At 41.1% G+C, this 69669-nt stretch overlaps 7 protein-coding genes across 8 annotated transcripts in view; 1 reads left to right on the plus strand and 6 right to left on the minus strand.

Annotated features, from left to right (window-relative positions):
• Positions 1–16495: 16495 nt before the first annotated feature.
• Positions 16496–20850, plus strand: LOC115829920 (zinc finger protein 436). Its single transcript, XM_030794094.1, has 2 exons — positions 16496–16624; positions 19191–20850. Exon 2 carries the CDS (start codon positions 19354–19356, stop codon positions 20848–20850), a length of 1497 nt encoding a protein of 498 aa, XP_030649954.1. The 5' UTR covers positions 16496–16624; positions 19191–19353.
• An 8200-nt stretch (positions 20851–29050) lies between these two features.
• LOC115829883 (keratin, type I cytoskeletal 13-like) lies at positions 29051–32423 on the minus strand. The gene is made up of 7 exons (XM_030794054.1): positions 31962–32423; positions 31643–31725; positions 31033–31189; positions 30391–30552; positions 30070–30195; positions 29570–29644; positions 29051–29200 (listed from the first exon to the last, which is right to left on the minus strand). The coding sequence occupies exons 1-7, from the start codon at positions 32421–32423 to the stop codon at positions 29051–29053; spliced, it is 1215 nt and encodes a 404-aa protein (XP_030649914.1).
• A 5777-nt stretch (positions 32424–38200) lies between these two features.
• On the minus strand, positions 38201–41002 carry LOC115829884 (keratin, type I cytoskeletal 13-like). Its single transcript, XM_030794055.1, has 9 exons — positions 40876–41002; positions 40571–40776; positions 40300–40382; positions 39977–40133; positions 39301–39462; positions 39019–39144; positions 38778–38852; positions 38471–38619; positions 38201–38318 (listed from the first exon to the last, which is right to left on the minus strand). Exons 1-9 carry the CDS (start codon positions 40964–40966, stop codon positions 38201–38203), a joined length of 1167 nt encoding a protein of 388 aa, XP_030649915.1. The 5' UTR covers positions 40967–41002.
• A 6180-nt stretch (positions 41003–47182) lies between these two features.
• Positions 47183–49564, minus strand: LOC115829924 (keratin, type I cytoskeletal 13-like). Its single transcript, XM_030794097.1, has 7 exons — positions 49205–49564; positions 48980–49062; positions 48655–48811; positions 48158–48319; positions 47931–48056; positions 47587–47807; positions 47183–47276 (listed from the first exon to the last, which is right to left on the minus strand). Exons 1-7 carry the CDS (start codon positions 49562–49564, stop codon positions 47183–47185), a joined length of 1203 nt encoding a protein of 400 aa, XP_030649957.1.
• Positions 49565–54334: 4770 nt separating this feature from the next.
• Positions 54335–56229, minus strand: LOC115829118 (keratin, type I cytoskeletal 13-like). The gene is made up of 6 exons (XM_030793166.1): positions 55924–56229; positions 55699–55781; positions 55374–55530; positions 54877–55038; positions 54650–54775; positions 54335–54559 (listed from the first exon to the last, which is right to left on the minus strand). Exons 1-6 carry the CDS (start codon positions 56227–56229, stop codon positions 54335–54337), a joined length of 1059 nt encoding a protein of 352 aa, XP_030649026.1.
• A 4796-nt stretch (positions 56230–61025) lies between these two features.
• LOC115829115 (keratin, type I cytoskeletal 13-like) lies at positions 61026–63695 on the minus strand. Its single transcript, XM_030793156.1, has 6 exons — positions 63390–63695; positions 62390–62472; positions 62065–62221; positions 61568–61729; positions 61341–61466; positions 61026–61250 (listed from the first exon to the last, which is right to left on the minus strand). Exons 1-6 carry the CDS (start codon positions 63693–63695, stop codon positions 61026–61028), a joined length of 1059 nt encoding a protein of 352 aa, XP_030649016.1.
• A 4235-nt stretch (positions 63696–67930) lies between these two features.
• Positions 67931–69669, minus strand: part of LOC115829122 (keratin, type I cytoskeletal 13-like) — a 3262-nt gene continuing 1523 nt past the window's right edge. Inside the window, exons 4-7 of one of the 2 annotated variants that reach the window (XM_030793170.1) lie at positions 68903–69064; positions 68676–68801; positions 68365–68585; positions 67931–68021 (exon numbers count right to left, since the gene is read on the minus strand). In XM_030793170.1, coding sequence (XP_030649030.1) covers positions 67931–68021; positions 68365–68585; positions 68676–68801; positions 68903–69064 — 600 coding nt within the window. Of the gene's footprint in view, positions 68025–68364; positions 68586–68675; positions 68802–68902; positions 69065–69669 lie in introns of both variants that reach the window. The other variant, XM_030793169.1, reaches the window with a different exon arrangement.

Consider the following 69669-nt stretch of genomic DNA (forward strand, 5'->3'; position numbering starts at 1 on the left):
GATAACAATAAGTTAGCACGGTAAGGAATGACCCAATTCGTGTATACGTCTGACCAGAAGGCTTCCTTTTTACCGGAGAGCAACGTCAAGGTCAAAACTCACGAGGCGCAAGCTCCTACTCAAGATTATCAGTCACTGGGTCAAGATGGCGTATGCCACCTCAAGTGATGAACTGCAAAAAATCCTAAAATTGAATGTGAGGTTAACACAAATATGATTGCGTCCACACAAGGAAGAGTACGGTAGCATCCAAGGGGTGTACACATGATGCGTTGAAAAAGGAGGTAGCTAGTTCTTCTTTTCAATCAGTTGTGTAGGAGTTCTGTCTAATTTTCAGTATTTTAAAGGGAGAAGGAAGAATGAAAGAGACCTTCCAACAAGGTGGAAGAAATCATGAACGGTGCACTATATATATCGTTTTTCCAAGGTCAGCTCGAGTCTGCACTGGAGCAGGTAGTGCAACTCGCGGTCCAGGAAATAACCAAGACTGTTGGGGCAAGCCTGAATTCTATGTTACTGGAGACGGCCACCAAGGACCAAGAAAATCAACGTTTAAGGTTAAAGCTTCAGTCAAGGGAGCACGCATGCACTGGGTCAGGACAAGGCACTGCGTCTAATGGAGGAAGAGACTCAAACGCACCATGCGAGGGAACAAAGCCTGAGCAACACACCCCCAGCCAAAGCACTGAATGTAGCGTGCAGGCAGATAAGCTCAGGCTCGAGCAGAAAGAGCGAGCGATCGGTAAGGTTATTTATCGATACATAGTAGCAGTGTATGTAAATACTCCTCGAAAGGAGGATGGTTACAAAACAGTTACGTTTTCAGGTATCACGGGGGAGCATTTGTTTGTGTTTTTTTGGAGTACGTATTTTGTACCACAGACCTCGCGCGTAACGACGGAGATCAGAAAAACAAGTCCAAACACCACTCAGAACGGAAGGAGAAGTCAGAATGTGCACAAAGCTATTGTACCCTATAGTATTTCATTATAATATCTGCTTAAACGTTCAGTTATGCTTAGACTTAAGTAAGTGGCATAATCTGTTTGAGTAGAATGTTTTGCGTGTTTTTTATTTGTTCGTTATTAACTGGAAAATAGTCCAAACCAAAAACCACACACACTGTCTGAAAATTGGTGTCTATCTAACTTGGCCTTGAGATTGTGTTTAGACTAAATGAAACTGCTGTGTACTGTATCACTCACTGACGGGAGAACAAAACTCTGAAACAGTAGGTCATAGATCTTGACAAAGGAAGTGGATGTCTGACAGCATTGTCTTTTAGATTGAGCAACAGGACAAGGTTTGTTGTGTTCTGAAGTGAGGAAGACGAGTAAGGGTCACGTCACAGTCTGAATATTTTGTTTAAACTGGAAGTGAATTTGTTGCATTTGAGGAAGCTTTATGTAAGCAATCACAAGCTTGGTTTGAAATGAGTTGGGCGTTTTGTTTTGGTTTGAGTTTTTTTTTTTTCTTTTCTCTTTTTTTTTTTTTTTTGGCCTGCGTGCAAATTCGTAATACTTGCGGCTGGCTGGGAAATGATGGTTGACTTGTGCCTGTTATTAGGGGGGGCCGGTGATGGTTGTGTCACTATTGTTGGTGATCTGCTTGTTGGCGCTGCTTTTTCTTACTGCGGTGGCCCAGGGCTTGGGAAGGGCGTCTTTCCCTCCAACATCGTCCAATGAAAGTGACCAAAGGAAACCACACCTACCCTCCCCTGGAGAGAGAATCCACCAGGAGGGAGGTGTGGGAGAGGGAGCTGGACCGGGTGGGTTGGAGTGGGTGAGGGGGGAGTGGACGACTTTGGCAAAACCAGCACCTATTATAGTCCGCACAATGCCTGCCTGGGAAGGCTTACTGTCCACTTTCAAAAGGCCGACCAGATGGTCAGCTTTTACTCTCTTTGGTGAAACTGGGGTGTGTAACGTTGTTATTGATTTTTCTGGTCTGCCGTTGTTGGCGACCAAACAGTAAATCTTGGCCGGGCAGGCCGACGTATCGCCAGCCAGGAACGGGGAGGGCCTTGTGAGCGTCGAAATTCTTAAATAAATAAATAAAATAATCGCAATTTGATATTCCCAGCAGACCGACAAACGCCGATAACCTGCTATCAATTTGCTTAATACTGAGACAGTTGAATATGTTCGAAGTCATAGCTCACACAGCATGTTTTCAGTTTGTTTTAAAAATGTTCCAAAGGACGGTCAAAAAAAAAAAAAATATATATATTCAGAAGAACTCCCAGTCAATAATGATTTCATTCATGAGTTTAAAAGGAATTTCTGGTCATAGGGCCCAATGTTTTCACACATCTGCATCAGAGGGACTTGAATTCTTGGAGGGTGGGAAAGGGCCGCATCCGTCTTTTTGCGTTTGTGCGCGGGATGAAGTGGCATCCATTTTGATGGCTTGTGGGACTACAGTGCTACAACACAGGTGGCTTCCTTTACAAACGAAAGTCACTCCCTTTGCAACAATGGGTTCTCTCATGTGTGCACACATCTTTCCCAAAGGTACATTACTAAAAGCAGACAAACAATGGTTATATTTCTGTTACTAATAACACGTAATATTTAATAACCTTTTTTTTTTTTTTTTTTTTTTTTAAATTGTCTGTCTTGCCTACACATTCAGTGTCTTTGTCTGCCTGTTAACAAACAGCAGCCTAAACATAGTGTTTACTCATGGAGGCAGCTTTCCGACGAGGTACTGGAAAATGGCACGGAAGCGGTATTTCTTGTGTCGCCCTTAGAGGCCTGATGTCGTCAGAGAGAGATAGCGTTGACAGGGGGACTGGAGCACACCCACTACACCCACTACTCGCTCACCATCCCTATGTTTTGCTCTGTTGATTCTCACGAGAAAGAGAATTTGCCTGTATACACACATTTTTTTTTTTTTAGATGCCGAAACTAAAGACTCAAACCAGGTGTGTGACCACACTCTATTTTTGTGAGACTAGAACGTAAGGTTGCTAAATGATGCGCAAGGGTGATCAGAGATTCCCTGTTGACGTCCAGGAGTCTTAAACTATTTTTGCATAGATATATGTAAATTATTCTAGAAAAAACCTGTCTTGCTTATGTGTTTGACTCCTAGGGAGAGCATACTTCACTGAGGCATCTCTGTAATGAAGTGTCTGAAAGGCTCAGAGCTAGTCGTATTGCTTTGCTTGAAAAAGAAAAAAAAGAAAAAAATATATTCGTCAGAACAAAGACTGCCGTGAAGGCAGAGAAATACATATTATTGAGGTGTGTCTGTGAATCATTGTGTGGAGTTTTGGCCTCTTCAATACCATATCTAGGTCAACAGCTCGATGGTCAGATGCATCTATTTACTACGACCAGTGCTGTCAATTGCCGTCAGTGACACCCTGTAGCCTAAATAATAGGTTCAACTCGAATAGTGCTTAGAGGGGGCCCCCTGACAGAAGGTGAAACGCGTAATTTGTGCTTGAGCGACTAATCTGGACGATGTGATTTTAAAAAATGCACGTGTCTGCTAAATATTGCAGTGGCAAGCCGGGAAAAAAAAAAAGGAAAAAGGGTGACCCTTTATCTTCTAAAGTAACTCATTTGAATAATTCAGCATTCCCAAACCCTAAATACAAATGAAACTATCATTTGTACAGTTTACACTCTTTTGCGTGTCACTCTTTTAAGTGTTCACCGCGACTATGTCGGAGTATCACGCTATACTCCACACCAGCCATGTTCTGTCACTGTGAACATCTGAAGTGTGTATGTGAATATACAGTTTTCGATAAAATGGTGTTTCCGTTCCCTAAGGTCAGTTAAAAGCGGTGATGGATCAGGTGCTGGAGTTCGCGTTGTGCGAGCTTAGCAAAGTGGTGGAGGACAGCTTTGACGACCTGTTCTCCGAACTGACCAAGAAGGACCGCGAAAGACACGCCCTGGAGGACCAGCTGCGGAACAAGAGAGGCGCGGCGGAGGACGCGGGCCGGGACCTGGCGGAGACGGCCGCGCGCGAGAACGACTCGGACTCCCCCGGAAGTTCCGAGGGCGTGAGGCAAGACCCGCTCGGCGGAAAAGATGAAAAGGCCAAAAAAGCCCGGGAAAAGGGACAGGTGGAAGGCACAGACGGTAGAGTTTTTTTTTTTTACCCTTTTTCTTGCAGCGGTAGCGTGGGGTCCGTGTGCATGGGGTTGTGTGGTTTTTTTGTTTTGTTTTGTTTAGTTTTGTTCTGTTTTTTGTTGTTTTTTTAAATGCAGCTTACCTGTTGTTGCCGTTGTCTGAACTTGTTGTTAAAATGCTTTGACAACCAAAGTGTTCCACCTTAATCCCCTGAAGCATGTAGTGTGTTTTGGCTCCTATTTCAAACCATTCATCCTTTATTAATTAAATCATAATGCATACTTGTTATAAACCCATAATTCTTGGCTAGGGCAGTAAATCCGTTGGAACAAACCGGCAGGCTGAACTACTCAATATTTAATAATGAGAGTGGTTGCTCGGAAACCCTAGCATACCTTACAACTGCCACAACAGTACAGTATAGAGCTATACATTTCTAACAGATAAAGCTCTAAAGCCTGTCGCCACTGATTCACAGTTGAAAATGAAAGATTTCTGTCTGTCTGTGGCTGTCTGCTTGTACACACTATACACACACACACACATAGATATATGTGTGTCTGTGTGTATATATATCTTACACCCATATGGGTGTGTTCAGCTGTGTTTTGGAATAACTGGCTACCGCGGTAGTTAAGAATTAACACGAATGCTTGCAGGGTAACAGATCGTCGACTGCCTTACAGCGTCTGTTACATGCTCCTCTCCAGAGCGTGCATATCATTGCATGTTGGAAAAGCTGTTATTGCTGCTCTTAAAAGCACAACTTTTGTGTTTTTGTCCTCCCCGAAAATCACATGAACAACAAATAACATAAACAAACGGGTTTATTCTCTTTGCTTCTGCATCATATTTTATATAGAATGATTTATTTATATATATATTATACACTATATATATGTATGTTACATATAGAATTCTTCAGACGTCAATGCTTTTTCTTTTACGTTGGTACGGTGGCGCGCAGCACAACGTGAGTCTGACAGCATTTAAAGATCAAGTTCCCAGGACCCACGCAGTTCCTGCTGTTTTCTTTTTCCTGCAAATTCTTCAAATTATTCTCTATTAAAGGATGTGCCCACACCGTTATTATTCATAGTTGTTAAAGTGAAACCATGTGTTAACCAGGCCGAAATGAAGCTAAATTCAATCCAGAGGCCTTGATTTCATTTAAAATCACTTTGGCCGCTCCCGTCCCTCAAACAAATAGGGAAATTGAATCATCGGAAGCTGTTGTTGCGCAGAGCCAAATGAGGCGCCTTTCAGATCGGTTAAAAGGAGACGTCTCATCCCGAGCGCTGTCTCAACGACGCACCTAATTCATCTGTGGAGATTAGACAATTAACGTTCCAAAATGTGTTTTCTCTCATAAATACGAGCGTTCGGGGGAGGGTGGGGGGAAGAAGAAAATAAATTTGGCGGGAAATAAAATAGCAATCAGAAGCGATATCGCTTAATAATCGTTTCTCGTTTCATTCCCCCCCCCCCCCCCCCGAGCAGAAGCGGACAAACAGACAGTCATCACTGTAGCCCAGGACTGGGTTCCCATCCTTGACAAAGTCTTCGGTCAAAAATGGTGCAATGACCTTTGGCAAATCAAGGAGCTGACCACCTCAAAGGACGAGGGCTCGGGTCCCGGCCCGGTCTCCATGCCCGACATGGACCGTCTCATTCGGGAGACTCTGGAACCTTCTTGCCAGGCTGCTCAGAGGGACCTAGAGCTGGAGGAAGGACAGCTGCAGTGGCTCCAGGCCAACGACATGAAACTCGTGTCTCCGACCTCTGACCCGCAACGTTCGGTGATTAGTTCCACAGGTCTGTTTCTGAAAAAAAGGTTGATTTTTCTTTTCTTTTTTTTTTTTTTTTTTGGCAAAGAGTGAAGTGGTAGAAGCCAATATTTTGATTCATTTGATTGACCCCCCCCCCCCACACCCCCGAAGGGGAAATTTGATTGTCACCATTGTCTTGACAAATACGTGAAAGATAAAGAAAGAAAATCAAATACACGATAAAGTCGAGTGCTCATCCAGTTAGTGCCGTAAAAAGTTGCACTACAATAAAAATAAATTCAAGTGTCTCTCAAAATAAAGAACTCCGGATCAGATAATAGTAAATGCCGTCCTTTACCTCCTCTCGTTGTTAAAAATACCTTGTGGCTGTCATATCAAGAATGACACATACTTTCACAGCAGGTATAAAGAATACAGTCTCTCTCTCAATGTCTCTCTCTCTCTCTCTCTCTCTCTCTGTTCTCCCTCCCTCCCTCCCTGTTCCCCCTCCCTCCCTCCCATACAGGTGATGACTCTGACATGAGATCTCCCTCAATGCTGCACAGGCTCCTAACGCTCCCATCCCAGCTGCTTGAGGACGACGAGGAGTCCATGGACACACTCCCCACTCTATCTGAGGCCCCCGCCGACGTTACGGAGCCCCCCCATACCGCAAAGGAGCCCCCGGGTCAGAGCAGTCAGGCCGTTCCGAGACAGGGAGAGGAGGAGGAGGAGGAAGAGGAGGAGGAAGAAGAAGGAGAGGGAAAGAAGGCGGCGGGCCGACACGAATCTTCCAAGACGAGGGGGACGTCCTCGGGCAGCAGAAAGTCACACGTGTGTAAACAGTGCGGACGGAAGTTTAGCCGGGCGCACCTGCTGAAAGCTCACAAGCAGACACACAAGGAACCCTCACCTGTTAGCTGCTCTCACTGCGGAAAGAGCTTCTCGAAAGCGTCGAAACTCCAAGCTCACTTACGGACACACGCCGGGGACATGACATGAGGACGGGGGGGGGGGGGGAGAAAAAAAAAAAAAACAACGTCCGAAGAGAAAATGTGAGAGGGGAATTTTTTTTTTTTTTTACTACTTTTTTTTTTTTTCTAACGGAAGAGTTTTGATGGGGTGTTGATTCGATTTTTTTTTTTTTTTTTTAAATTTATCTTGTGTAGCAATGTTTTTTTTTGGAAAGGGAAGAGCGACAGCATGGAAAAAAAAAATTGTTCAAATCCATTTCAAACTCAAAGGTGAAGATGGAGTGGACTCTTTGTGAGTACGGGGATTTAGATCATGTAACAGTCCACGATTCATTTGAAGGTACAGTGAGCAGAAACCAGAAGGGTTTTTTTTTCTTCTTCTTCATCCATAAGGAGTTTATACTACCTGCTGTTTTTTTTGTTGGGTTTTTTTAAACCTTCATTTTTAACTTCTGTTTTTAGTGTCCTCTGATATGGAGCAAGTGATGGTTCGATATCATCGTTCAAGTTTTCAATTATATTACTGGAGAAAGTAAATGAGAGACTGGTAACTATACGCTGTATAGACAATGTAAATATTACATGGAGCAATGTCGTATGTCACAAAAAAAGCAATGAAGTGACCTTTTTGTGTTAAGTGCTCTGTTCTCAAGAGATTCAGTAAGCGATCGGAAGAACAATCCCGTTCTTCTGGGAACGGGGGTTATTCCGTTAGATAACGGCTTCAGTCGACGCGGTTTTGTTTCGGAGGTTTTTTTTTTTTTGGTTTTTTTTTTCGTGGATGTAGGAAAGGCAAACTTGAGAGTAAGCACTGTTATCAGTTTGTGAAACTAATCGTAACAAGAAGAGATTTATGTTTTTGAATCGCCTGCTAACAAATGTGAAACACAGCGGAGATCAGTGTTGTCGTAGTGACTCGAGTCGCATGAAAGAGACCTTTCAGTTCGCCACGGGGGGGGGGGGGGGGGGGAGAAGGATAGAAGGATAGGTGGTGAAAAAGTGGCTAATGCTGGTCTTTTTTTCTTTTTCTTTTTTTTTTCCAAAGCAACACCTCTGTGAATGTGATATGATGTCATGAACCAGGGATTTCTAAACATTTCACATGCAATTCTACATGTCAACAATCTGTACTGACACAGTACTTTCTTTTTTTTTTATTCTTTTTTTTTTTTTTTTTTTAAATCAACACAAAATACCTCTTCAGAAATAGACTCTCATATTATCTTACCTGTTCAACGAAAGGGATCAAAGCGTTCATGACACTTTTTAATATGAAGAAACCGGCTGTGTATTCCAGTCATCTGCTGGACGTTGCCGGGACATGAAAATGACAAAACAAAAATGGCAAAAAAAAAAAAAAAATCACCCTTAAACTCAGTGAGCACCGATAGACGGCTTTTTTTTTTTTTTTTTTTTTTTTTCCTCCTTGCTGGGGACGGCACACGTGCTGTGTGCGTTCCCACTTGTTTTTGAGGCGCAGAGAGGACAACCAACCAAAATGTATTGCACTTCCTTAACGGTGGCAAATCCATCTCTCTGCGTCATCCAAAAACGGATTTCGGCGTACCATTAATATTGCAGCAACGCGGCTGAACGAAAGGGAAAACCCTGGTCTCCGTTTAAGCTGTTGGAGGACTCCAGAGACTTCGTTAAACACTTGGCCTTGGACATGGCCTTTCCATGGAACTGACCAGAGGGATGTGGTCGTTCAACGTCCTCCGGAAAAGTTTTCGAACTTGTGTAGCGTCTTCCTGTTCTGGTCATGCTTTCTATTGGTTATCATAGTGGATACGTGTTTCTGCATCTTGGCGACATTGCAGATTGTGGATGACAAATTTTTGCAGCTTACCGTGGAGTGCCGTTAGAGGAACTGTCTGATTCAGCCAGTTGTCTAAGACTGAAAATAGGTTTTTTTTTTTAGATCGTAGAATGCTCTCAGATCTTGCTCCGAATCCACTGGAATGTTAAGTCTTCCCCAAGGAAGGCTGTGTAAAATTCTGAGACGACTGGCCGTTGGACGATTTTTTTTTTTTTTTTTTTTGCCTCCCTGCAGCTGCATCCCAATCCACTGAAAAATTTTTGCCCGCATTTCCACCTTGAACCCTTCAGAGACTCAACTGGCGTTATGGTGAAGTACATGCTACTAATAGTCCTTTTTGTCAATACCTCATTAGTGGGGACCGTATTTTTCAATGACTTCTGCAATAATAAGAAGAACTGCCTACTGGTCCAAAAAAAAAAAAAAACAAAACAAAAAAAAAACGAAAAAAAAAAAAAAGTTTACAAGGGCACACTTTAAAATGGCTTGGGATAGATGTTAAAGGTGATTTTGAAGCAAAGAATAGGCATGCCTTTATATTGACTTTTTATGTTCATTTCCATAGACTTAAAGAATGATTGGAGGAGAAGGTTAACAGAATGTGGTATGCTTTTGAGTGTTTTACTCAAATCATGCTCGTTAAGAACAAGGCACCAAAAGTTGGCTTCTTTTAAAACAAAATCAAATGGAACCAATTTTTCTCACTCGCGTTTAAACGCATTTGTGGTGGAGTTGTAATAAGAACCAGAGATGGAGTGAGAATTGGCATGATGTTTATGTATTAAAAAAAAAAAAAAAGAGCAAAAAAAAAAAAAAAAAAAATTCCATTACCCTGTATGAGATCAATATGAGGGAGGTTTTTGAATGTAAGTCCTCAGAGAGAAGTTGTGTAGTATTTTAACAACTGCACCTCACATGGGCTACAAAAAGCCCAGTGTCTTTAGCCAGTTAATGAGCGGTGTTACCCTCTCAGCTAATGCCGAGTAAGAGATGCTTACGCGTTGGGTTTTTTTTTTTTTTTTTGTTATACAAGCTAAGAATTTGAAGTATAGCACATTGTGTTTAATTAACAAACCTGGTCATTCTCAATTTAGAGGTGTACCAGGGTTAAGTTGAATGCTCTTATTCGAAAACCTGCTAGAGGCTACTTCGCTGATTCTTTTTTTCTTTCTTCTCCCTGTAACTTTGCAATCACCTCACCCACCAGCCAAGGTGTCTTCGCTCTTTCTCCACAAACATTGAGGCAAAGGATCGCAACTAGTGTACAGACATATCAATAAAAAGTATTTTGCATTTTACATTTGAACCGGAAACCCCCCCTCTGCTGTAAATAATGATGGCGTTGTTTTGGAACACGCGCATTGAAAGAGATAGGCAGTTCATCAGTTCTGTGACTGTTAGTAATGAAGTTTGATAGACTGATGTATTACAATTTACATAGATTCCTTAAGTCTTGATACTTTTTTTTTTCTTTTTCGTCAATAAGAAATTCTTCTATCTCATGTGTTTCAGGGAGGCGTATCTAAACAATGTTAACAGACGAAAATAAGCTTAAAGTGTATCATCATATAAAATGCTCTCAATGTAAGTGTTACCCTTTGTTTTAAAGCCTTTTCTGTTTTTTTTTTTTTTTTTTTTTTAAATGTAGGTGTGCATCGCTTCTCATTCTTTAATTTCCATTTATCTTTGGCTTATTTCTGTTTAACTTTGGCTAACGCCTCTTTTCTTTTTGTTTTTTAATGCAGTAGATTAGTTCATTGAACTCTGAAATCAGAAATGGCTCCTTAAGAGCTGGTGTTGCGTAGTGTATCTGTGTTAAACGTATGCTAGCATTTCTCACTACTGTTTTCTTTAAAGGGACTTTAGACACTCAAAGATATATATATATATATTTTTTTTTCTTGGTGTTGTTGTTGGTCTTGACCTTTTTAAATGCTTGGTACAATTCCTTTTTTTTTTTGCTGGGCTACATGCTATGCCTTTGCTTGCTACATGGAGATTCTGTAGAATGACACGCGTTGTCATAGAGACACAACCCAATTTGATGTGGAACATCGCGCCGAATGTTCAATTCATTTGGGTTGAACTGAATATTGGAAAAAAAAAAAAAACAATTTCATAAGCCGGATAGCTTCCCTGTTTAAGGGGTTGACGTTACAGCTCTGTTTAGATGTGGATCAATATCTTAGAGTTATTATTCTAATTGTTTTCCTTTTTTTTTTTTCTAATGGACTACATTTTAGCAACAAATGCTAATTGTTATTGCATACAGCAAAATTATATTTTGCACTTTTTATTTTCCTGTTGTTATTATTATTTTTTGTTAATCCACACAACCGTACCTCAGTTTAGTTTTTAGTCAGGAATGCATTAAAGGAGGATCTGATAATTGGCCCAAGTCATTACCTCAGGATATTTTTAGATTTATTTTTTATTATTATTTTTTAATTTTTCTTTTTTTTTTTTTTTTTAGCATGTTTTACTTTTTTAACGATGGATGGAGTGTTTGTACACCTTTTAATACCGCATTGGGTTTTACTTTCATCTGAACAGAAGAAGGAATGCACTAGGTCAAATATCACAAAGAAGGTTAATGCTATTTACACATGTCAATAATCTCCAGGGATTAGATTTACAAAGCGTTTAGCATGTGCCAAAATGTTTTAGGCTGATTTAAAAAAAAAAACAACAACAACAACAAAAAAAAAAACAACCAATGAGAACCAGTAATTAAGGTGCATCGTTTATACCAATAAATGACAATGTTTCAGGTTTATTTTTTGGCTTAAAAAGTCCAGATGCTATACCAGACCATGTTTCATAATGGCACCTGTGCTAGGCATGGTAACCTTTTGAAGCTTATATAAGTTTGGTCAGTGAAAGAGTACAATTCTGTTGCACACAATAGAAATTTTTGATGGGGGGGGTTAAAAATGCAGATAATTCAGGGTATGTAATTGAAACTGAAATATTATATTGCAGCCTCGTGGGGGGGGGGGGGGGGGGGTTTGGTCATTAACTGCAAATGGGCAGAATCATCCAGCACTTGTGAACTTCTTTTTAAATCAACTTCTCTTCCTTCCAAATTTTTTTGCACATATTAAAGGAATTAAGTCATAGACATACAAGTTGAAATAAGGGAATTAAGGTGAAATACTAAGCATTTTTGAATCCCAGATTTTAGATTTCAATGGTAATTTCCCCCATTTAAAATCTATGTATATTGCACTCCAGGAAACCCTGCTTTCCTGAGCTCCCAAGGCCTGGAACTGTCATACTGTTTTGTAACATCTGCCATCTCTGGTAGAAAAATGGCTTAAGATGTTTCTTGGCATTACATTGTCACAAAAAAAAAAAAAAAAATGTACATATCCTTGCCAAATTGTGTGTTCCAGTACGGGCCTTAATTTTTGGATGTACTTTTTTGTGTTATTTGAATTTGTGACTGGAGCTAATACTATTGTGCAGTAGAATTATGGCAATATTTTTTATTTTATTATTTTTTTGGACAGTTGTGTCAGTTATACCCCTTTGTAGTTGTTGACACTGAAACTAGAGTTCACCAAAATCATTGGATGTTTATCATAGTTTTTTTTTGGCCAAATGACTGAGAGCCCATGTTTTTTGTTTTTTTTCGCCCTATGGAGAGAATGAGGAAGTGCATTGTGAATGCCACCCATGCTGTGTTGTAGGCATCTCTGCCAGAGTAACGTTCTTATTTTAGGCATTGTGATATTTTATACATTAAGTAATGGAGATGGGTACTTATTGCAAGAAAATAAACCAAAACATGTTATCAAAAAAAAAAAAAGAAAAAAGAAATATCAGTAGCCTGTTTTTTGTGTGTGTGTGTGTGTGTGTTTTTCTGAAAACGATATCTCATTTTTATGCAAGATGATCGAAACAAAGAACGCAGACACGGGAGGGAGGGAGGGGGGGTGCGCTATGCAGTTCATTCATGTACGAGGTTCAGTGGTCTGTCACAATGTGTTTAAACTGGTATTCACTGACACTAGTGTTTCTGGGAACGCTAAAATTCTCCAACCAAACATGTCATTTAGGCAAACACAATGATGAACGCTGCGAGCTTAAAGTATGACTTGCGCCAGTGCTAAGTGTAGAGAATGTACCATTCGAATTGACAGGGGAGGGAAAAAAAAAAGGTTCTTGATGAAATCCTGTGAAATTCCACAACTAAGAAAGTGGCTGTCAGCAATGACCAACTATATAGATTACATTAAATAATAGAATTATCCAATAAAATAGATTTAATAAGAGATCAGGTTTTATACACGTCTCTTTTGAAATCCTTTTCACTCCGCTTTACAGAGAACATGTTGTTAAAAGAGACGTTACACAGCTCATACCTGAGGAACTTCATTTTAGTCCTTCACGCTGGTCCCACACGGTTTTGTGACTGGTTAAGGGACAGAACCCAGCAAATCTTAACAATTACACCATAGTTAGATTTGCACTGACATACTGACCTCACATTAAGATAAATCACTGGATTTGGTATCAGTTGGTGTTTTGGATGATGAAGGTAGGGTATAGGTAGGCTTTGTTTTTAGATGTCCTTACATGTAACAGTTTTACAATTCAGCACATGCTCTTATCCACAGCCACTTACAAGTAGTAGCATTCATGTTAAGTAGTAGTAGAGAACTAAAAAATATGTTCCGGTAATAACTTAGGGGAAGAGTTTTGAGAACGTTCTAGAGTACATGGGGACAATCCGAGCTCGGTAACAATCTGAAAAGATGAGCTGTCCCGACGCTGATGGGAAAACAATAAGGAAGGACTCGCCAGTTTTCACATCCGTGGGCAGAGCATTCCGACATTTGGGAACGTGGAGCGAGAGGCGTTGAGTCCGTAAGGAACGAGATCCGGGAACGCGCGGCGACGGAACGGTCAGCCGTCTGGATGAGGCCAAACGGTTTGATCTTACCGAAGGTTGCGAGGACGGTCCGCTAGCTGGCTTCTTTGCTTCTCCATTGATGGTATTACAGCAAAGACTAGGATTTTGAATTGAATATGCACAGTCAACACATTGTGCCATATTACACTATGTCCTCTTTTCTGTTTTTAGATCCCCTTAGCCAGAAATGACTACAGAAAAAAAAAAAAGCCCCTGCATCTCTTTCAAAGTCACTCCTTGATATAGCCTCTATAAACAGTCTTCACTATACATCCAGTCTGAAAGAAAGGTGTCACACAATTTCACACCTGACTGCTGCTCAGAAGACATTCAAGATTTTCATCCTTATTTTCTTTTAAGAGCTTCTCACTGTCTGTAGTTGTGTCTTTATTTGACGCTTCATCACAAAGCAGAGGGGTCCTCCAGGAATAGCTGTAGTTGGAGCTGCCTCTACTCATCCTGAAGTCATTCGAATCCTTGTGGTTTACCACAGACTCAGGCCAATAAACCTGTGTGAATCTGAACTTAATTAGTTACACCTGAGTTACAATGGCTACAAATATATAATGAACAATGCTATGTCAGCTACTACTTCCAGTTAAATTTCTACTAATATTTATGTCCAGTTACTTTGCCAATAGTATCAGTTATTTTCTGTTTAAGATAAACTGTATGGTAAGTGAAAAATAGAACAATTGATGATTGTAATGCTTTATCGTGACTTAATCATTCTGTGGTATTAGAGACAAATCTGAGAGTAAGGCAATGGTTTAAGATTCACAAGAAAGAGTATGTGTCTTTGTGTGGTTTTCTTTGGTCCCACAAATCTGATATGAGACTAGACAAATGGACAGAGCCGATTTATCTGGCAACTCTGCAGAAAAAAAAAAAAGAGAGAGAGAAAGCGTACTTGCCCGACGTGTAGAACAAACCTGCAAGGACCTTTGGTTTCATAACCCACACAAGTTATAATAATCCCTTGCTTTAGAGTCTGCCTGAGGGTAATAGTAGTTCAGTAGTTTAGCCACATGAGATTTTTAGTTCAACTCTCCAATCTCTCCAAATGCTCTATTCTTCCGACAGACGACAATATTCTATAAATTAATATTAGTAATAAGTTAAATTTGATAAAGCTTGGTTAGAAATGTATACCCTCTTGTATTCTCAGTCCTAAATTAGCTCAGAGGAGTTAAAAGTGTAAGTTAAAATAATCCCTGTCTTTGTTGGGTTCCAGGATAAATTCAACAGATCTCTCCGGCTTCCCCCTACTGGGCAGCCCAGTGAAGTTCAACGCGCGGTGAAGTCGACCATGATTAACAAATAACTCTCAATATGAAGATGGGTATAGGTGCAGCTTAAGGCTTTGGACATCCCATAAAGATCAGTCAACATGATCATTATTACGAATGGAAAACGTCTATACCACTGCCAAGTTGACCTCTTTGTTAGCCTGTATCAAGCCCTCCCTCTGAATTTGATGACAGCGCAAGAAGAGTCACCAAAGCATCTACGTGGAGGCCAATTGGCAACAGATTTTTTTTTTTTTTTACGGCCATGACTGGTCAAATTGTGCGTGTCATTATGTGCTCCCAAAGCGTACACAGCTCTGGCTTGTGCGGCAGGGTGGCAAACCACTGCTCAGGACAGTGGATCTTAAGGCATCTGAAGTACGCAGCAGTGTCCTCAGGGAACTCTGTGGACATGTGGCGAAACATTCCGTGGTCTGATTAAACTAAAAAACAGAACTTTTTCTGACCTGTGTTTCAAAAGGTTCGCATTTAGTGTCAATCAGGCACAGCACATCCACCAACGAATTACAGGTCACTGCTTACGTAGGTTAGTGGCAACGTGATGTGATAGGGGATGGGTCTTGTCAGCAGGGGAAAGAGGATTTAAACACGGTAGAGAAAAGGAAATGAATGGGACAAAGCGCCGAAAGGTTTTTAAGGAAAACCCAGGGCTGGACATGGAAGTGGAAACCAGGATGGAAGTTTATCTCTATGTGACCTGAAGCACACAGGAAAAAAAACCCCCCACAGTTACAGAATATATACTTAGCACATATACAGTACTTCAGAGAGATATTAATTTGAACTACTGAGATATTCATTTGACTGTCATAATACAATCATCACTTTTCCCTCAAATTTCCATCAGTTGTACAGTTAAACTGTAACAGTTTCAGGGTCCTTGAGAATTTAGATGGGTTTGTAATATTTTGAGATGATTTGAAGGACAATAAAAATGAGTGTGCGAATCGTCACGAAATGACTTTCGGTCTTTGTGAATCCTCACAGACACACATTCCCGTTCACACTGAGATAACACGTGTCAGCGATAACAGTGCAATATCGTTTATACAAAAATGATAAAAATATTTATGAGCTTAAACGAAAAAAATAATGTGCGTCTAGACACAGAATTTGGGGAGGTTTGCAAATTAAAGACATTGAACCATGGAATGCAGTTTCGTCTAGCAGAACGAAAAACCTCAAGCTACACCTAGCTGTAGTCATGACGAAAATTATTGCTGAGCTGAGCCGCTTTTTGACGAGTTGCACGGATGGCAGAGAAAGGAACCAGATCACTTTGCACACTCTGCTCATCAGACAGAAACATCATCGGTCACTGTTGCGGAACGAGAGAATGTGACTTTTAAATACAGAGATGTCTTGTTTTTTCCCTCGCTATGAGTGTAGACTTCAGATAATCAACGGATGACAGCAAAAACCCATATTTCATCGGAAGTACAGTGACCCTGGGTGCAGACATGCTGCGCGCGCATTTACATTTCACGACGGAAGTGCACGGCAGAAACACCGAGGAAAGCGACAAGGGAGTGAAAACGAAGCGGAATTAGTCAATGAGAGAGGGAGGAGAGGAGAGAGAGAGAGAGAGAGAGAGAGAAGGGGAGAGAGAAGGAGTGCGCGACACGGAGGCTGCTGGACGCTTGGGCCGAGGTGGACGTGGCGGGTCCGGCTGAGGGCAGAAGTGGCTTTCGCGACGGCGAGCCGAAAGCGATAAAAAGCAATGAATCGGGGAAACAGAAGGTAGCAAGCTATATATCTTGCAAGCTATTATAACCGGTTTTTTCTTTTTCTTTTTTTTCTGGTTGGTGATGAGTATGTGCATGGCCGAATGCATGTATCGTAATTTGATATCTCTTCTTTTGTTATGGCAAATCTCTGCAAGTGACACCACACATTATAGTGAACTAGCAAATCTTTCAGCTGTGAAGTTGCAGCTGGCGATGCACTCAGTTCAACTTTCCCTCTACGCTGAGAGGCTCATAGTTAGCTGGTTTGCTACTAGCGAGCGACGTTAGCAATAAACAAGATGGCCACTGGCTGGCAGGCAAGCTAGATATGGCATTTCACCCTGTCTTTGTATGTTAGCTATCACACCTTTTGAAATATAGAGCATGTTTAGCATATAGAATCTGCAGTAGTTGTCACAATTGTCTCTTCGCCCAAACAATGTACCCATTGCCACCACACTTATCACACAATTCTTAAAACAGATGAATTACCCGAAAAAGGTTGTTAAAAAAAAAAAACCCACCGCCAAATTTGAGCAATAAGTGCATGATGCGTGGCGATATGGCAAGCGAACGTTACCTAGGTAAATGGCTAGGTGTGCACTGTGATATGTTAATGACGGCTGTCTAAACAGAAAGAAAGCACTTCTAGAAACAGTGTTGAGAGAGATGTTCACAACTAAACTGCCAAGTTTTTCAACTACTTGCTCGCCGATAACTTTTTGTGGTACAGTGCACTGATTTGCTCAAAAAGCGACATCGTTTTGCCTGTCAAGGTATGTGCACAGTTCGCACACGCTCTCAAAACCCACTGTGAAGTTTTCTTAAAGTGGCTGTTCGCTGCGTCCACAATCCGAGTTTATTCAAAAGATGAATTTAACGTTTGATGAAAGCATTTCGATTTTGACATAAGCGAATACACCTTTTTCTTTTATTTTGTACATGTTGTACTTTTACAGTGGCTCAGTTCAGCATTAAACTCATTTAAAATATTAAATATACATTAAAAAAACACCATGCTACTGAAATATCGAAACTGTTATTTCTAGATAATCATTACTACTGGACATGCTTGAGTGTATGTTAGGGGGGGAAAAAAGTAACGGTTCCACACACCATCGCACAACGATATGTCAAATTTGTTGCAATGGCAGTATACATCGGTTTGTTTAAGCGTAATATATGCCGTCCCGCACCGAGAAAATCCCTAGTTGATCATGCAAGAGCCAAACGTATACGGTTTAAAAAAAAAAAAAAAAGAGTCGTTTAATACGCGTAGGTTTGAGACGTGACTTGTCATCTCATCTCATCTCATCTGAGGGCGATTTTCACACCTCTTGCTGACAGATTGTGTAAGTGTGCGTTTTAGCAAATGGCTGCGTGACGAACTGCGCTGCCGCGAAGATTTGTTGACAATGAATGTTTATATGAATGAATGAATTTCAGTGTTCCCACCGCAGAGCCAATGTTACCTCCTCACATTTTAATTAAACTAAAAGTTTTGCTCAAACAAATTTGCCCAATACTGTATTTGAAAAATGTCCCCCCCCCCCCGCCAATTATTTATTTCTGTAACACAGAACTGCCATACATCTCTCTGACACCTTTGTGGATGGCATCAACGAGACATGTTAAATTAGGACTGGCTTTTTGCTGACTCTGGTTTTGGCGAATGGCACCTACACCACAAACAGATGCAGTGAAAATGTGGCCTGGATTTAAACGCACTTTTAAAATGCATAGGCACAGATCAGCTGTTAACGAGGTCCACATGTGGCCCGAACTTCTTATTTGCATTCGCGTCCAATAAGGCATAACTGAGGAACACAGTTATTCGGTTCAGTATGAATTGTGCCAACTAATCGGACTCTCTGTTTTGGAATAAAAGTCTTGTCAAAAATAGTAAACTACAGTTTGACCTACTTTTGTACCAGTGTGGTAGCAGAGTCTGAAATTCATGATCTAAGGTTTGCTTTTCAAATTTGTGATCTTATAAAAGTTATGAATCAAGCTTTTCAACGATTCCTGAAAATATCTTTGTCAATTTCATATGTTTTAAAACAAAAAACTGCTTCAAAATGATTTTTATTACTGTTGATGCCTTTGAATTTGTATTGTGTGTGTGTGTGTGTGTTTGACCTGGGCTATATCATAATCCAAATTTAGAACACTTCAATGAGAAAAAGTTAAACTTTCCTCAGTCCAAAACAGATTTATATATATATATATATATATATAGTTTGTTTGCTTACTTGCTTGTTTGTTGCTGTTAATTCAAAACATTTGCCAATGCTTGATTGTGATTACTCAGAACAATCTTTTGTTTTTGCCCTCTCCCAATCATAGCCTTTGCATGCTCTCTAACTGATCTATCTATCTATCTATCTATCTATCTATCTATCTATCTATCTATCTATCTATCTATCTATCTATCTATCTATCTGTCTATCTAAATTTGTTTTTATACGTTATTTTTGCAAGAGCTGAAATGTATCAGTGAAATGTCACGTGGGCTGTTCCACTGATCTGTTGTATAACCTCCTGTATTCTTTCTTTTTCTTTCTTTCTCTCCTCTACAGGAGCTTTAGATTTCAGTGTTTCTCCTAGTCCTCCTAAAAGGAAGAAGGAGCCCTTGGCGTTTAGGAAGCTCTTGACGGGAGGACAGCACTCATCTTAGCGTAGGCAAGGTCTCTCCCTCACTACGGCAGTGTTTTCGTTGCGGGTGGACTAGATTCCACCAGCATGGCAGAGTTGGAGACAGAGTGCATCACATTAGGACTTAACACGTTGACCACTGAATGCGTCACGCCTCCATTAGACCCCCTGCAGCCCGACTGCACCACCCCCACCCTCCAGATGCTCTCGCCCGAGTGCAGCACGCCCACCCTCAGCACCCTGGCCTCCGAAATCGCCGAACCCATGGCCATGCTGCCTTGTGTGAAGAGCGAGCCGGACCTCGACCCCATCCGCACCGTGGACCTTTCCGAAATCCAGCCCCTGAGCACGGCAGAGCTGGGCTCCGAGCAGATCAAGATGGAGATCAGCGGCTTGGACTACATCAAATCCGAGCACCACAGCGACCTACATTCATTCCACAGTACGGAGCTGGACTCCTACAAGTCGCACTATGAGCCGAGCCTGGTGTTCGACTACATCACCCATGTCTCGGACAGCCTAGAATACATCAAGTCGGAGCAGCACGCCGACCTGCAGTGTTACTACACCACGGAGCTTGGTACCATCAAGACCGAATACGAGTCCAATCTAATGTCCAGCCACCTGAAGACAGAAGTGAACGGTTTGGAATCTATCCACATGGCGGAGCTCCGTACCGAGCTCAACAAGCTCCGTCCGGACGCCATCATCGACGGAATAGGAAAACTGGATCCCGATTTTTCCTCGGGGCACCTCTACGAGCTGCAGAACGCTCAGGTGAGTAAAGGACCTGTCACGCAGAACCAAACGGGCTCGAAAGGTCACAGCACAACCCCGCGCAAACCTCGCAACCTCACAGGCGAGAAGCCTTTCTCCTGCACGCAGTGCGGGAAGAACTTTAGCACTCTGGGTAATCTGAAGACACACCAGCGCATCCACACGGGTGAAAGGCCCTACACTTGTTCCCAGTGCGGGAAGAGTTTTGGGCAGGCGGGTAACTTGAAGAGACACCAGCTCATTCACACGGGTCAGAAACCTTACACCTGCGCGCACTGCCCGAAGGGCTTCACCAAAGCTGATGATCTCCGTTCACACCAGAGGCTGCACACGGGCGAAAAGCCTTTCTCCTGCGCAGAATGCGGGAAGAGCTTTTGTCAATCCAAGGAACTCAAAGCCCATCAGTTAAGCCACACCGGCGAAAGGCCCTTTTGCTGCTCACACTGTGGGAAGAGTTTCAGCAAGGAAACGAGTTTCCGGAACCACCAGCAAATTCACACCGGCGAGAAACCGTACAGCTGCCTCCAGTGCGGGAAGACTTTCAGCAATTCAGGGGTCCTCAAAACACACGAGAAGATTCACTCTGGGGAAAGGCCCTTTGGCTGCACTCAGTGCGGCAAAAGCTTTGGCCGTTTGGGACACCTAAAAGCGCACCAGCAGATTCATACCGGGGAAAGGCCGTATGCCTGCGCTCACTGCGGGAAGAACTTCAGCCAGTCTGGCCACCTCAAAGCACACGAGCAAATTCACAAAAGAGAGAGACCGGACCTTAGCAGCGGCAGCAGCCGGAGTAATGATAGTAGTTAAACGCCTCTTAACCTCTCATAAAGTATTATTCATTTTTTTTGTTGTTTTTTTTGTTTTTTTTTTATATAAATACTACAATATAAATAAATATATATATATATATATATATAAATATATGTTTCTTTATGTTTCCATACCTTATATCCTTTTTTTTGCATTCTCTTCTTTGGGGTCCCATCGTGACTGATTTGCTCTTATGCAAGTGTCTTTTTGTATGTCTGGGGATCAGTGAAGTTAACAGAGGGGGTCAGGTTTGAAAGCCTTTGTATCTTGTCTGATCTGTGTTATAGTGTGTACCATTCTAGTTTCTTTCCTCCAGTTAAAATACTCACCGTGTACACGTTTATTGATGACATGTAATTCCTAAACCTTGTACTGGAACGAGTTATTAAAGAAACTAATGGAAAACTAATGACGGCTGGTATGTGTTGTCCCATTCTGAAAGCTGACGTCAAGCAACGTAACGTATCTGAGATGCGCTAATGCTCGTGGTTCCCGTGAACCTAAATTGTTACTCAGTTATGTAAAATTCCGTAACAGCAAGTTTTTACTGTTTAAGCATTACAGACAGTGTTTGATTACGCCCCGTCTTCAGTTTAAGTCATTGTGGTTGTCACCTGGCCAGATAAAAGAGGCAGAGTGATGACGCTGTAAGGTGTTTGAAAATGGCTGCGTCTGCGGGCAGACTGTAACGTGTAGGGTTTTGCCCGTGAACGCCTTCCCGCCGGTTACTGGCTGCTGATTCGCTGTTTACGGAATGGGGCGGAGTGGGGATTCTGAGACTCTGAACACTGTGCCAGAGCTCTGGCAAGGAGATGCACGTGGGTAAGAATTGAACAAAGTAAACAGAAACAGGAACAGGTCTACTACGTTAATAGACGAAATCGGGCCTTTACTGTGTCAGAGACTGTGTGTTTCCAGAGTTGCGTTGCCATGTGACTCCAATCCAGATTCACATTAACAGGAAGGTTTTGTTTTTTGGTTTTCCGTACCTAGTATTTAAAGAATGTTGAAACTAGTGTTTGAATTCTGTTATAAACCATATTGGTGTGGGTATACAGGTGCTGATACGGCTCTGTTACATTGCATGTGCCATGTGTATGTTTAGGCTCAGATATGTTTGGTTTGTTGTTGTTGTTGATGTTTTTCTCAGTGCTTTAGCTTACACACCTGACTGGTTGCCCTGAACTCAGCGATGCACCTGATTCAGTTTATGTAAGTGTAGAGGAACCTGTGTGTTACATTTGGCCTGAAGCACAAAATTATACGAAGCGTTTTTGTTCCATAAAAATAGAGGGAATAGTGACTGCAAGGGTAATTGAAGATAATTGAGGACTGTTAACGTAAGACCATAATTCAGTCAAAGCAAAGGAAAAATGAAGTCAACAGGGTACGCTCTTGCACTTTACAGACCGCAACAAGCAGTTAAATACTCGTCCACAGCTCTGACAGTTTGGTGAAGACTTCCATTTATTGATGGGGCAATATAAAGGAACAAAATATTGGAACATTAAACATGGATACGTGTGGTTTCCTATTTTAAGTTGAGTAAAATCAGTATCGCGGATAGTGGGCTATTCCTTAGCTCCTGTCAGCTGATCACGACCTTGAACTTGGTGATCACAGAGGTCATTATGTAAAATTTTGGATTTGGGTCAGTTTGATCTGGTTCTGGAGGCTGTCGTCAACGGAAAGATATGATCCCTGATTGTCCGGATTGTACACACCGTTACCTCAGGCAAACTTTAGCCTGTACTTGAGGTGGCAGGCAACAAACCAGGAGGGCTCTTGGACCTCCAGGACCAGATTTGAGGAACCGTGCTCAGCAAATGACCTCCATTCAAATTCAGGGAAATGATTATAGTTTTCTGACAAAGGTTTGGACATGTCATGTCCACTCAAGCAATGGGATCTGGGGAGACATGATCTAAGGTCTAGCTGTTAAAGACGGGTTCTGTGGAATCAACCGAAAACTTATGATTTTGCCAAATGGTATGTGCTCGTTTTTCTTTCTTTCTTTTTTTTTTTTTTTTTATCTTCCTTTTTTATGGCATCTATTAATATGTGTCCCTGAAGTTTGGGTGAATGTCTGCTATCTGCAAAATTTTAGCTTGTAGTGTCTTTTTAGGGACCCAAAAATCTGGAAGAGAATGGATCTTCACATCTTTTTTTTTTTTCTCCTTTTTTTTTTTAATCCGGTCATGAAGTTGGAGGTCATTGGCATAGCTGGAAATTTCACTAGAGCTGTTCTGAAAGAATCATTTTAATTCCAGATTTTTCCACCATAAATAAATTTTATGGACTGGCTTCCATTAAATACTCTATCGTGAGCTTGTCAGAGCCTTCGGCTGTTGATAACTCATATCCCTTTAATTCCCATGTCTGTAGCGGCATTTCCTCACCACGATGATGAGAATTAAACACGCCATGGGCTTGACCGTTGTGGTATCCAAGGTTGAGGTCTTAGTAACATTCGCATACGCAGTGACATTAAAAGACACACAATCCCCTCTCTGTAATAGTTACAAGTGATAAACCAAGCTCTTTTCTGCATCTTCAAAATTTGCATCTCTGCTGTTTGAAGTTCAAGTTTCAAGTTCAAGTTTATTTAAAGCCCGGTGTCACTATTAATAGTCTCAAAGGGCTTCGCATGCTCACAGGTTTATAACAGACAAAACAGGATGGCACCCCTTGAATGTCACCTGAATGTTTTGAAGTGATGTTTCCTCTTTAGCCCAAAACATAGGCCCCAGACGTTCATTTACAACCACTGGAATCTAACACAGTTTGTCTTTGGTCATACATAGGTTTGTTGGTATGACTGATGTGTGGAATGTATCTTCACATGGTACCTCCTCACAGTGAGCAATGAATTTCATTCACGGTAGACACTATACCTGTAGGGTTGAATTGAGGCTGACTGTTATAATCCACAGTTCAGTCTCAGAAAGAGATGCCAGTTTTACAAGACTGCAAATTTGAAACAACCACCCAGCCTGTCCATGCCGTACCATTTTGAGCCAACATTTGTTTTCATTTCGTGTGTACCTGTGGCTAAAACTCGCCTAATTGAATTTGTCCATAGCTGATTGCATTGTATATTCTTTTCTTCATCAGGTTCTGTATTTCCTGCCTATTAAAACCAACCACTGAGATAAGGTTTCAAGATGCTTCACTCCACCGAAATCCCGACATAATTCTGGATACGCTGTCAAATTGTAAAGCCAGCAGAGGGCAGCCTCATCCAGTGTAACGACTGAGCTCCAGTGGAAAACGTGTTTGACGTTTTTGGACTCTTTCTCCGTTTTTTGTGTGTGTGGATGCGTGAAACGGCTCAGTTAATCATCTGGTAAGAATGTCTGTCAGACAGATTGGTAGGGGAACGGCGCTTTAAATTCACGGTGCTTTGACGGTAGCCGCACTAAGAAACCAACCAAGTCATGAGGAATTTGGAGTGGACTCCTCCTGCAGATCCCTCAGGCTGTCTGGTGACCTTAAACTAGACGCTAAAATCCCTTTTTTTTTTTTTTTTAAAAAATTGCTCCTTCATATAGATGTTTGAGTATATATGGTGATATGAACCCAAGCAGAAGAGAAGTAAGAGATACGAGAGATGCAATCTCTAAATCCTACTGTACCCTGATGGTCTGTGAGCTTTAGGAGACAATATAGAGAGTGATGATTCCTATTGGCTGAAACAGGAAGAAATCTACCATGGACTCCAGACTCCCAAGGGCCCCATCCCCCTCTGGTCGGTACCAGGTAGACAGAGAAAAGTCTAGAAGGAAGGAGATTCATCTTAGGGTATTAAAATACATTAGGGCGTCGGCGGTTATTTTTTTTATCGGGAGCTGTTTCAACAGGCACTCAGCCAGGGGAAGCTGGTTGCTGTCTTGTGTAAGGGATACTGTCTTACTCTGGTAGATTCATAGAGTCTTATAAATTCAACGGTGGCCCTTGGTTTGTGAGTGCCATTACTGGACCATCCATTGTTCAGTGTCTGACAATTTCATCTTATAAATCATTTGTGTACAGTTTCAGCAATACCTTCAAATTGTTAGGGGATTTCGTTAATAAGGCAAGGGATTAGTTGCTGCAAATGTTTTTTTTTGTTTGTTTGTTTGTTTTAACTTCTAAATACACTATTTTCTGCAAATAGCGGGGAAAAAAATCACTCCCACAAACAGCTGCAAAGGCTTTTGAACATTACAAAAGCCATTGTGTCTTCTTTGAGAAATTCTCTGTGTGATGCCAACACCCCAAAAGTGAACGCGCCCTGTCTGGGACGCACCTTTAATTTCATACCGATTCACCTGCACCACATACCTAAAGAGAGCGTCCTCATTTCCACCCAAATAGTCTCGTCAAACTGATATTAATATACTTAAACACATGAGTGTTTATCATTTAATAACACTGCTGTTTACATGTAATGTTACTCTATTGGTAAGCGGGAACATAAATTGTTATGTTCATGTGCCAGATATGTGCCCACGCTTTGCTTTCCCACAATACTTTTCAATATCATAAAATTTTAGAAGGCATATGGGGCGCTGTATATTTTATTGTTATGCTTTACTTTTTTTTTTTACATGAAGATTGAGTTTACATGTATGACCTAGATGTTGCCATGGCGAGTTGTAATATTTATGCTGATTTGCATGTTTGTGCTGTTACCTCGGCCAAGACTTAGAAAGAGGCAGCTGTGTAATGGGATTATTGCAATGCCTATGGGCTGAAACTTGTTTTCAATAATGATAGGACCAAAAATTACAATGTTTATCTGCTCCAAATCACAGAATTTTTAATAGGACAATAAACAGATAACATTTTCCTGTTGCACATTTTATGAATCACATTACAAGTATCTGATTTGTGGTGTCAGTGGTGATCCAGTTAAGTTCATATAGATAAACTGGCAAAGAAGCCAAGTCAGATTTCTTCCTTCCTCATAAATTGGAATCTTCATATTGCATTGCAAGGAAGTTCTGTGACTTTCCTTTTGGCTATAAAGGACAAGCTGATCTTGGTCCCACAGTGTGTGTGTGCGTGCGTGTGTGTGTGCGTGCATGTGTATGTGCGTGTGTGCGCGTTTGTGTGTGTATTCCGCTTGACTTGATACTTGATTTCAACCCTTGATTTCAGTGGTGTGTGTACCTGAACTACTTACTTGGGTCTGTTGATGTACAATACAGAGTTTTTTTTTTTTTAAAAAAAGAACATTTTTGGCTTCAAACCTAATGTCAAAGCTTTGATCTCAAGGTCCCCCCTAGAACTGGAAAATCTTGCAAAGCTCACTGCTTTGAGAACCTCATTTGGGTACAGAAATTCAAACTTAGGCTTCAAAATGTTTTCTTAAACAGAAGGGATTTTTGTCATACACAGTGTAATTGAGGAACTGCTGCAGCGTTTCTGTATTCTAATTGTAATTAGAATCTGGTTTTATAGGCCTGAACACTGTGTAGTTTGTTTCACTGAATGTACTTTCCCAAAGGATTCATTTAAAAAAAAAAAAAATTAAAAGAAGAATGTTCCACACCTAAAGAATGCAGTGATGAAAAATGGCACGTTGAATGTGTCTCAAAGAATACACCTCAACATTTATGGTATTTTCACTATCATAAAACTGTGAGTAGAAAAATGATCTTATCACTTACGTAAGAAAACTGTTTGCTCACAACTTATGAGTTAATAAATGTGAAAAGGTGAGTTACTGTAACAACAGTTTCACATACTGACAGAGTGAAAAGTTAGGATGACTGCCGTCATGTTGGAGTGCAGGTTTAAACTAATGAATAAACACATAAATAAATCACACCATTTGCTTTTAGGAGCCTGTAACTTACGATTTCTCAAGTTCTTTGTTGAATTGGGTGTTGTAACATAGGGTTAGAAGAAACGCTTGTTGGATATGCAAATGATAATGGAATAAACACCAAATTTGCCCAAACTTAAAGATTGAGTATAGACTTTTTTTTCCGTCATTTCAGCTTCTCTTGTATGTCCTCCAGACATTCATGTGAACCGTCACCCACTGAATGCCGCAAAGATTCCTCTAGATGATGCCAAATATCTACATTAGAACTGACTCAGGTTTGCTACAGCTTGTGCCGCTTCCGTATCCTCTGACTTTTGAGTTGAGGTGTTGGGCTTGAATTCTAATTTGTCTGCTTTGCTCTCATTAAATTCACTTATGACCCCACTGGATTACCTGGCATGACAAAACTGTACCTCAGTTGTTTAGCGCTACATAAATGCACCAGCGTGGATCTATATCCTTTTATCTTGATTTCTTTAGAAGCTGAAAAAATTGGTTACCAGTGTGGTACCAATCATCGCATTAGATTGGAGTACTCGGATCTTGATCAATAGAACGCTCACTGAAAAAAATAGAAGTTTCATTCTCTACTATTGCAGGCAATATATCTGTCCACTTATTGTCTAATGTAAGGACAAAGTTCATATATGAAATTATTAGTTGCACTCTCTGGTGGTGGGGGGTGGGGGGGGGGGGTCAGCAGGGTTGGAAAGATCATGACACTTGACAATAAACAACACATTTGACAGTTATACCGTTAAACTGTTTTATCTATCTGCAATACTACAAAAACTCATATCTTGTGTGTTTGATGTGTTTCCAGTGAAACGAAGACGTCAAAATACAGAGGAGTTAAAATTCCAACAGTTTGTTTCCAAATGATAGCTTTTAAAATTCAAATCATGACTGCAGACTGGTTAAACCCTTTACATATTTTTTTTTTCCAGATACACAAACTATTCAGGACAATTCAAGACACCCCCCCCCCCCCCCCCCCCCTTTTCTTTTTTTTTTTTTTTTTTTTCTCTTAACTGTCAGCAAAGCACTATGCCCTGTCACCCACTGTTCCCTTTTGGGTGAACATTTCTTTCTCTTCCTTTGTTCTGTAACCCCCTTCCTACGTCTGATGTATCGGTAAATTCAGTTGTCTCTAACACAGATGCTTCAGCGAAAAGCGTCTCTCAGCCATCACAGCTCAGATACCTCTGCTTCTAGTACAGGCATGTCCTACACTTCTGTACTTATGCATGAAACGCTGTCATCTCCCTCACAGGGCTCCAAAAGTGAATATTTGTGCAGAGAAGACAAGTTGTTCCTATAAGCTCCTCTTGTCTTTGCAGGATTTTTTTTTTTTCCCCAAAGACTTCAGGTTAAAAGCAAGCAAGAGAGTTGGTCTGCCCTCGAGTAGAATTCTGGGAATAAAAAAGTAATGTGTGTCTTCTAGAGCAACACACAAAGCAGTGAATGTTCAGCAAGCAGGAAAAAAGGAGGGTCTTTTGTTTGTCTGTTCTCTGTCGTTCCTCTCAAGTCAAATGTTTCTGTATTGTGTGCTTGTAGTTTTAGGGGAATAGTATGCCCATCTTCAACATGTTCAAGGAGAAAGCAGAGCAAATTAACCAGCCAAATGAAGTGTGATTCCATATTTTATTTATTTGTCAAATTATATGCTTACATCATATGAGTAGTGTCAGATCAGGATGTAACGCACGCACTTTTAGAGACTAATATGTCATTTTCTATCAACGGTTGAACGATCCGTTGATGATGTTGATATTCTCCATGCTGTGCTCTTAATGTGTGTAGGTGTTAGTCTTAACACAATATTCTTAATGTTAACTGACTCAGTTGATTAGTGCAAACCCATTGTTTTGTTCCCATTATGTTGCCTTATTATTATTATTATTTTTTTTAATTCTTAATTTTAATATTTAACTTTGTGCAATGGAACGCCAAAGTGTTTTGCGATTTAAAGAGATGTTGCAGGGATTTTTCAGAGCGTTAGTTTTCCTCCGCGTTGCACATAACCTCCTGATGTGCTGGAGGACGAAGACACCACTTTCCCATCCACCAGCTTTTCCACGACGGTGACCACCTTCGTTCTGGTGGAGGAGCTGGAGGAGCCGCCGATGGAGCCGCTCATGCTACTCATGCTCATGCTGTCGAAATAAATATAAAACAAAATCAGCTCAGTCGTAATCACCATGACAACGCTAAAGCTCTAATTAGCTGTGATTTCCCCTGTGAGTGATTCTGTCTGCACGAGTGGCGTTGCAAAGTAAACTCTGATTATAGCCCAGCAAAAGAATTTTAGGGTTCCACGACGACGTGATTAAAACGTGATTGGTAACAGCCACAGTATGGCAAATAAAAGGGTATTAAAACTCACCTGCTGCCCTCTCCATCCAGCAGCCTCCTGTACTCGGCAATTTCCATCTCCAGTCTGGTCTTGATGTCCAGCAGCACCTTGTACTCGTAACCTTGGCGTTCTAGGTCAGCACGAAGCTGCACCAGCTGCTCCTCCAAACTGGTAACCTGAAGAACAGAACATTTGAATTTGGCTATCAGCCCTCTAAGATTCTCCAAGGAGAAACCAGTAGTGCTGTGGTAAGGGTCTACAGTTGTAAGCTACTTTTTTTTTTTTTCATTTTCCACAAAAATTCTCATAAAAGAAGCTCAACATGTTCAAGCGAGTCCCCAGAACGGCAGAATCAGGAGAATCAGAATTGTTGAGCGAACTCTCGGCGAATGGATTCTTTCAGGAGTGCAGCTGCCTACTGACGCTCGACTTGAGAACAACTGTTGCTGTCAGAGTTGCTCGCAAATGCAGCTGGACACATTTTTATGGCCCAAGAACTTTGCCTGTCCCATGATTCTCCATATATCATGTTCTCGTTACGTTACCTGCATCTGGTAGCCGGATAAACGGCTGGCGTAGCGTGCGTGAGTCTCCGCCAAGGTGCTTTCCAGGGTTCCTTTCTGTATTGATGGGTGAGAATGTACAAGTTTCAAGTTTTATTGTCATTTACTAGATAACAATGTGGACATCATTATCAGCAATGGTATTCTTGGGCTCGGGGGCCAGCTCAACTTGCAAGTGTAGTAGTTAAATAAACATAATAATAATGAAAGAGCAATAAAGGTAAATATAGGGGTAATATAGGGAGATATATAAGGGAATATATATGTACATGTGCAATAAATAAAATGTACAGAACCGTAGAAATATAAAAATATAAGAGATATAAGAGTAGAAGTATAAGAGTGGGTAGTGGATGAACAGTTCTGAGTGGAACAGTCTTAAAGGGAAGTCTACAAGGGAAGAGTGGTGTGTAAGGTAATGGTTCTGAAAAGGTGTGATTTCATGATTTCACTGGACACTGCCAATGAGTCCTTTGACTTACCAATGCGATGAGTGATTGGAGCTCTATTTGCAACGCCTGCAGGGTGCTTTTCACTGTAGTGACCTCTGTACGCGAAGTTTGCAAGGTTTCAGTGCCAGTGGCGACCTCTTTGCTGAGTGCCTCTGTCTGCAGACAGTGAGAAACCATACACATACAGTTATACATTCACATATGCATTTGCTATGGCTCATCAAGAGAATGCCTCCCCAGTGATCAGTGATATCAGTGGACTTGCAAGAGTGAACCCCTCTTACAGAATGAAACTGAATTTCTTATGTCTCAATGTTCAGTTTTAGACCCAATGGATACTACGTTACCCACCTTGGCCTGGAACCAGTTTTCAAGTTCCCTGCGGTTCTTAGCTGTGGCCGACTCGTAGTGCTCACGGATTTCAGCCATGACTTTAGTGAGGTCTTCTTGTGGCGCTGCATCAACTTCTACGTTTACATTCACACCTAGATTTGCACGCAAGGCCAGGACCTCCTGACAACACAAAATCCCAAAAAAAAAAAAAAAAAAAAGGAGATCAATGTATGTTTACAACCTTCCCTTGTCTGTATCACTTTGCTATTTAAAAATATGTTGAAATATTATGTTAAATACAGTATATGTTATATGTATTATGTCATTTAAATATGAAGTTAATAAATGATTCAGCAACTTAAAACAAATCAAATCAAATCAAAACTTCTGTCCTGGGCTCTAAATGAGATGCTTATTTAATCTGAGTAATGAAAATGAGCGAGAAGTTATCCAAAACTGTCACTACATTCCATCACAAAGGCAATCTTTTTTTTTTCCTTCTTCTTCTTCTTTTTCTTTTCTTTTCTTTCTTTCTTTCTTTCTTTCTTTCTTTCTTTCTTTCTTTCTTTCTTTCTTTCTTTCTTTCTTTGAAAGCATAGATAATATTGCAAGAAACTAAACAAACCAAGTTCAGGTAGCTTTGTTCATTATATACTGCACCTCATCGTGGTTCTTCTTGAGGTAGATCAGCTCCTCCTTAAGACCCTGAATCTGCATGGTGAGGTCATTCTTGGAGAAGTTGAGCTCATCCAGCACTCTCCTTAGTGCAATAATGTCACCCTCCACAGACTGCCTCATGGCCAATTCATTCTCATACCTGACACAGAAAAGTACCAGCGTATTATTACCATCATCATCATCATCATCATTATTATTATTATTATTATTATTATTATTATTATTATTATTATTATCATTATTGTTGTTATTGTTGTTGTTGCTATCTACCATTTTCTATTCTTCCAATGGTAAATTTCTGAGATGTAGAGTCGTGCAGTAACATGTAGAAATCATTTACACCCAGTCCAAATGTTCAAAGAATGACTATGCTGAAGATAAATTATGTGAAATGTCATTATGGGTGTCCCCTGCATTAAATGGAAGCTTTGTAAGCTTAGCTTAGTAACCTGAGTAATGGAATGGAGGATTAACTGGATATTATTTGGTGACTGGACTCCCAGTTTATGAATTGCATTGTGACTCCAACTTCTGTCTCTTTGACCGTATGTCGGCATTTGCATTAAATCTGTATCAGGAGGAAGAGACTCACTTTACTCTGAAGTCATCCATGGCCAGCTTAGCGTTATCAATGCTCAGATGAACAGTGCCCTTCATTTGAATGGCTGCCTGAATCTAAAACATCAGAGAGGTATTTTAGTGAGTAATCAAGGAGAAAGAGCTGCAAGAATCACTCTAAGCCATGTATATTTTAATAAGTTGTCATCTTACACATCTTGTTCGCTAACTTCATCTTTGAAATGTCTGATTTTATACATTATACTCAACTAAAAATGTGTCTGAAGGTCAATACATTAAAAAAAAAAAGTAAATTTGTAAAAACGAAATTGTGGCTGTAAAGTGAGACTTACCCTGCCTTGGAGGTCCCTGATTGTGGCCTGGAATGCAGTGTAGTCACGAGCAGTGGGGGAGGTCCTGCTCTCCAGGAACTGGCGGATCTTCAGCTCCAGCTCGGCATTGGCTTTCTCCAGGGAGCGCACCTTCATCAGGTATGAGGCCAGACGGTCGTTGAGGTTCTGCATGGTAAACTTCTCATTGCCGATGACGGCGTCCATGCCAGTGCACACACTGAAGCCTCCACCTTGGCTGAAGCCATAGCCCCCTCCCAAACCAGCCATGGACAACGACTGTGAAGCACTGGAGATGCGAACCCCGGAGCCCCCGGCACCTCCGTACACGCTGCCTGCCCGCATCATGCTCATGCGGCCACCAACGACTGCTCCTCCGGACATGGACATCCGGGAAGAGCCCTGAGATCCGCCGATCATGGATCCGCTTGAGGACCTGAAGCTACGGGAGGAGAGGCTTGCCATGGTAGTGGAGGTCAGCTGTCTTACTCCGGTCTCGGCTGGAGAGGACTATGTGAAGAAAAGAAGATTCCAGGCCCTTTTTATATCGTAGCTGAGGAAAGAGGAAGTCTCGACAACGAAGATTACAGTGACAGGAACACAGTACATGCCCTTTAATGCTCGGTAATGGTGTGAAGTGCCCGGTGTTGTTTGTCACTGCTCCTTGAAAGGTCATAGATAAGGTGCGGCACCGTAATTAGCAAGGAAAAGAAAAACAAACTATGTTGTAACATGTGTCTTTTAAAGGAGGGAAAGTAACTCCGAGAATGACATTTTCGACTAATCTCCGTCTATGTCATTTATAAATGCTTCAGAGACTGAGAAGGCCCCACAGCACTGCACGGTATTTAGATATTTTGATTATGTTTCGAGTCACTGAAATCACAACACACCACTGATCATTTGCATAAGGTGGATTGACCTTATCAATCCCCTTACGTGACCTATGCCACGAGGTCACGTGATTCCCATGGAAGCATGAATAATATCAAAAAACTAAAAGCACTCTGAATGCAGATTTCAGTCAAGCTGTTTTTAGCGGTTAAAGTTATGACAGTATATTAAGTATGGCTGAGGGTTAAGAAATATCATTTTTGCTGAATATACTTTTCAAGTGTAGTAAAATGACCCTGTCATTGTCATGGCCTGAAATTGTATTGTGTCAAGAAACCAGAATCCTGTAAGTTCCTGTAAGTTTTCATCTTGTTTAATCTTGTTATGTTCAATGAAGCAGAGCCAACCTGTGCATGCATCCAGAATCTCCCTCAGTCCATGACAGTCATGCATTTTGAAAATAAACCGTGTTTAGTGTCATAATATCTGTGAGAATCCAAGAATGGTCTTGTTAATTCTCATTAAACTGTCATCTCTGAAACTATAAACCTCGAAGTCTTTTTTCACACCCCTGATCTGTTCTAACCTCTAAAAACTCCCAAAAATGTCAAAGTGAAACATATGCAGATTCTTCCTAAGATTAATTGATAAACTCATAATGGTTGTTTATCAAATTAACAGAATGGATAGAACGCAAAAGAAATTTTGCATCTCATCTCTGCAACCACTACTACTATTTCTTCATTAAGCTGCTTCACCTGCTCAACCTGGAACTGATAAATTAATAAAAAAGCTAATATCATTTGAATATGGTTGCAAAGTAAATGACATATCAAGATACTAACTTGACGACCAGCGGTTACAGCAATATGGTTTTTTTTTTTTTTTTTTTAACATGAGATGCACAAGATTCTTTTCCAGAACGTAATTCATCTCTTATGATGAACTTGATATGTCTATGTACCAATAGCTTATCTCTGATACAAAGATTTTTTTTGATTAGACCGAGCTGATCCAGTCTTTTCTCTAAGCCTCTCAGAAGCGGTTAAGAAGGCCTGAGGAGGACCACCAGACGAGTATGAACTTTAGCGAGAGAAGTGAGGTTACAGCGCCTGTTTTGACGATTTTTGTAAAATGTAGATTGCTGCAGCCTTTTTTTTTTATTTTTCCCCAAAGAAAGCAGAATCTGAGAATGCAATCATGTTTCCTGCAAGACCAATAGTTTCAGCTTTGGACGCTCTCCCTACGAGCATGCCCTGTTTTGTCGACATCGATTTTGGCCTCAGACGCTCACAAACGGGCCCTGCTGTGTAACAGAGCCTGGGTCTGTCACACATTTCGTGAATAACGACAAAAAAACACAAAGACAACCCCCGCCCCAATTTTATTTATTTTTTTTTTGAATATGGATGTCTTTCGTCAAGACCAAATTGGCAAGCTGAATGAGACATAAACCTGCACAATGAGACATAAACCAGCTCTCATTATTTACAAATAGGAATAGAATGCTGCTTATGCTTTTGCAGTCTCTCTCTCTCTCTCTCTCTCTCTCTCTCTCTCTCTCTTTCTCTCATTTTTAAAATAAATTCAGAGTGTAAAGCCTGTCTACAAACGTTTATTGTATTACTATTTACTTGTTGCACAACTCCCTATGTACCAAAGTGGGTGATGAATCACTTTCTTGTCCTACCCATTTACCTGAAATTACTTCTGACCTTTTTAATATTAAGTGTATGGCCCTGAGGCATCAGCTGAAAGACTTTTCAGTGATGAAATCCAGATTGATTCTGACCTTTTGACTGAAACCAAAATTTGATGCGCCGTAGAATTGTTTCATAGATGTATAATTAGTCTTTCTTTTGAACACTCAGCTCCTTAGGTAAAAAAACAAAACAAAAAAACATATCATCATTTATGAAGATGAAGGCGATGTTATAAAAGTTTGTAGATGTGTCATTGCTATTATACACTTCATGTCTTTGTTCAAAGGTGGTCTCACACACATCACCCTAAAATGTATACATCCTTATCTAAATGGAAATACTTATCTCCAGCTAGAAGCTTGGCGGAGATGAACATGTCCAGTCCTGTAGTACTGCAGTGACAGCTGGTTTAGGCTTTGCTTCACCCTCTACAGAGGCGTGCTAAGCCAGAGTATCAGCGAGAAAACCCTTTGGCTAATGTGAGAAAGACAGATGAGTGATAAACTATCGAGTGCCTAAGCGCAATCAGTGCAGGCGCTCATTCTTGGTAGCTTTTCAGTTACCGCAACCTATATGAGGAAAAATTCCACTGTCATTCACAAAAAAAAAAAAGAAAAAAAAAAAGAAAAGAAAAAAAAATTCTGCCCCTCAACATCACATAATTCAATTTCATTGTTTACTTTCATCATTACATGAAAAGATCATTTAGGTTCATTTATGTTAAGCTTAAACACCAATAAATGTATTTTTTTATGAGATTTTGGATGCAGAATAGTAAGTAATAATCCCTTTTTTCAGCTCTATAATATTAATTTTGATTGAACTAGGTAGGAAAAAAAAACCCAGTCACATTCTGGATTATACCCCTTCTACACAATGTTGGTCACAAAAAAAAAACCCCAGAGGTCCTGTGCAGGGAACATTTGTTTTAAAAAAAATATTTAAAATGCCATAAAATCGACTAAGGGAAAGGGTACATAAAATTATATTAGTGAACATTAACTTTAATTGTTTTTTCCAGTAAAATTATTGGAAAGTTTTGTTGTGGTGTTCTAGGAAACATTCTTACATGTCTAGTTTGATTGTACTTGAAAAAGCAATATAATCTGTCAATACAAACATAATTTTACAACATTACATTAAAAAATTCCTCAATGCTCCTAGCAGGCATGCCTAAACCACTGTTTGGTCTATATCATGCCAAAAGTTGATATTTGTTGATAACTGTTTCAGTCAAACCACTATGAAAACATGTACTCATGTTGACACTGTCTTGAGACATTCCAACTGCGGTTTGCCCTTTTCCTGCGATACGGTTTTCGACTGAATTTGACCTTTTGGCTGTTCTTTACCTGTTGGCTGTTCTTTGCATAATTGTTCTGGCATGGTCCTAAAAGGAATTCTTACAATACCCGTATTCCTCTCCGTATCGAATCTTTGTGCCTTCTCTTAATGGTTTATTGTCATGCCATCGTCTCCGCCCTTCTCTGGCTGAGCGTTCAGCGTCACCTGTCAACTGATCGCCGGTCAGATCAGCTAATTATTCAGTCATCTGCTGCGCCTGGTTTCTGGTCATTAGTGCTTGTGTACACAAACGCCTTGGTTTGTCTTTAGGCTGTGGGCCGAGCATTAATGGTGGCTGTGAGAAATTCTGAGCGTTGTAAAGCTATCAGTTTATCCCAGGTCTCAGCCTGCACCTGCTCATGCTTGTGTGATTGCGCCTTTGCCAGATTTCCCGTCGTCCCGCCTCATCCTTCCCGTTTTTACACCTGCATCTTTTCCCTAGCCCTGTATCCCTCTGCCCGTTTAATGAAGTCACGCGGGGTTTTGCACATGCATCCAGTTTCTTGTGTGTTTCCTGACGTTTGTTCACTGTTATGCAATTGATTTACATCAAATAAATGAACTGACACATGACATTATTAAACGATTAATGCATTTAAATGCAACTTCTCATGCAAACAGCCAGGCACGACATGTTTTACTAATCTTACAATCTTTTCAATTAGAATAATCAAAAAGCTAGCACTAAAAACCGAAATGTTGGCTGTGGAACTACCGACAGTATGAAATATATGGAGGAGGGCTTAATGACTGTGAAATGATGATCTTAAGCTTTCCCAGGCTATGCGAATGTGCTGTTGTGCTTTTAGTTAGCTTTAGGTACTTTACGTGGAAGTTTAAGTAGGTCACAGTGCTTGTGAGTTATCTAACTCGCAGTATTAAGTGTCACACTCTGTTTGGGTCCTTGCATTACTCAACCCAGATAGTTTTCATTCATTTCATCAATGCCTAAAGGTTAAACAGATCGTTTGAGAAATGACACTGAGAATAGTTGTTCTTATTTCAAAAAATGCATGCTTTTTTCAACTGCCCCCCCCAAAAAAAACCCAAGTGCCAACATCTGAAAGAAAAGCTGCTTTTTTTTTTTTGTATGTGCGTCTGAATGAGACACGCCGAAGCATGTTGCTTGATATGACATTTAAAGCGGCTGCCAGCAAGTGTCACATACTAGCGGTATTAGGTCACTAGACAAGGCTAACTAAAAGACCAGACAAGGCTAACTAAAGAAGTGTGTATTACCATTCTCACCCCAGTCTAATAAATCTCTGATAGATTCCCTCAGGCAAAAAAAACAAACAAACAAACAAAAAAAGACAGTAAACGCTCAACAGACTCTACAACTTTAATAGAGAAATAAAACCCAGAAAGGTGAAAAGTTTAAACCACTCTAGACAGCTCTGGTGTCTTACAACCCAAGTCAGAACGTGGACGTGGTTTAAACTCCGTAGGCAATGTTCCCCTCAACATTTTTCTCCCTGCACGTTGCATAAGCTGACACATTGTCTCTGCAAGTACTGGCTCCCACCATAAATAACGTCTGTTCTGATGATTGATTTTGAAAGGCCTCGTTTCACTATTTTACCTTTCATGGTGATCGTTTGTTCATAGCAGAGCAAAGACGACATTGGCCCCATATTTTGACATAGTGCAGCTACAGTTGTGAGAATCAGATAATAAGATTTGCAATTAGTGTTTGTTTGCAAATTCAGTGAGTGCATATTAAATCCATCTGTACTGACTGTGTATTGATACGTGTAGTTAATCATGGTAAAATCTTATGTCCAGTGTCAATGCTATTTATATTGTGTTTATGTATCTGTTGATCTTATTCAAAACAACATACAATGATTTCTTTCTAAGTCCAGGACCATGTGGCTTTGGAACAACTTTGCTATTAATTCACTTGCTCAGAGCAAAGCGGCAGGAATCCTTGAACTGCCATCCCTGCGGTTAGTAAGCAAATTCACCTACTGCTATAGTATTACCATCTGCGGAAACACTAATTTTGGATTACAAGAGAAAAATATTTCTCATATTTCTGTAATTTGGCCTCTAGAGTTTTCTCACATTTTAGTATTCTTGCCTCTGGAGCCCAAGCGGCAAGAGCAGTCATGTATGAGAAATGCACTTTGCTTGTATTTCAGAATTGTCAGATATTTTTTGAATTGCTGATAGTTCTGTCATCTTTTTATATGAAAACATCTTTCAACTGATCTTCTGCCATTGCGACACATAATACACTCACACAGAGATCCACAATGTGATTTAAATGGGAGTTTTATTGGGACTCACAGGAAACACTTTCTTTTGAGCATCTGAAGAAAAAAACATATGGTGGGCTTCCTTCAGAGCTTTAGTGTTTCACTTTTGGATGACGGTTGAAGTGGATGAGGAGACCACTTTACCATCAACCACCTCCTCCACGACAGTGATCACTTCAGATTTGGTGATGGTGGAGGAGCTTGAGGAGATGGAGATGCTGCTAGAGAAACAAAGAGGCAGGGGCAGGGGCAGGAAATAAACATGTTAATTTGGTATTAAAAAATGGTGGCCTGCAGTAAGGGAATTCCTCCCGATACAATTCTTTTCAAGGTCAAAGTGTGTAATGTTAACCAGCAGAGTTAAACCCACCCGCCACTGGCCTCTGCATCCAGCAGCCTCCTGTACTCGGCGATCTCCAGCTCCAGTCTGGTCTTGATGTCGAGCAGCATCTGGTACTCGTTACTCTGGCGTTCCAGGTCAGCACGAAGCTGCACCAGCTGCTCCTCCATGCTGTGTATCTAAGAGTGTGGCAGTTAATGGAATTGTCATTTTCAGATTTTGTAGGAAGCAGTCACTGGTCTTGAAGGGAAAACAATAGCCCAACGTTCTCTACGACTGTGCGTCAGGCAATTACGCCTTATGTGTCGTGTTTTAGGGTTTCGTTCCTGTTGCTCACCTGGTTCTGGAAGCCAGACAGCCTCATGGAATAGCCACCCTGCGTCTCAGCCAAGGTGCTCTCCAGAGATGCTTTCTGTTGTGAGAGTTCAGGTTGGAGAATTTTTACAAGGATGCAGAGGATTCTCACTGCTTAGGTTTATCGCTATTTTACCGGCAGAAAACGAGTATTGTAATTACCGCACACTTGCAGTGAACCAAATGGAAAGGGAGAACTTTTTTTTTTTTTTTTTTTGACTTACCGCAGTAAGGAGAGACTGGAGTTCAATCTCCAGAGACTGCTGTGTGCTTTTTGCCGTGCTGACCTCGGATTTTGTGGTTTGCAAGGTCTCTGTGTGGGTAGCAACCTCTTGTTTCAATGTCTCAGTCTGCGGTACGAGCAGAACAACGTAAAAGAAAATGTAAAGATGTTCAGGTTTTGTTCCACTGTTCTTTTTTTTCGACGCGAGATTTTTTTTTTTTTATATATATATATTGCATAACTTTCTGTTGTCACCATGTGTTGTAAGGGCTCAGATACCAACCTTGGCTTGGAACCAGCCCTCCAGCTCTCTCCTACTCTTGGTTGCAATGGCTTCATAATGATCTCTAATCTCAGCCATGACCTTGGTGAGGTCTTCCTGTGGTGCTGCATCAACCTCAACATGAACTTGGCCACTCATTGTGTCACGGGTGGTTAAGAGTTCCTATTCAGACACCAAAACAACAGGGTCAGGATTTATTTAAGCAAAAGTGAGGTGTGAACATCTTTCTCCACCAAAATAAATTCAGAGCAAGAAACCCGGTGTAATGCAGAAGTGTGCAAAAAAAAAAAAAAATCATGGTGAGACTCAGTTGAATCACATCTGGGTTCAATATCTTTCAAAACTGTTTGGAAGATGAGCTTAATAAGGCTATATATTTAACTCATTTCTTTAGCTGGAACTGTAACGGATCGCAGTTGTAAGTAAATGCAGTTGTGATTACTCGGTGTGAAACGGGGTTACTGCAAGATAGATTCTATTCATCCAACGCAGCTGCAAGGGGATTAAGAAGACCGCAAGGGTTATCTGCAATATCTCACACGAACCACACACACACACACACACACACACACGAGTATGAGTTACTGTGACTTAAATGTTTAAACTCCTCATCACGACAGGAATACCAGAATGAATCCAGAAGCTGGAGGCAATTAGGTTCAGCTTGATTTATTACCTCCTCATGGTTCTTCTTGAGGAAGACAAGCTCTTCACTCAAGCCCTCAATCTGCATAGTGAGGTCTTTCTTGGCCATATTGAGGTCATCAAGCAACCTCCTCAGCCCAGCAATGTCTGCTTCCACGGTCTGTCGCATGGTTAGCTCATTCTCATACCTGTGGGGAAAAAAAATTTCCATTATCTTGTTAACAAATGTTTTAATTGGTTTATTTATCAAATTTTGTTCTGAGATGTATGTTATTTTTTTTCTCAGAATAAGAAAGTTTTTGCAAAAGAAATGCTGAGCTCCATCTGTGTTTTTGGGGGTTATTTGAAACTAACTTCAATCTGAAATCATCTGCTGCCAAGCTGGCGTTGTCAATGCTGAGATGTATGGTGCTGTTCACTTTGATGGCATCCTGGATCTGTTGGCAGCAGCAGAAGGATGCATAAAGAAATCGTCAACATATTGTTGAGTGCCGTGCCATGAAAAATGACAAATAGTAGCTTTATATCTCTCAAACAAAGCTTAATTTTGAACAAATGGGAAATGAATGATTCCATTTCTGACATGCATTTTGAATCACAAGTGACCTGGCTGATATCGATTTACCTGGACTTGCAGTTCACTAATGCTTCCTTGGAAACCAGTGAATTCACGAGCAGAGGGAGAGGTTCTGCTTTCCAGGAACTGGCGGATCTTAAGTTCCAGCTCAGCGTTTGCCTTCTCCAGCGTACGCACCTTCTCGAGGTAACTGGACAGACGGTCGTTGAGGTTCTGCATTGTGAATTTCTCATTGCCGATGATGCTGTCGTTTGCTCCACCAGCCATGCCGAAACCTGCGCCTGCCCCTCCACCGAGACCTCCGCCAAGACCTCCACCGAGACCACCTCCAGAGCCGAAGCCAAAACCTCCACCTCCAGACCCGGCCATGGACACAGAACGAGAGGCACTGGAGATGCGAACCCCAGAGCCCCCTGCACCGCCATACACGCTCCCGGCCCGCATGGCGCTGATGCGGCCACCTCCGGCTGCTCCTCCAGACATGGAGAACCGAGAGGAACCCATAGATCCGCCGATCATGGACCCGCCTGAGGACATGAAGCTTCGGGTGGTTAGGGTAGGCGCCATGTTAAAGGAGGCTGGCTGTCTTACTCTGCTCTGTCTGGAGAGGAGTGAGTGAGGAGGTGAAGATTCGGAGTCTTTTTATAGAGGGACTGAGCTGACAAAGGACAGAGCCCTGACAAAAAAAAAAAGGTTCACATGGACTTTTTTATGCCTTGGGAACATGCTGAGACAGACGAAAAAATTTTTTGTTAGTCTTATGTCACCAAGAAGACGCGGTCCTGCTGCAGAACTCATATGGATAAACTTTTTTTTTTTTTTCCGTCTTCATTCTCAAGTTATCACTTGTGCACTGTAGATAGCATATCCTTACATAATACAAGTGCCTGTCCCCTAAGGTTCTAGATGGTGTCAGTGTATTTTTATGGCCCAACACAAATCTCTGTGTGACAGGTTTTAACATATAGACTTTTGATGAGGTTGACTCAACGTGAGAGGCTTGATTTTCCTCTGAAACCCAGAAATCAGTTTCTAGTTAGTTTCGAGAAAACATTTTTCCAGTGGTTATGTGACTTTTTTTTCTCGAAGACTGTTATTCTTTTTGCCAAGAGATTTGCGTATTACAGCTACCTAGTGGTTAATATCAATCACTATATCCTTCAGCTATTTTTATCATTCAATGAAGCCAGGAAAAACATCATAGACATCTTTTTTTTTTTTTTTTTGCCAAAATGCAAAAAAGCTCCTAATCATAATACAGTCTTTGTGTACTTCAAATCAAAAGGTAATTTGTTTCAGATGTTTTGTGTGTAATTCATGCTCTGAGTTATCAAGACTACACAATTTTTATTTCTGCCTTTTTTGTACCAGCCTCTCAAAGCCTCTTTAAACCCAAACTCTCCTATTTTTTCCATCAAATCCTATTTGACATCATTGTTTATCTTCACTGACTGATTTCTTTATTTATAGGTACTAAGCTGAATTCAGCCGAGCCGAGAACCTCAAGATAGTCCAGTTTGTCAAGAACCACTCTAAGTTTTATACATTATAAACTTCCCTTGCTTGAGTTAATCTATTAAAACCAAGTTCTCTTTTGCATGTAATGTGAAATGTTGCAGCATGCCTAGAATAGCTATATTGAAATAACTTGCTCCAGGCCAAACCGAGAGCAGCTTGCTCTTGGATTAAGGTCTCAAAGCCCACTAGTTCTCACTTCATTTCTCCTTAGCAGTACCATTGTGCAACATATTAAAATTGTATGAATGATTTCTATTTTGGGAATAAACGTGTCAGTTGAAAAGGCGGTAAGATCATGAGATACTGTTTTTAGAGACTTTGGCTTGACGCAAGATTCATTCCTTTTTTTTTTTTTATGTGCTTCATTTTGCAGCCTGGTAGACTGTAACTATTGAGACAGTTTGTTTTTAAAAGGATTAAGGTAAATAAAACCGACGGCATCACAGAACTTCTGTAATTATCAGTGTCTTGCCTCAGTCCTTGGCGATTTTCCCTATACAAAAAGACCAGTAGGCCATGAAGAAAGAAACTCAGTGTTACTTTGAACTGAGCCGCTGTAGCTTCCCTGTATACAGTATACTCACAGCCTTGAGCAAAGACTTTGGGGGGGGGGGGGGGGGGGGGGGGTCCATTTTTTCACTAATTAGATTTCAATGAAGTCAAAAGGATGGATTTATCTAATCAGATAAAACAATATTCGTTAAATCGAACGTCAGACAGCTTAATCATGTACAACTTACAGCCTGGAATGTTTTCATCACTTTTATCAACGCCAAACTCAGAATTGACCCATCTGGCTGAGGTGTGCTGTGAAGCTCTTCTCAGGTCAAACTCAGAAATCACCCAAATAGAACCACTGTGTGTCCTAAATGTTTTGCAATTCTTTATGAACTGATGCTAAAATTCTGTCTCCTGCAGAGACAAAAGACATGAGTCAGTTATACTGCTGCAGTTTGGTGTAAATGGGGCGACTAGTTTCTTGGGACACTCCTGTAGCGATGGTCATGGGACTGACAGAAACGATGGGTTTTTTTTGTTTGTTTTTTACCTATGACAGTCTTGTAGGTGTTACATTTTATGGCTTGCCCATGTAAAATGCAATCCCCATCCACACCCACACCTGCACCCACAACCACACCTACAAACATACACATGATTTATGGGCTAAGCATATGTATATACGGCTGGGTAAAGGTATGGACACGATAAGTCACCTGATTAAGTAAGGTGGGTGTGTTAGAGCAGGGAGAAACTTACAATGTGCAGAGCTATGGGCCAACAGTAACAGGTTTTGGAAACCCTGCTGAGAGGTATTTGACCTAATTATTAACGTTAGCCAAAACTCCTTGACTGACGGCTTTCTCAAAACAGGAATTTCACTCAAAAGGTTGAGATTTACACACTGTCACCAAATTTCTCTTAACTTTTAAAAACTCTGAACGTTCTGTGGACGAAAAGCAATCAAATTTCACCTTGGGCTAGCGGATCAGTCAGCCATATTTTATGACACGTCTGAGTTACACACACACCCAGGCCCGTAGCGAACAGGCGGGCCTAGGCCCGCCCAAAAGATGCATAGACCACCCCCGAGTTAGGAAGGAGTAACTTCATTTAATACTAAAACATAATACGTTATTGTTTGTTAAATTGGCTGATAATATTACTAAAATATCATCACAAACGCTCCTGACATAAGAAAAATGTGTTCTAATTTTTTATTTGTATAATGCTTGATGGGTTTGACTGACATCTGTATTAGCCAGTTGCCAAGTTTGGTCTTGACTTCATGGTTCCAGCGACGTAAACCTTCAACAGGAGATAGCAGCTGGTTTTCCATCTAACACAATAACATATTTTACGGGGATTCATGAAAACTCAGATAAGGAAATGTCTGTGCGTGTTTCTATCAGCTGTGTTATGCGAATTAAAAATGTACACTCTCCTCATCGCGGGTGGGGTTGTGAACAGCTGTGGGTTTAACACTTGTTTGGGGCAACTCTAACGGAAATACGTGATAAATCGCAACAAACCCCATGTTCATGCGACTAAACCTGTCTCCATCAACCAGTATCATTGTACTCTATGCTAATCACCTCTTTCCAGGCAATAAATTTTGACTTAAAAGATTTGATGTGCGGTTTAAGCGATAATTTGCATTAAGTAGTTGGATGGAAACCCGGTTAGGGTTATGACAGCATTGTATTGTACGTTGGTTGTGACAGGGCATGTGAATTACACTACTTCTGGTTAAAAAAGCCTCCTACACAAAACACCATGTCCCTTACACTGCACACCTTAACACACCCTCTTACTGTGGCACACAGTTAATGTCATATCACGTCCACTCCCTTGTCTGTATCATTTGCTCTGTATTATCTCCAATGCTGTGGTTTATAATTGTTCATATTGGTTCTCAAAGACTATTTCAAAATGCTAAGCATATTTGTTTCTTGTTTGTTTTTTTCCCCTATAAAACATTGTGTAAACAGAAATTTTGACTATTATTATTATCATTAGTAGTAGAAGTAGTAGTTCCACTGTTGTTGTTGTTGTTGTTGTTGTTGCTAGTGTTGTTGCTTTTAGCATCATGGTCTGTGAATTAATTGTCACTAATTCCCCACAAAATGCATAAATACTCGTGAAAGGCGCAAAGGAACTCAGATGAACTGCCAGCAGAAAATCACATGTACATCTGGACTGTAGGTGTAATTGCCTGAAACACAAGTCAGGAAGTTGCCAGAAATTTATTTTTGGCCAGGCCTCGGCAAAAGTGAGCAGGTACGACTTTCACTCATGGTCCATCACTAGCCTACACATTCTTTATAACCTTGGCCACTGCTGAACTGGATGACAGGTCACACACCCAGTATTGCAACTGTAGCGTACTCAATAACTAAGCCAGTCTTATCTTCTGTTCTTTGTTTGCATTGAAATATGTAGTGAACCACAAAATATTGCCACGTTTTTATTCATTGAGTTCTTCCAAAAGGGGAATTTGATGGGAAGCCAATGACAGTCTTGAAGGACAGGAGTGATTTGACCTCAGGAGTTGAGCAGGTAATACATTACCTGGTACTGTGTCGAACAGCATGCTGTTGGTTTGATCTAAACAGCTTTCACAACAACAGCAGGTGGTCTTTGGAATGCTACCTGTAGCCTTTAGCCTTTAGATGCACACCTGGATCTGCCTCTCCTACTTGCATAGACTCAGCGCCTTTCACTGTTAAGGGTCACTGTTTAGGTGCAGCATCCAAAAAAACAAAGCAAAAACAAAAACAGCAAACCTTTTTAAAATTCTAAGCTAATTACAAAGATATGATATATTGTGAGTGATGTCATTCAACATCAGGTGTATTTTACTTTGAACTTATGTTTGCCTGTAGTGCCCTCTGTTGCCAGCTGCCCACATCTGTTCAACCTGTTTCTTATTATACTATATTATAGCATCAATATTTTTAGCGTTTAAATTGGTACCTTCCATATCTTTCCTCTCTTCAGTTTTTAGACATTTAACCTAGACGTCAAGAATATTTCTACAATTACAAAACAATATGAAGTAAATAAGAAATCTTCTCTAGTTCGCAACTGAAAATACCGACTCTGCACTTGGAATTACCTACCACTGCACACATTTTTACTGCACTCACTCCAGTCTGTTTCCTCTCCTGATGACTTGGCCTCTTTCTGAAGAACTCAGTAGACTCGCTTTGATGCACATCCTCTTTGCTGCTTGATTTTTTTTTTTTTTGGGTAACAATTTCTCTCTCAGCAATTACATGACAAGAATGAATATTACCAAATAACAGCTCTTACATTTGTCAAGACAAGTGATAATTTGTAAGATCGGCTTTAATTCACCATGTTCTAATGCAGTTTGATTTTCAAAATGTCAAGACGTTGAAAGATGCCTCGACAGTTTCTATACTAATGATGATGTCATTTCCTACGGCCAGATTTTTTTTTTTATTAAGCTGTTTTATATTGCAAGTAAAAAAACTGAATAATATCAGAACTTCTCCTTAACAGAGACAAACAGATGCTATATTATTTTGTTTTTAATGTAAAAGCTTAATTATCTTTCATGAAATAAAGATGTTTCACGGGTGGAAATGTGACCCTGAGGCATGTTAAGAAATGTTCTGCCAATGTTCTTCTCAAACCGAATGAATACACAGTGAAAACATTAACAGCTGTCAAAGCCACCACTGTTCTTGAAGGCATTATATCCTGTTTGCAAGGGCAAAAAACGTCTTACCCTACTGCCACAATAACTTTGATTAGGGACTTTCTGAATTCCCACTATCTTTCTAAACGATTTAGTCACCATTGAAGAAGCACAAGGGGTGGCGCAGTGGGTAGCGCTGTCGCATCACAGCAAGAAGGTCTTGGGTTTGATTCCTGGCTGGGCGGCCAGGGCCCTTTCTGTGTGGAGTTTGCATGGTCTGCATGGGTTTCCTCTGGGAGCTCCAGTTTCCTCCCAAAGACATGCAGGTTATGTGAATTGGAGACACTAAATTGCCCCTAGGTATGAGTGTGTTTGTCTGTGTGTCTGCACTGCAATGGACTGGTGACTTGTCCAGGGTGTTTCCCTGCCTTTTGCCCTATGAGCGCTGGGATAGGCTCCAGCACCCCCGCGACCCTAATCAGGATAAGCGGCTTAGATAGTGAGTGAAGAGGCACGAGTACAGGGAAACTGTCAACAGGTGGAGCTAAACACAGTGTGGACAAACAAGCATGTGGATTAAATTCCCATGCAGCTCCAACACATCAAGCACATCAAACAATCTGCCTATTATTTAATTCAGTTGTTTTACATTTAAAGAGCTTGAATGCTTGATGTCCTAGAGATTTGATATCTGTTGTTTTAGATCCCACTTGAGCCGCTTTGACATATTCACTATAATGGAATGTCTATGGCATCTATGTGGCTCTCCCCCTGCCTCAAATATGGATCATACTAAATGAAGTCATACTGACTACAAGTCGTTTTACTGATATAAGATAAATAAAGAATGAAAAGGTCTTTATTTGTGACAATGTTTGCTTTTATTGGTCTCTCTGAGATGAGTGGATGAACATCAGAGGGTTTGCTTTTGTTCTCAACTTTAGGATATTCAGGTTTCTTTCTCATTTGGTTTTGCTTTAGGCCGATGTTGAGGATGTTGAGACCACTTCTCCATCCACCACTTCCTGTGTGACAATCACTACCCTGCGTGTGGTAGTGGTTCTTGTGCTGCTGTAAGAATAAAAAGCGTTGTTAAGCTACTATCTTAAAATAATGGTAATTCACATACAAGCATTTGAGATTTTCATGGTGAATGTATGTATTACAGCACTGACTCCTCCAGCCTTGTTCTAAACATGTAGTAGAACAATGGTGATGGTAACTGTGAAGTAAAGTAGTTATTTGCTTATTTTTGTCTGTCAAGGCAAAGAAATTGTAGCCTTTGAACAAAACCTACAACATCTGAACCTCTGAATGTGTTAACATTGCCTCATGTTGATGTCGTTGCTACACGAAAGCCCCATTTTCTTGTTAGTCTCACCTGGCAAATTCCCCATCCAAAAGCCTCCTGTACTCAGCAATTTCCAGCTCAAGCCTGGTCTTGATGTCCAATAGCGTCTTGTATTCTTGACCCTGGCGCTCCAGATCAGCACGAAGCTGCATTAACTGATCCTCCAGGCTGGTCACCTGCATCTGGTAGCCAGACAACATGCTAGAATAGCGGCTCTGCGTGTCTCCCAAGGTATCCTCCAGAGATGCTTTCTAGAAGTCAGAAGACAAATGAGAGAATTAATAGATCAGGCAAGGTTATTGATGTGGCATTATGAATGTATGAAAAAAAAGCCTCGAAAAGTTATTTTAAGAAGAATATGGACTTATTCTCACCAAACTAAGCAGAGATTGCAGCTCTATTTGAAGACTTTGGAATGTGCGTCGGACATCACTGATCTCCGATCTGGATGACTGCAGGGTTTCTGTGCTGACAGCAACTTCTTTATTCAGTGCTTCTGTCTGTGGGGAGAGCAGTTCAGTTGGATATGATGAGGGGAATTGATTGAGACATTTGATCATTTTAGACCAGTACATTTGCAGGTACTCAAACACAGTCCTACCTTAGCTTGGAACCAGGATTCAAGATCTCTGCGGTTCTTGTCAGCAACTGTCTCGTAGTGCTGGCGGATATCAGCCATGACTTTGGTGAGGTCTTCCTGTGGTGCAGCATCCACTTCCACGTTTACCTGGCCACCCATCTTAGCCTGCAGAGCCAAGAGCTCCTGGAAAATTAAAGAATCATCAAGGTGGGCAAGATCTATGGTAATTTCACAATGAAAGAACCTTTTGCCCTTCTCCATTTGTTTTGGAATATTTACTTTTTTAGTTGAAGTTTTTAGTTTGCTAACATGTCACACTCTAAATACCAGCCATCACAAACAAACTGTGTGCATCAACCTAACACATTACTTTGTTTGTGTTTGTTAACAATTTAACCAACATAGCAGCTTCAGAGGCCCATTGGTCAAATGGGTATATAAGCCATTTGGAAACATTGTGACAACTCAGATAGCTAACTTAAAAAGACCACCACCACATTCACAACATTAGATCATACCTCATCATGGTTCCTCTTAAGGTGGATCAACTCCTCTCTCAGTCTTTCAATCTCCATCTCTAAGTTAGACCTTGAAATTGTCAAGTCATCCAGTACTCTTCTCAGCCCGGCAATATCTGCTTCCACAGACTTCCTGATGGCCAGCTCATTCTCATACCTGAGACAGGATTTAAATATTTGAATTACAGTAAAAACATTGCTGGAGTGATACAATGGAAATGATGGAAAATAACAATTTAGCATGACAATAGTACAATATATGAATGGCCTCCGTGTTTGTAACGCTATACTGTTTTGGAGCAAGAACATGCTCAGAAATACTCACTTCATCCTGAAGTCATCAGTGGCCAGTTTAGCATTGTCGATGCTAAGGTAGATTCCACCGTTCAGTCTAGTGGCACTCTGGATCTGAGGAACAAATATGATGGACCATTAAACAGTAATCCCCTTCATGTAAATCTCTCTGTACGACATATTTGACTATACCATTAGATCTTTCTAATAAACCCCATTTTCTCATTGGCAGTTTGTCATGTGTCAGGTAGCTTACCTGTCCCTGAAGGTCACTGATGATAGCCTGGAACGCAGAGTAGTCACGAGCAGCAGGCTGGATCTGCTTATCCAGGAACTGCCGGATTTTCAGCTCCAGATCAGCGTTGGCCTTCTCCAGGGAACGGACCTTCTCCAGGTAGCTGGCAAGACGATCATTGAGGTTCTGCATGCAAGACTTCTCGTTTGTAGTGACATCCAGGGCATTGCTCAGGTTGAAGCCACCTGCAGAGCTTCCCAGGGAACTGCAGGTGGAGATCCTCACTCCAGAGCCTCCTGCACCTCCATACACACTGCCAGCATGCATGGAGCTGATGCGTCTGCCCCCACCGAGACCAATCATGGAACCTCCAGAAGACATCTTACGGTTGGAGAAGGTGGAGAAGGCTTGCTGTCTTGCTCTGTCTCTGGCTGGAGAGGAATGAGTGAAGAGAGGACCGCTGAGGGTCCTTTTATGTGAAAAATGAGGGAGGACATGGAGAGTGACCGAGCTGGATAACAGGGAGGATCCCTTTCCCCCAGTCCTTCAGGCCGGTGACTCTGGTCAAGAAAAACCTGTGCTGATAGAAACCATGCAAAAACTGGTTTAAGGGACAGCTAAAGAATGCGTGTAAACCCCCACCCCCCACAAACACACCCAAAAAAAGAAGGGGGTTGAGAGTGGACTGTCAAATGATTGGTGGACAGACAGGTATTATGGCCTTGAGTTTTTCTTAGCTGTTGTTTGGAATTTGATGAAACAGTGGGTATTCATTCATCTAGGTGAACTGCATGATCAGGAGAGGTGAGTTAATTACCTAATGGAATCCGTTGCGGCTCAAGAATGTTACCTCCAGGAGAGACACCTTTTTTCATCCAGTGACCATCTTCTTCTCAGATCATGTATCACTGCGAAATGTTTAATTGTTTTGTAGTAAGGTATCTATGGTCATTTCCCAAGGACCTTCATGAACTATTAATTAGCAAACTTTATATTCAGTCAAGCTGATATAATTGACTTATTCTCATCAGGGAGTGTTTAGTTCTGATACTGAACATTTCTGATACTGTGGAAGAGCCCCAGAACCAGGTACTTTCCAAATTGCTTAAGGGGAATTGAAAGATGGCTTACTTTTTTCCTTTGGATATCTAATACTTAAGAGATCCCTCTAAAGCCACAATAAAGATGGTATTGTTAAAGATAAAACAGAAGACACATTTTGTGGGCTAAATAAAGCCTGTGTCAAATTATGCCTGAATACCATAGGCCTGTACATCTACGCTGGCGGTTACATCCATGGCTGAAGTGACATATGTTTGAGCAACATAGCTAAGGTTGTTGAGAGCTGGGTCAGTTGGTTTTTCTTGACCATACACTTCTGAATAATGTTCCACCCATTTTTCTAGTTCCCTATTCCTGTTGGCAATAGGTTTGCCATTTTTAAATTATGGGATGTCTTTTGTAACATTTGACCTGGAACCATTTTGGAAAGTGGTATTGGGAGCAGAATTCTATCAGTCCTTGTCAGTTTTCATTTCATTCATCAATACCATGGTGACTGAGGCAGGCAGGCCATGAATAGTGGTCTGGTCCAGCATACACATTAAAACCAGTTGTAAAAAGTTGTTCATTGGCTAGATGTGAGCTGACTGCACTCCGAGGGCCTTTCCAAAATTTGTCCATTTCCTCTGGGTATACAGAAAGAGCCAGCACATAGCTGTTTCCAGTGTTGCCTTAGCCAATGTTGGTGTAAACCTTCAAGCATATAATGAGCTCCAACCCAGTGGTACGTACATTGAAGGAGGCTGAGGACAACAAATCCAAAACAGCACAAACTGCGATCCTCTGTGCCAAAACCATGTGGTTTAGCTCTTTCAGCGGTTCATTACTGAGCAGTTAGCAGTGTCTATATTGAATTTGCCCTACTACTGATCTGATCCTGCTGTTTTTCTATTGCCGGATCACCTCATGAGATCCTGGTTTTCAAAACCTGGCTTCATCATTTGGACATTTCAGGTGCCCAGTCATCAGAGTGAGGGAGATTTCTTCTACTCGTGTGTCACAGGCAAGCCATTGTACACCTGCTTCTCAAATTTTGGTCTAACGCAATGCAAAGTTTTAAAGAGGACAGGTACAGCAGGTCAGGACTTTACTGGTCGGGGGCTACTCAGCCTGAGGCAGGCAGTAGCTGACCCGTGAAGCCTAAAAACTCCTCACACTATCAAGAGAGATCTGCTTTCCATGTACACCATTTTAGGCAGACTTATAACTTGGAACTACCTCTCCTAATCGTATGATTGTGCTATCGGGTCCAAGCAAATGTGACCAGGGGTCACTGGGACCCAGGGGAAAAATATAACGTGACACTTCCAATTTAGACTAATTTGGCCAACTCTACAAGAGAGGTGTGGAAGGCATCCACTTCAGGTTTCCTTTTACATCATTGCTGTGGTTTTTGTTTGGGATTTGGGCTGTGAGCTGGGTGAGTAGTGTTTTGGAAGCTATTTGTCCGTGTTTGTGTGTGTGTGTGTGTGTGTGTGTGTGTGTGTGTGTGTGCGTGCGTGAGCGTGTGTATGCGTTTACGCTCTGGCTCTTCTTGTGAAGCGTGGTTAACATGTAGGTGGTGGTGTGTAGGAATGCGGTATCAGGAAGTAAGCAGTGACCAGAGTTATTAATTCGATTCTTGCGAGCCCGGTTTGACGATTGTCAACGGAGCTCGTGATCAGCTGGCTGGATTGCCTCGCAGTTAGTCACAAAGTATAGTGTGTGATCGTATGCGGTGGTGTGTTGGTAAGTTGGTTGCTTTTTCTCTCTCTTTCACCCTCACTCATCACTCCCCTACTGTGTCCTAGTGTGCTGTCTGGTCTGTCTGTCTCCTTCTTCTTTCCATGCTTGATTGCTTTTATTTTCTAATAAAGGTATTTTATTTTGAACGACCATAATACACTTCTACTGTATTTAATTTATCTGCTTTGTACAACTGAGCTTCTTAACTGCTGGGTTTCATTTAACCATGAAAACCATATTTTCTTTAATTGCACTTGCGAGTTTAGTTTGACCCGTTACCGGGTTACAAAAAGATGTGGTGTCCCCTCCATATTCATGAAGCTGCAGTTGCCTGGTGAGTTACTGGGTTTGAGTCTGGGCTGTCTTGCCTGAGCGGTGGTTATGGAACTACTGACTTGTTCGCCTTTCACCTCCACCTCCTCAACATAGCTGCTTTGCTCCGGAGGAAGGACATATTCAGCATGTCTGAAACTGGACCAAGTTTGCACAGGATGCCAAAAGAGAAGAATCTCCTTATGAACTGCACATAGAGAACTGGTTCACTCCCTTAGGTTGTTTACGCTCCCGTGCTGTCTACAGGGCAATGAGGGTATTTTTGTGAGGGCTAGACCTACCACCAGAAGATTATGGTACCCCTCTTTGTAGTCAAGCAAAGCACATTACCATTTTATCCTGCAGAGTTTTTCGTTCAGAGTTTCACTGATCCTGGTTTGGTTGCATTGCCAACGACTATAGAGTCTATACTTGGAGAATAATGTCCTTTGCAAGCAAAAACACTGTATTTAATATTTAATATTTAATATTTAAGCACAATGTTTGACCACTGTTTGCTTACAAAATCTCTGCCTTCACACAATACAACTTCTTTTTTTTTAAAGATCCTCCTTTTTTTTCTTTCTTTTTTTTTTTTAAATGAACCAATGAGCTGTGTATTGATGCACTTGATGTTGCTTAACCAGCAACTGTATGCTTTTCCTCATCAGTTATATGCCAAGATTGAACATTAAGAATTATCATCAAATCACAATTGTGAAATTGCCAAGGATATGTCAAGGGTAAGATTTGTAAGTTTGTGAGATCACCAAGTGGTTTGATTTTAAAAACTTGACATAACTGGTTAAACTGTGACCATTATAGGACCTGAATGATGTACTATATTATACTATAAATCAACCAAAGCCTCTGTAATATGAGTGATGTTTCATGCCATCACTTCCCTATGCATAAAGGTTAATAAAGGTTTATTATACATTTATTTCAGTAGTCATTTACAGTTATTAGACTGTACTTTCACATTTGCTGTTTGTAGAGCAGGCAATTCATTGTGATGCTTTTCTCACTAAATAATTTTGTAACCATAAAACAGACACATGCATTAAGTCACTCTCAGCAGGTGGAGCCAAACACACCCACAAGCAAGCATGGGGATTTTATTCCCATGCAACACATAAGACTATCTGTCTTTGATTCAGTTCAGATGTATTTTAAACAAAACTAAAAACCGACCTCACAACTTGTAAATGCAATAAGTATTTGATGTGTTAAGAAAGTGGTATGTGATGTTTCAGATTCCATTTTGGCCTAAAGCAATTATTCACAGCAAAGGAATAAACAGTATTTTAAAATGTTTATAATCTCTTGTACTCGAATCCTCTTTTGAAGACTTATATTTCAGAACAGCTAATCTGTTGCTTGTTTCCTCTGGTAAAAAACATGGCTCAAATTTAATCAAGTCATTTGTTATGAGCTGATTGTGCTGGATTCATTTCATGATGTTGGATAAATCCCTGAACTTTCATAAAATAAAGAAGAGGAGGCTCTTAGTACATGCCAATGTTTGATTTTATTGGTCTCTCTGAGATGAGTGGATGAACATCAGAGGGTTTGCTTTTGTTCTCAACTTTAGGATATTCAGGTTTCTTTCTCATTTGGTTTTACTTTAGGCTGAAGTTGAGGATGTTGAGACCACTTCTCCGTCCACAACTTCCTGTGTGACAATCACTACCTTGCGTGTGGTGGTGGTTCTGGTGCTGCTGTAAGAATAAAAACCATTGTTAACCTGCTGGCTTCAAACAATGATAATTCAAATATCAGCATTTGTGATTTTCATGGTGAATGAAGTGTATCTATTACAGTAATAAATCAAGAAGCCCTTGTCCTTGCTCTAAAATAGGTAGTGACAGGCAACAGTAACAGGACAACAATGGAGATGATAACTGTGTAATTTAATTACTGCTTTTTTTTTAATCTGCAAAAGCAAAACTTGTACTCTAGCCTTTGAGGAAAACTTCTGCCATCTGAATGTGTTAACATCACCTCATGTTGATGTCATAGCTACACTAAAACCCCATTTTCTTGTTAGTCTCACCTGGCAAATTCCCCATCCAAAAGCCTCCTGTACTCAGCAATTTCCAGCTCAAGTCTGGTCTTGATGTCCAATAGCATCTTGAAGTCTTGACCCTGGCGCTCCAGATCAGCACGAAGCTGCATTAACTGATCCTCCAGGCTGGTCACCTGCATCTGGTAGCCAGACAACATGCTAGAGTAGCGGCTCTGAGTGTCTCCCAAGGTATCCTCCAGAGATGCTTTCTAGAAGTCAGAGGAGAGTTATTAGATTAGGCAAGGTTAGGAGTGAAGAAAATAAAAAATATTTTAAAGAGAACATGGATTTCTTCTCACCAAACTAAGCAGAGATTGCAGCTCTATTTGAAGACTTTGGAATGTGCTTCGGACATCACTGATCTCCGACCTGGATGACTGCAGGGTTTCTGTGCTGACAGCAACTTCTTTATTCAGTGCTTCTGTCTGTGGGGAGAGCAGTTCAGTTGGATATGATGAGGGGAATTGATTGAGACATTTGATCATTTTAGACCAGTACATTTGCAGGTACTCAAACACAGTCCTACCTTAGCTTGGAACCAGGATTCAAGATCTCTGCGGTTCTTGTCAGCAACTGTCTCGTAGTGCTGGCGGATATCAGCCATGACTTTGGTGAGGTCTTCCTGTGGTGCAGCTTCCACTTCCACGTTTACCTGGCCACTCATCTTAGCCTGCAGAGCCAAGAGCTCCTGGAAAAATAAAGAATCATCAAGGTGGGCAAGATCTATGGTTATTTCACAATGAAAGAACCTTTTGCACTTCTCCATTTGTCTTGGAATATTTACTTTTTTAGTTGAAGTTTTTAGTTTGCTAACATGTCACACTCTAAATACCAGCCATCACAAACAAACTGTGTGCATCAACCTAACACATTACTTTGTTTGTGTTTGTTAACAACTTAACCAACATAGCAGCTTCAGAAGCCTAATGGTCAAATGGGCATATAAGCCATTTGGAAACATTGTGACAACTCAGATAGCTACCTTAAAAAGACCACCGCCACATTCACAACATTAGATCATACCTCATCATGGTTCCTCTTAAGGTGGATCAACTCCTCTCTCAGTCCTTCAATCTCCATCTCTAAGTTAGACCTTGAGATTGTCAAGTCATCCAGTACTCTTCTCAGCCCAGCAATATCTGCTTCCACAGACTGCCTGATGGCCAGCTCATTCTCATACCTGAGATCGGATTTAAATATTTGAATTACAGTAAAAACATTGCTGGAGTGATACAATGGAAATGATGGAAAATAACAATTTAGCATGACAATAGTAGAATATATGAATGGCCTCTGTGTTTGTAACGCTATACTGTTTTGGAGCAAGAACATGCTCAGAGATACTCACTTGATCCTGAAGTCGTCAGCGGCCAGCTTAGCATTATCGATGCTAAGGTAGATTCCACCGTTCAGTCGAGTGGCACTCTGGATCTGAGGAACAAGTATGACGGACCATTAAACAGTGATGCCCTTCGTGTAAATCTCTCCGTACAACATATCTGACTATACCATTAGATCTTTCTAATAAACCCCATTTTCTCATTGGCAGTTTGTCATGTCTCAGGTAGCTTACCTGTCCCTGAAGGTCACTGATGATAGCCTGGAACGCAGAGTAGTCACGAGCAGCAGGCTGGATCTGCTTATCCAGGAACTGCCGGATGTTCAGCTCCAGATCAGCGTTGGCTTTCTCCAGGGAACGGACCTTCTCCAGGTAGCTGGCAAGACGATCATTGAGGTTCTGCATGCAAGACTTCTCGTTTGTGGTGACATCCAGGGCATTGCTCAGGTTGAAGCCACCTGCAGAGCTTCCCAGGGAACTGCAGGTGGAGATCCTCACTCCAGAGCCTCCTGCACCTCCATACACACTGCCAGCATGCATGGAGCTGATGCGTCTGCCCCTACCGAGACCAATCATGGAACCTCCAGAAGACATCTTACGGTTGGAGAAGGTCGAGAAGGCTTGCTGTCTTGCTCTGTCTCTGGCTGGAGAGGAATGAGTGAAGAGAGGACCGCTGAGGGTCCTTTTATGTGAAAAATGAGGGAGGACATGGAGAGTGACCGAGCTGGATAACAGGGAGGATCCCTTTCCCACAGTCCTTCAGGCCGGTGACTCTGGTCAAGAAAAACCTGTGCTGATAGAAACCATGCAATAACTGGTTTAAGGGACAGCTAAAGAATGTGTGTAAACCCCCCCCCCCCCCCCCCCCCCGAAAACACACCCAAAAAAAGAAGGGAGTTGAGAGTGGACTGTCAAATGATTGGTGGACAGACAGATATTATGGCCTTGAGTTTTTCTTAGCTGTTGTTTGGAATTTGATGAAACAGTGGGTATTCATTCATCTAGGTGAACTGCATGATCAGGAGAGGTGAGTTAATTACCTAATGGAATCCGTTTCGGCTCAAGAATGTTACCTCCAGGAGAGACACCTTTTTTCATCCAGTGACCATCTTCTTCTCAGATCATGTATCACTGCGAAATGTTTAATTGTTTTGTAGTAAGGTATCTATGGTCATTTCCCAAGGACCTTCATGAACTATTAATTAGCGAACTTTATATTCAGTCAAGCTGATATAATTGACTTATTCTCATCAGGGAGTGTTTAGTTCTGATACTGAACATTTCTGATACTGTGGAAGAGCCCCAGAACCAGGTATTTTCCAAATTGCTTAAGGGGAATTGAAAGATGGCTTACTTTTTTCCTTTGGATATCTAATACTTAAGAGATCCGTCTAAAGCCACAATAAAGATGGTATTGTTACCATCATAAAATAAATAAAGCCTGTGTCAAATTATGCCTGAATACCATAGGCCTGTACATCTACGCTGGCGGTTACATTCATGGCTGAAGTGACATATGTTTGAGCAACATAGCTAAGGTTGTTGAGAGCTGGGTCAGTTGGTTTTTCTTGACCATACACTTCTGAATAATGTTCCACCCATCTTTCTAGTTCCCTATTCCTGTTGGCAATAGGTCTGCCATTTTTAAATTATGGGATGTCTTTTGTAACATTTGACCTGGAAACATTTTGGAAAGTGGTTTTGGGAGCAGAATTCTATCAGTCCTTGTCAGTTTTCATTTCATTCATCAATACCATGGTGACTGAGGCAGGCAGGCCATGAATAGTGGTATGATCCAGCATACACATTAAAACCAGTTGTAAAAAGTTGTTCATTGGCTAGATGTGAGCTGACTGCACTCCGAGGGCCTTTCCAAAATTTGTCCATTTCCTCTGGGTATACAGAAAGAGTCAGCACATAGCTGTTTCCAGTGTTTCCTTAGCCAATGTTGGTGTAAACCTTCAAGCCTATAATGAGCTCCAACCCAGTGGTACGTACGTTGAAGGAGGCTGAGGACAACAAATCCAAAACAGCACAAACTGCGATCCTCTGTGCCAAAACCATGTGGTTTAGCTCTTTCAGTGGTTCATTATTGAGCAGTTAGCAGTGTCTATATTGAATTTGCCCTACTACTGATCTGATCCTGCTGTTTTTCTATTGCCGGATCACCTCATGAGATCCTGGTTTTCAAAACCTGGCCTCATCATTTGGACATTTCAGGTGCCCAGTCATCAGAGTGAGGGAGATTTCTTCTACTTGTGTGTCACAGGCAAGCCATTGTACACCTGCCTCTCAAATTTTGGTCTAACGCAATGCAAAGTTTTAAAGAGGACAGGTACAGCAGGTCAGGACTTTACTGGTCGGGGGCTACTCAGCCTGAGGCAGGCAGTAGCTGACCCGTGAAGCCTAAAAACTCCTCACACTATCAAGAGAGATCTGCTTTCCATGTACACCATTTTAGGCAGACTTATAACTTGGAACTACCTCTCCGAATCATATGCTATCGGGTCCAAGCAAATGTAACCAGGGGTCACTGGGACCCAGGGGAAAAATATAACGTGACACTTCCAATTTAGACTTATTTGGCCAACTCTATAAGAGAGGTGTGGAAGGCATCCACTTCAGGTTTCCTTTTACATCATTGCTGTGGTTTTTGTTTGGGATTTGGGCTGTGAGCTGGGTGAGTAGTGTTTTGGAAGGTATGTGTCCGTGTCCGTGTCCGTGTCCATGTCCGTGTCCATGTGCGTGGGCGTGTGTGTGTGTTTACGCTCTGGCTCTTCTTGTGAAGCATGGTTAACATGTAGGTGGTGGTGTGTAGGAATGCGGTATCAGGAAGTAAGCAGTGACCAGAGTTATTAATTCGATTCTTGCGAGCCCGGTTTGACGATTGTCGACGGAGCTCGTGATCAGCTGGCTGGATTGCCTCGCAGTTAGTCACAAAGTATAGTGTGTGATCGTATGTGGTGGTGTGTTGGTAAGTTGGTTGCTTTTTCTCTCTCTTTCGCCCTCACTCATCACTCCCCTACTGTGTCCTAGTGTGCTGTCTGGTCTGTCTGTCTCCTTCTTCTTTCCATGCTTGATTTGGTTTTATTTTCTAATAAAGGTATTTTATTTTGAACGATCATAATACACTTCTACTGTATTTAATTTATCTGCTTTGTACAACTGAGCTTCTTAACTGCTGGTTTTCATTTAACCATGAAAACCATATTTTCTTTAATTGCACTTGCGAGTTTAGTTTGACCCGTTACCGGGTTACAAAAAGATGTGGTGTCCCTTCCATATTCATGAAGCTGCAGTTGCCTGGTGAGTTACTGGGTTTGAGTCTGGGCTGTCTTGCCTGAGCGGTGGTTATGGAACTACTGACTTGTTCGCCTTTCACCTCCACCTCCTCAACATAGCTGCTTTGCTCCGGAGGAAGGACATATTCAGCATGTCTGAAACTGGACCAAGTTTGCACAGGATGCCAAAAGAGAAAAATCTCCTTATGAACTGCACATAGAGAACTGGTTCACTCCCTTAGGTTTTTTACGCTCCCGTGCTGTCTACAGGGCAATGAGGGTATTTTTGTGAGGGCTAGACCTACCACCAGAAGATAATGGTACCCCTCTTTGTAGTCAAGCAAAGCACATTGCCATTTTATCCTGCAGAGTTTTCGTTCAGAGTTTCACTTATCCTGGTTTGGTTGCATTGCCAACAACTATAGAGTCTATACTTGGAGAATAATGTCCTTTGCAAGCAAAAACACTGTATTTAATATTTAATATTTAATATTTAAGCACAATGTTTGACCACTGTTTGCTTACAAAATCTCTGCCGTCACACAATCCAACTTCTTTTTTTTTAAGATCCTCCTTTTTTTTCTTTCTTTTTTTTTTTTTTAAATGAACCAATGAGCTGTGTATTGATGCACTTGATGTTGCTTAACCAGCAACTGTATGCTTTTCCTCATCAGTTATATGCCAAGATTGAACATTAAGAATTATCATCAAATCACAATTGTGAAATTGCCAAGGATATGTCAAGGGTAAGATTTGTAAGTTTGTGAGATCACCAAGTGGTTTGATTTTAAAAACTTGACATAACTGGTTAAACTGTGACCATTATAGGACCTGAATGATGTACTATATTATACTATAAATCAACCAAAGCCTCTGTAATATGAGTGATGTTTCATGCCATCACTTCCCTATGCATAAAGGTTAATAAAGGTTTATTATACATTTATTTCAGTAGTCATTTACAGTAATTAGACTGTACTTTCACATTTGCTGTTTGTAGAGCAGGCAATTCATTGTGATGCTTTTCTCACTAAATAATTTTGTAACCATAAAACAGACACATGCATTAAGTCACTCTCAGCAGGTGGAGCCAAACACACCCACAAGCAAGCATGGGGATTTTATTCCCATGCAACACATAAGACTATCTGTCTTTGATTCAGTTCAGATGTATTTTAAACAAAACTAAAAACCGACCTCACAACTTGTAAATGCAATAAGTATTTGATGTGTTAAGAAAGTGGTATGTGATGTTTCAGATTCCATTTTGGCCTAAAGCAATTATTCACAGCAAAGGAATAAACAGTATTTTAAAATGTTTATAATCTCTTGTACTCGCATCCTCTTTTGAAGACTTATATTTCAGAACAGCTAATCTGTTGCTTGTTTCCTCTGGTAAAAAACATGGCTCAAATTTAATCAAGTCATTTGTTATGAGCTGATTGTGCTGGATTCATTTCATGATGTTGGATAAATCCCTGAACTTTCATAAAATAAAGAAGAGGAGGCTCTTAGTACATGCCAATGTTTGATTTTATTGGTCTCTCTGAGATGAGTGGATGAACATCAGAGGGTTTGCTTTTGTTCTCAGCTTTAGGATATTCAGGTTTCTTTCTCATTTGGTTTTACTTTAGGCTGAAGTTGAGGATGTTGAGACCACTTCTCCGTCCACAACTTCCTGTGTGACAATCACTACCTTGCGTGTGGTGGTGGTTCTGGTGCTGCTGTAAGAATAAAAACCATTGTTAACCTGCTGGCTTCAAACAATGATAATTCAAATATCAGCATTTGTGATTTTCATGGTGAATGAAGTGTATCTATTACAGTAATAAATCAAGAAGCCCTTGTCCTTGCTCTAAAATAGGTAGTGACAGGCAACAGTAACAGGACAACAATGGAGATGATAACTGTGTAATTTAATTACTGCTTTTTTTTTAATCTGCAAAAGCAAAACTTGTACTCTAGCCTTTGAGGAAAACTTCTGCCATCTGAATGTGTTAACATCACCTCATGTTGATGTCATAGCTACACTAAAACCCCATTTTCTTGTTAGTCTCACCTGGCAAATTCCCCATCCAAAAGCCTCCTGTACTCAGCAATTTCCAGCTCAAGTCTGGTCTTGATGTCCAATAGCATCTTGAAGTCTTGACCCTGGCGCTCCAGATCAGCACGAAGCTGCATTAACTGATCCTCCAGGCTGGTCACCTGCATCTGGTAGCCAGACAACATGCTAGAGTAGCGGCTCTGAGTGTCTCCCAAGGTATCCTCCAGAGATGCTTTCTAGAAGTCAGAGGAGAGTTATTAGATTAGGCAAGGTTAGGAGTGAAGAAAATAAAAAATATTTTAAAGAGAACATGGATTTCTTCTCACCAAACTAAGCAGAGATTGCAGCTCTATTTGAAGACTTTGGAATGTGCTTCGGACATCACTGATCTCCGACCTGGATGACTGCAGGGTTTCTGTGCTGACAGCAACTTCTTTATTCAGTGCTTCTGTCTGTGGGGAGAGCAGTTCAGTTGGATATGATGAGGGGAATTGATTGAGACATTTGATCATTTTAGACCAGTACATTTGCAGGTACTCAAACACAGTCCTACCTTAGCTTGGAACCAGGATTCAAGATCTCTGCGGTTCTTGTCAGCAACTGTCTCGTAGTGCTGGCGGATATCAGCCATGACTTTGGTGAGGTCTTCCTGTGGTGCAGCATCCACTTCCACGTTTACCTGGCCACCCATCTTAGCCTGCAGAGCCAAGAGCTCCTGGAAAATTAAAGAATCATCAAGGTGGGCAAGATCTATGGTAATTTCACAATGAAAGAACCTTTTGCCCTTCTCCATTTGTTTTGGAATATTTACTTTTTTAGTTGAAGTTTTTAGTTTGCTAACATGTCACACTCTAAATACCAGCCATCACAAACAAACTGTGTGCATCAACCTAACACATTACTTTGTTTGTGTTTGTTAACAATTTAACCAACATAGCAGCTTCAGAGGCCCATTGGTCAAATGGGTATATAAGCCATTTGGAAACATTGTGACAACTCAGATAGCTAACTTAAAAAGACCACCGCCACATTCACAACATTAGATCATACCTCATCATGGTTCCTCTTAAGGTGGATCAACTCCTCTCTCAGTCTTTCAATCTCCATCTCTAAGTTAGACCTTGAAATTGTCAAGTCATCCAGTATTCTTCTCAGCCCAGCAATATCTGCTTCCACAGACTTCCTGATGGCCAGCTCATTCTCATACCTGAGATCGGATTTAAATATTTGAATTACAGTAAAAACATTGCTGGAGTGATACAATGGAAATGATGGAAAATAACAATTTAGCATGACAATAGTAGAATATATGAATGGCCTCCGTGTTTGTAACACTATACTGTTTTGGAGCAAGAACATGCTCAGAAATACTCACTTCATCCTGAAGTCATCAGCGGCCAGCTTAGCATTATCGATGCTAAGGTAGATTCCACTGTTCAGTCGAGTGGCACTCTGGATCTGAGGAACAAGTATGACGGACCATTAAACAGTGATGCCCTTCATGTAAATCTCTCCGTACAACATATCTTATTCCATCATCAGTTCCCCTGAAGGAAGGTGTGATGAGCTCCATTAAAGTGTTTCCCCACACCGATTTTGATAGAACAACCAGTGAGCTGTAAATTTTCTCATGAAAGGCAGTTTGAGGTTATCTGTTGCCATGTATTTGAAAGAGATTGGAGCAGTGTGGAAGTTTATATCTTTCCTTTGAACAGAGGACAAAAGATTGTTTTTTTGTGTGTGCGTGTGGTAGGGATGGCTTGCATTCTGATGAGAGAAACTAGAAGACATGGAAAACAAAAAAGCAGCAGCCAGTAATGATCATTTAAGTCCTACACATAAAAAAGCTTGTGCCCAGTAATGCTCCAGTAGCTGTCATATTTTCCCTATACAGTCCATGTAATCAGATTTGCACATACCAGGCACTTTAGAAACTACCATGTTTTCCACAGTGTATTGGACTGATGTACTCTATAGAGTTACATCAGACGAAAAGAGAACAAGATCCATGATAATAATTCCTGCTGAATTACTCTCAGTTCATTTTACATCCTTTCTGGATTTTAATGCAAACTTTACTCAAGCAGAACATGTCATAAAATGCAGGCTCTTTAAAGTGTATTTCTTGTAACTGTATTTGAATGTTTGCACCAGTAATGTGTGCATGAGTGGAACTCTACAGACAACAATGTGTCAGACAGTAAGGGCCAGTGTGAAGTGACAGGCAAGCTTCAACAACGTACTTCAAAGTAGTTGTTGTTGAAGCCGATGGAAGACGGACACTCAGACACTCAGAAATTCAGACTATACCATTAGATCTTTCTAATAAATCCCATTTTTCTCATTGGCAGTTTGTCATGTCTCAGGTAGCTTACCTGTCCCTGAAGGTCACTGATGATAGCCTGGAACGCAGAGTAGTCACGAGCAGCAGGTTGGATCTGCTTATCCAGGAACTGCCGGATGTTCAGCTCCAGATCAGCGTTGGCCTTCTCCAGGGAACGGACCTTCTCCAGGTAGCTGGCAAGACGATCATTGAGGTTCTGCATGCAAGACTTCTCGTTTGTAGTGACATCCAGGGCATTGCTCAGGTTGAAGCCACCTGCAGAGCTTCCCAGGGAACTGCAGGTGGAGATCCTCACTCCAGAGCCTCCTGCACCTCCATACACACTGCCAGCATGCATGGAGCTGATGCGTCTGCCCCCACCGAGACCAATCATGGAACCTCCAGAAGACATCTTACGGTTGGAGAAGGTGGAGAAGGCTTGCTGTCTTGCTCTGTCTCTGGCTGGAGAGGAATGAGTGAAGAGAGGACCGCTGAGGGTCCTTTTATGTGAAAAATGAGGGAGGACATGGAGAGTGACCGAGCTGGATAACAGGGAGGATCCCTTCCCCCAGTCCTTCAGGCCGGTGGCTCTGGTCAAGAAAAACCTGTGCTGATAGAAACCATGCAATAACTGGTTTAAGGGACAGCTAAAGAATGTGTGTAAACCCCCACCCCCCACAAACACACCCAAAAAGAGAAGGGAGTTGAGAGTGGACTGTCAAATGATTGGTGGACAGACAGGTATTATGGCCTTGAGTTTTTCTTAGCTGTTGTTTGGAATTTGATGAAACAGTGGGTATTCATTCACCTAGGTGAACTGCATGATCAGGAGAGGTGAGTTAATTACCTAATGGAATCCGTTGCAGCTCAAGAATGTTACCTCCAGAAGAGACACCTTTTTTCATCCAGTGACCATCTTCCTCTCAGATCATGTATCACTGCGAAATGTTTCATTGATTTGTAATCAGCTATCTATGGTCATTTCCCAAGGACCTTCATGAACTATTAATTAGCAAACTTTATATTCAGTCAAGCTGATATAATTGACTTATTCTCATCAGGGAGTGTTTAGTTCTGATACTGAACATTTCTGATACTGTGGAAGAGCCCCAGAACCAGGTACTTTCCAAATTGCTTAAGGGGAATTGAAAGATGGCTTACTTTTTTCCTTTGGATGTCTAATACTTAAGAGATCCCTCTAAAGTCACAATAAAGATGGTATTGTTAAAGATAAAACAGAGGACACATTTTGTGGGCTAAATAAAGCCTGTGTCAAATTATGCCTGAATACCATAGGCCTGTACATCCACGCTGGCGGTTACATTCATGGCTGAAGTGACATATGTTTGAGCAACATAGCTAAGGTTGTTGAGAGCTGGGTCAGTTGGTTTTTCTTGACCATACACTTCTGAATAATGTTCCACCCATCTTTTTTAGTTCCCTATTCCTGTTGGCAATAGGTTTGCCATTTTTAAATTATGGGATGTCTTTTGTAACATTTGACCTGCAACCATTTTGGAAAGTGGTTTTGGGAGCAGAATTCTATCAGTCCTTGTCAGTTTTCATTTCATTCATCAATACCATGGTGACTGAGGCAGGCAGGCCATGAATAGTGGTCTGATCCAGCATACACATTAAAACCAGTGGTAAAAAGTTGTTCATTGGCTAGATGTGAGCTGACTGCACTCCAAGGGCCTTTCCAAAATTTGTCCATTTCCTCTGGGTATACAGAAAGAGCCAGCACATAGCTGTTTCCAGTGTTGCCTTAGCCAATGTTGGTGTAAACCTTCAAGCATATAATGAGCTCCAACCCAGTGGTACGTACATTGAAGGAGGCTGAGGACAACAAATCCAAAACAGCACAAACTGCGATCCTCTGTGCCAAAACCATGTGGTTTAGCTCTTTCAGCGGTTCATTATTGAGCAGTTAGCAGTGTCTATATTGAATTTGCCCTACTACTGATCTGATCTTGCTGTTTTTCTATTGCCGGATCACCTCATGAGATCCTGGTTTTCAAAACCTGGCCTCATCATTTGGACATTTCAGGTGCCCAGTCATCAGAGTGAGGGAGATTTCTTCTACTCGTGTGTCACAGGCAAGCCATTGTACATCTGCTTCTCAAAATTTGGTCTAACGCAATGCAAAGTTTTAAAGAGGACAGGTACAGCAGGCCAGGACTTTACTGGTCGGGGGCTACTCAGCCTGAGGCAGGCAGTAGCTGACCCGTGAAGCCTAAAAACTCCTCACACTATCAAGAGAGATCTGCTTTCCATGTACACCATTTTAGGCAGACTTATAACTTGGAACTACCTCTCCTAATCGTATGATTGTGCTATCGGGTCCAAGCAAATGTAACCAGGGGTCACTGGGACCCAGGGGAAAAATATAACGTGACACTTCCAATTTAGACTAATTTGGCCAACTCTACAAGAGAGGTGTGGAAGGCAGCCACTTCAGGTTTCCTTTTACACCATTGCTGCGGTTTTGTTTGGGATTTGGGCTGTGAGCTGGGTGAGTAGTGTTTTGGAAGGTATGTGTCCGTGTCCGTGTCCGTGTCCGTGTCCATGTGCGTGGGTGTGTGTGTGTGTTTACGCTCTGGCTCTTCTTGTGAAGCATGGTTAACATGTAGGTGGTGTTGTGTAGGAATGTGGTATCAGGAAGTAAGCAGTGACCAGAGCGTGCCCGGTTTGACGATTGTTGATGGAGCTCGTGATCAGCTGGCTGGATTGCCTCACATGGTCAGCGTGTCACTGGTCCATCGCAGTAGGTGCATAGCGTTTTGTTTAGAACATTTTGCTTTCGGTTTTAAATAATGATTGTTGACTGTTCTTTGTTTTATTTTAAGGTCATCATAGCACCAATTGGTTTTGATGACTGGTATGATTAACATTCCGTTCCCCTTGTATTTCGGAGTCTGTCTCTTATTTCTTCCCTCCGGGCAGCGTCACGGGACACAGTTGGGGTGCAGTTGGGGTGCATGTGTGAGTCACCTCACTTGTAGTGAGTCAGGACGTATAGTGTGTGATCGTGTGCGGTGGTGTGTTGGTAAGTCGGTTGCTTTTTCTCTCTCTTTCACCCTCACTCATCACTCCCCTACTGTGTCCTAGTGTGCTGCCTGGTTTGTCTGTCTCCTTGTTTTTTCCATGCTTGGTTTTATTTTCTAATAAAGGTATTTTATTGTGAACGATAATAATACATTTCTACTGTATTTAATATATCTGCTTTGTACAACTGAGCATCTTAACTGCTGGGTTTCATTTAACCATGAAAACCATATTTTCTTTAATTGCACGTGTGAATAGTGACTTGTTCGCCTTTCACCTCTATTTCCTCAATATAGCTGCTTTGCTCCAGAGGAAGGACATATTCAACATGTCTGGGACTGGACCAAGTTTGCACAGGATGCCAAGGAATCTCCTTATGAGCTGCATATAGAGAACCACCCCTGTAATTTTTTTTCAAGGTTCACTCCCTTAGCTTTTTATACTCCTGTGCTGTCCATAAGGCAATGAGGGTATTTTTGTGAGGACTAGGCCTACCACCACAAGCTAGTAGTACCCCTCTGTGTGAAAAACTTCTTAATTCAATGTTTCTACTGGGTACTTTTTTGTTTCGATGGCAGATTTTTTTTTATTATATATAAAGACCTAGACAATATCAGAACTTCTCATTTACTGTTACCCCGTGATAGGAAAGCGGAATATACATTATATTGCACTGAGCATAAAAGCTCAGTTAATTACTCGACCTTTATTGAGGCCATGACATAACTGGTTAAACTGTGACCATCCTAGACCCTGAGTGATGGACTATATTATACTATAAATCAATCAAAACCTCTAATATAAGTAATGGCATCACTTCCCTATCCCTAAAAGTTAATTTTTCAACATTCCCACGTATTATACATTTATTTCAGTAGTCATTTACAATTATTAGACTGTACTTTCACATTTGCTGTTTGTAGAGCAGGCAATTCATTGTGATGCTTTTCTCACTAAATAATTTTGTAACCATAAAACAGACACATGCATTAAGTCATTCTCAGCAGGTGGAGCCAAACACACCCACAAGCAAGCATGGGGATTTTATTCCCATGCAACACAAGACTATCTGTCTTTGATTCAGTTCAGATGTATTTTAAACAAAACTAAAAACCGACCTCACAACTTGTAAATGCAAGTATTTGATGTGTTAAGAATGTGGTATGTGATGTTTCAGATTCCATTTTAGCCTAAAGCAATTATTCACTGCAAAGGAATAAACAGTATTTTAAAATGTTTAAAATCTCTTGTTCTCGCATCCTCTTTTGAAGACTTATATTTCAGAACAGCTAATCTGTTGCTTGTTTCCTCTGGTAAAAAACATGGCTCAAATTTAATCAAGTCATTTGTTATGAGCTGATTGTGCTGGATTCATTTCATGATGTTGGATAAATCCCTGAACTTTCATAAAATAAAGAAGAGGAGGCTCTTAGTACATGCCAATGTTTGATTTTATTGGTCTCTCTGAGATGAGTGGATGAACATCAGAGGGTTTGCTTTTGTTCTCAACTTTAGGATATTCAGGTTTCTTTCTCATTTGGTTTTACTTTAGGCTGAAGTTGAGGATGTTGAGACCATTTCTCCATCCACAACTTCCTGTGTGACAATCACTACCTTGCGTGTGGTGGTGGTTGTGGTGCTGCTGTAAGAATAAAAACCATTGTTAACCTGCTGGCTTCAAACAATGATAATTCAAATATCAGCATTTGTGATTTTCATGGTGAATGAAGTGTATCTATTACAGTAATAAATCAAGAAGCCCTTGTCCTTGCTCTAAAATAGGTAGTGACAGGCAACAGTAACAGGACAACAATGGAGATGATAACTGTGTAATTTAATTACTGTTTTGTTTTTTTTTTAATCTGCGAAGGCAAAACTTGTACTCTAGCCTTTGAGGAAAACTTCTGCCATCTGAATGTGTTAACATCACCTCATGTTGATGTCATAGCTACACTAAAACCCCATTTTCTTGTTAGTCTCACCTGGCAAGTTCCCCTTCCAAAAGCCTCCTGTACTCAGCAATTTCCAGCTCAAGTCTGGTCTTGATGTCCAATAGCGTCTTGAAGTCTTGACCCTGGCGCTCCAGATCAGCACGAAGCTGCATTAACTGATCCTCCAGGCTGGTCACCTGCATCTGGTAGCCAGACAACATGCTAGAATAGCGGCTCTGAGTGTCTCCCAAGGTATCCTCCAGAGATGCTTTCTAGAAGTCAGAGGAGAGTTATTAGATTAGGCAAAGTTAAGAGTGAAAAAAAAAATATATATTTTAGAAGGAACATGGGTTTCTTCTCACCAAACTTAGCAGAGATTGCAGCTCTATCTGAAGACTTTGGAGTGTGCGTTTTACTTCGCTGATCTCCGACCTGGATGACTGCAGGGTTTCTGTGCTGACAGCAACTTCTTTATTCAGTGCTTCTGTCTGTGGGGAGAGCAGTTCAGTTGGATATGATGAGGGGAATTGATTGAGACATTTGATCATTTTAGACCAGTACATTTGCAGGTACTCAAACACAGTCCTACCTTAGCTTGGAACCAGGATTCAAGATCTCTGCGGTTCTTGTCGGCAACTGTCTCGTAGTGCTGGCGGATATCAGCCATGACTTTGGTGAGGTCTTCCTGTGGTGCAGCATCCACTTCCACGTTTACCTGGCCACTCATTTGAGCTCGTACAGCCAAGAGCTCCTGGAGAAAGAGGGACATCATTAGCATTTATTAGCTCTAAGGTATGCTACCACTGCTTAACAAACAACAACAACAACAACAACAAAACGAATGAACACAAATACTAGTGTTCTCTCACTGGCATTAAAATGTTCAGATTTCTTCCATTTGTTGGATTGTTTAGTAAGGTCACACTCTAAGACAAATGCCAGCCATCACAGATAAACTAAATACAAATAGATAAATTTAAACTAATATCTGACACCTGACTGGCATTGTTTGGTACGCACTGAAGGGCCATTAAAAAAACTGCAGGGTTGGCATGTAGAACAACGTATAATGATTCTTTAGTCATAGGAATACTCTCAAGAAACTCCCAGAGTATTTAATGGTGCCTCAGATGTGTCCCATACTGCTAAGAGTACCAAAAGATGGCAGCACTGAGCCAGGAGACATCCACAATGCACTTTCCATGGTTGGAAACATGTGCTAGAACTGATGGTGCAGAGCTTATAAAAAGGTACCAGGTCAATGACAAGGTAATCTCGTGTGTAGGTGTGGCATTCAACCTGTTATTGTTGAGACTAAAGCTTATTAAATATAGGCTACTTAATTTTTTATGAAGT

Source organism: Chanos chanos, chromosome 16 (assembly GCF_902362185.1).
Source record: "Chanos chanos chromosome 16, fChaCha1.1, whole genome shotgun sequence".
NCBI classification, from domain to species: domain Eukaryota; kingdom Metazoa; phylum Chordata; class Actinopteri; order Gonorynchiformes; family Chanidae; genus Chanos; species Chanos chanos.

Excerpts from the sequence above, each read along its gene's own strand:
- LOC115829920 (XM_030794094.1), top strand. The coding sequence starts at position 19,354 with ATGGCAGAGTTGGAGACAGAGTGCATCACATTAGGACTTAACACGTTG.
- LOC115829883 (XM_030794054.1), bottom strand. The coding sequence starts at position 32,423 with ATGGCAAGCCTCTCCTCCCGTAGCTTCAGGTCCTCAAGCGGATCCATG. Across the intron at positions 31,726-31,961 it reads TCAGGGACCTCCAAGGCAGG|ATTCAGGCAGCCATTCAAAT; the intron begins GTAAGTCTCACT and ends CTGATGTTTTAG. Across the intron at positions 29,645-30,069 it reads TCCAATCACTCATCGCATTG|AAAGGAACCCTGGAAAGCAC; the intron begins GTAAGTCAAAGG and ends CCATCAATACAG.
- LOC115829884 (XM_030794055.1), bottom strand. The coding sequence starts at position 40,966 with ATGCGGGCCGGGAGCGTGTATGGCGGTGCAGGGGGCTCTGGGGTTCGC. Across the intron at positions 40,134-40,299 it reads GCAGATGATTTCAGATTGAA|GTATGAGAATGAGCTAACCA; the intron begins GTTAGTTTCAAA and ends TTTTCCCCACAG. Across the intron at positions 39,463-39,976 it reads TCAAGAAGAACCATGAGGAG|GAACTCTTAACCACCCGTGA; the intron begins GTAATAAATCAA and ends GTGTCTGAATAG.
- LOC115829924 (XM_030794097.1), bottom strand. The coding sequence starts at position 49,564 with ATGTCTTCTGGAGGTTCCATGATTGGTCTCGGTGGGGGCAGACGCATC. Across the intron at positions 49,063-49,204 it reads TCAGTGACCTTCAGGGACAG|ATCCAGAGTGCCACTAGACT; the intron begins GTAAGCTACCTG and ends TTTGTTCCTCAG. Across the intron at positions 48,057-48,157 it reads AATCCTGGTTCCAAGCTAAG|ACAGAAGCACTGAATAAAGA; the intron begins GTAGGACTGTGT and ends CTCTCCCCACAG.
- LOC115829118 (XM_030793166.1), bottom strand. The coding sequence starts at position 56,229 with ATGCATGCTGGCAGTGTGTATGGAGGTGCAGGAGGCTCTGGAGTGAGG. Across the intron at positions 54,776-54,876 it reads AATCCTGGTTCCAAGCTAAG|ACAGAAGCACTGAATAAAGA; the intron begins GTAGGACTGTGT and ends CTCTCCCCACAG. Across the intron at positions 54,560-54,649 it reads TGCAATCTCTGCTTAGTTTG|AAAGCATCTCTGGAGGATAC; the intron begins GTGAGAAGAAAT and ends TCTGACTTCTAG.
- LOC115829115 (XM_030793156.1), bottom strand. The coding sequence starts at position 63,695 with ATGCATGCTGGCAGTGTGTATGGAGGTGCAGGAGGCTCTGGAGTGAGG. Across the intron at positions 62,473-63,389 it reads TCAGTGACCTTCAGGGACAG|ATCCAGAGTGCCACTCGACT; the intron begins GTAAGCTACCTG and ends CTTGTTCCTCAG. Across the intron at positions 61,467-61,567 it reads AATCCTGGTTCCAAGCTAAG|ACAGAAGCACTGAATAAAGA; the intron begins GTAGGACTGTGT and ends CTCTCCCCACAG.